At 41.8% G+C, this 60948-nt stretch overlaps 2 protein-coding genes and 2 long non-coding RNA genes across 5 annotated transcripts in view; 2 read left to right on the top strand and 2 right to left on the bottom strand.

The window, feature by feature from the left end:
• Window positions 1–490: 490 nt before the first annotated feature.
• On the top strand, window positions 491–36388 carry vwc2 (von Willebrand factor C domain containing 2). The gene is made up of 4 exons (XM_080288297.1): window positions 491–752; window positions 10554–11274; window positions 23411–23540; window positions 35541–36388. The coding sequence occupies exons 2-4, from the start codon at window positions 10633–10635 to the stop codon at window positions 35690–35692; spliced, it is 924 nt and encodes a 307-aa protein (XP_080144423.1). The 5' UTR covers window positions 491–752; window positions 10554–10632; the 3' UTR covers window positions 35693–36388.
• On the bottom strand, window positions 13160–21984 carry LOC145419790 (uncharacterized). The gene is made up of 3 exons (XR_013901132.1): window positions 21837–21984; window positions 14523–14610; window positions 13160–13940 (listed from the first exon to the last, which is right to left on the bottom strand). It is a non-coding gene; the product is annotated as an uncharacterized LOC145419790 (long non-coding RNA).
• A 12842-nt stretch (window positions 36389–49230) lies between the features above and the next one.
• Window positions 49231–52025, bottom strand: LOC113035090 (uncharacterized). The gene is made up of 4 exons (XR_003274280.2): window positions 51688–52025; window positions 50939–51024; window positions 50551–50664; window positions 49231–49847 (listed from the first exon to the last, which is right to left on the bottom strand). It is a non-coding gene; the product is annotated as an uncharacterized LOC113035090 (long non-coding RNA).
• Window positions 52026–52066: 41 nt separating this feature from the next.
• Window positions 52067–60948, top strand: part of spmip7 (sperm microtubule inner protein 7) — a 9541-nt gene continuing 659 nt past the window's right edge. Inside the window, exons 1-8 of one of the 2 annotated variants that reach the window (XM_080288161.1) lie at window positions 52067–53060; window positions 55854–55921; window positions 56334–56472; window positions 57453–57520; window positions 57618–57659; window positions 57947–58054; window positions 59236–59316; window positions 60923–60948. The exon at window positions 60923–60948 is cut by the window's right edge and continues 659 nt beyond it. In XM_080288161.1, coding sequence (XP_080144287.1) covers window positions 53019–53060; window positions 55854–55921; window positions 56334–56472; window positions 57453–57520; window positions 57618–57659; window positions 57947–58054; window positions 59236–59316; window positions 60923–60948 — 574 coding nt within the window. In that variant the 5' untranslated portion in view covers window positions 52067–53018. Of the gene's footprint in view, window positions 53061–55853; window positions 55922–56333; window positions 56473–57452; window positions 57521–57617; window positions 57660–57946; window positions 58055–58760; window positions 59023–59235; window positions 59317–60922 lie in introns of those variants that run through there. The other variant, XM_080288162.1, reaches the window with a different exon arrangement.

Raw genomic sequence — 60948 nt, 5'->3', positions numbered from 1 at the left:
ATCTCTATGGATTACATGACTATGTGACACTGATGAACAGCGGGCTGTTGAGGGGATGCAATTCACAGCTTCAGTTAAGATAAATCAGGTAAGAGGAGGAATCTTGGCCGCACACACACAGAAAACATCTTTATGCAACAATTAATCAGAATCTTACATCAGGTGCTTTAGTCTTTTTCTTTTCTGGCACCAAATTACCCCCAAAGACCAAAGTGCGCCATGGAAAACGACTCCCTAATTCCAGATAATTAGGTAAAGTCGTTAATCACAGCAGCGAGTGAACCTTCTGAACCGACCTGTGAAACATCCATCGGGCTCACTAATTGACTGCCTGTTGTCTTGGAGCCATATTTAACTGCTCCATCTAGCGGTCTCTCGGCTGAACGTGACGTCGGAGCGCTGCTGCCTCTCTTCTCTCCCCCATTTATTAAATTATTTAATTTTTTTTGTCACCGTGAGAAATAAAGTGCCAGTGTAGGGCAGCAACATCAGTAGCGCTTTGAAACCGTGGCTGTTCGCCGCAGACGGAGCGCTCTCACTCACTGCGCCGATGAAAGTTGAGCGCAGCACGCTGATGACCTGCGAGCTTCCTCCGGGGAAACTGTGCATTTGACTGGCTTAACGAGCGCCTGTTCCCATCTCTACACTACACATCATTTGTTGCTGTCTTGAGCTCCGCTGTCCAGCAGGCTGAAGGCTGTGTGTTTGAACCCAGCGCACTCACGGATACGGACTCACTCCGAGGATCACAGGTGAATAAGGATGCATCAGTGTTCCTGTGTGGAGGTTTTTTCTTCTTCTTCTCTTATTTGCTTGTCTTAAATTGCTTGAACGCTCGGGCTTCAGATCAACTTAGTTGACTGTGAATAAGCTAATTTATGTTTTCTGCTCTAATGTTCTTTTGCATTTCCTTGATGTTCCCACTCTCTGTGTCACAGTAAAGCCACCGTGCATGCATTTAATTGCACCTATCACCTAATCCCATGCAAATTAGCTTGATTGGAGAAAACTAACGCAGATTGTCGCAACCTACTGTTGCACCTGTGGCTGTTATTGTAAGTTCATTATGTGTTTTTTTAAATATGTAATATAGGACTGAGGATTTTCTAAGAGAGGTTTCAGACTCTGCTCACACACTTAGGGGTGCACCATCCAGTCAGCACAGCCTTTACCAGCAGAGCCGAGCCGAGCAGGCAGCCGAAACCCACAATCCAATGTATTCATTATTTAATATATTCATAGTATCCAGAAAAGTAGGGGGTAGGGTCTCAGGATTCTATATGTTTTGTGATACTGTAGGCTTGTTGTTGTTATTATTATTATTTGGTAAATTCTGTTCTGATTTGTTCATTTTTTTATTGAAATGCTAGTTCCGTTTTGGGTGTGTTCCAGCTGCATACCCATCACTGTCATCATCATCATCATCATCATCATCATCATCATCATCATCATCATCACTTCTCTTTGTTCTTATTGAGAAACACACAAAAAACAGCTTTTTAAATTCTCTTTTCCTTAATATAGTTCCAGCCTCAGACTTTCCCTAGTTGGCTTTGTTGCAAGAGCAAACCACTTACCTTCTTGCACTGCATATAACCTTAAAGCCTGTATGACAGTTTTGCAAGGGCTGTTGGTTTGCATGTTTAGGCAAACTTTCTTCTGATTTGGGTCACTAGTAAGATTTACAGTCAGAGGACAAAATTCAATTAGACAGCCCTGCAGCAATCTTTACTCACTGGCAGATGGCTTTATGCTCTTGGATCCTGCCTTAGTGTTCCTTATTGCTCTAATTGGATTTCATCATTTCACACTGTTTATCTGTATGAAAATGAATTTTAAAACCCAGCATCATTAATTCAATACTCTCTCAGCCCTGTCAGATCCAAGCCCACAAGTCACCACCGCCTAAGAATTTCACATCTCATCCCCTGCGATGGGCTTTGTCATAAATTGAAGCAGACCTCAGAGTAAATTGTTATGTTGATGGCATGTTGGGTTGTTGGAGGAGTCTAACTAGGAGAATCTGTAATCTGTGTGCAATAAATGAAGTGCATGCAGTGGCGAGGGCATATTTGTCTGTCTGAGTTTATTCTAGCCCTGAGGAGATGGTTTTCCTCTCAATGACATCCACTTTGATTTTACATAGGGACATTCACAGGAGTTGCATTCCCCAAGACAATGTGAATATGATGTTTGCTTATCTGGTAGTGCTGCTTGTCAGACATACGTTGTGTACTATACCAGCCTTACACAGAGAAGGAAACAAAAAAGGGTGCTGATACTGTAGTCTCGCCACTGCTGCATCCCTTTCCCATCGCTTTCTGTCACCGTGAAGCGTTTCACTGGGATCAGATTTGCAAATTGTCCTATTTATTCTTTTAAATACCACTCCTATTAATTAAGATTAAATGCTAATTAGAAACAAACAGCTTAGTTGGGGCGTAGAAAATTTCTGGAGATGAGCGAGCTGCCTCAGTACATTTGACCCTATTTATAGCATTATTGCGAGACTGAACAGCCATCAACCGCCCTAACTGAGTGACATCTAAGAAGAAAGTAATAGGGAGGTCAGCCTTTACACAACTCAAGCGCCACGGTTTGTGTTATTGAAACCTTGCCAGTTCAATTTATATGAATAATAGTATCGTATTTGTCAAGGTGGAGCTAAAAATTGCACTCAGATCTCAGGTTGTTGTGGCAGGACTTATCGTCCATATTCGCTCTGCTGTGTAATGAAAACGACAATAATTTATGAGTCATGAATCAATGCGATGGTGAGCTTCACTGAAGCGTGAAGCTGCAGCTAGGCTGAATCCCGTCTTGATTAATCATTGTTGCTGCACCTCAGTGGTCAAACCTACTATGTTCGGTTGCCTGAGATGTAAACAAAACTCTGGCCTTTGACAGAGGGGATTTATAACTTCAGCGACGATAATGACTGAACTGGTGCTGGTGCCAAACACCGAGGCTGGATGTTGAGTCCGTTCACTCCGGCGCAGGAAGCCACGGAAATATTTAAATGTCAGATGGAAGTGGAAGCATGGTCGGTCCTCAAAAGTAATAGCACGGGGACCGGCAGGAGTTAGATTTGCAATTTTAATGGTTGGAGCAGAATAACAAAATGCAATTGTATTATCAAGGGATAATTATAGTGCCATGCAGAAGGTTGGTCCACATTTCTGCAACAGTGAACAGTTAAGTGAGTAGAAAATGAAGTGAACTCCAAAAAGGGAAAAACTATTTCAACATTTGGAGATAGATTTGTCTGTCATTTCTATTGTGTAGAACTGCAGAGTGTGAAAACAGGAAAGGTGCGTGCCTCATTCACACAAGCACCTTTTCCCCCTATGCTGAAATGCTTTCTATCTAATATGTACACACATTGGCAATATAATGAATGCATTGGCAGCAACTAGGGGTTCAGTATCTTGCCCCCGAGTATACTTTGCCATGCAGACTTGAGGACCCAGGGCTTGAACCATCAACCTTTCAATTTAATAGTTCTGCCACATGAGCCACAGCTACTACCCCCAGTCTTTCCTAACCTTGGATTATCTTTTCCAAGGCTTTTTCACACTTGTCATAATGAAACACCATATTGGAAGTTTCAAAGTTTTATAAATACTCCGACTTCTTCTTCAGCTTGTGTCAAAAAATCCTGCACCCAAACAGCACTCTACCTACAAAGCAAGGGACTGCTATGAGGGGAAGACATTCAGGGAGCTCTTTGCTCAGTTCGTTAGGAAGATGAAAGCTAACGGGAGTGGTGGAGATCAAGTTGAGGTCTGGAAGACCAAGACAATGTTCAGAGACAGCCGCCACCTGGATTGCAAGAAAGGCAAAACACAGATGTGTTTGAGGTAGATTTCACAGAAAAAAAAAAGAAGAATTCATGAAAAGAAGACTTCTTTAACTTCACAGAGGTGTATAGGTCGTGCTTTGGGCTTTTGTTGCAGCCAGCGGAATAGGGAGCATTTCACCGGCAGAGGGAAGAATCGATTCAATTAAATACCTGCAAACTCTAGAAGCATCACAGTTTGAGTCTGTAAAAAAAGATGAGAAGATGAGACGAGGCTGGCTTCTACATCGGGGCAATGATCCTGAACACACCTTAAAATTCAGAGTCAAATACGAAAAGAAACTAAAGGCTGTTTGTTTTTTTTCCCATGGCTCTGATAGTCTGTCGGCCTAAATACCATGAAAAATCTGTGGCCAAACCTCAAAAGAACACAGAAGTTGAAGCTTTTGCAAGAATATTTAACAAATTCAGAGTAAATAAATAAATGACTCTTAACTTCTACAGCAAGTTGTGTTACTTGCCAAAAGATTAGCTATTAAGCACTGACCATGCCGGGTGCCCAGCAGGGTGCCCAGCTGTTTCCTCGTTTCTTGATTTTCTCACTCTAACTTTATTCCTAGTGGAAATTAGGACATCTTTTATTCATTTAACTGTACTAACAGAAATTTTCAAGAGGGCAAGCTTTTGCATGTCCCTGTAAAATTCCCTTCAGTTAGATAGACACAAATCCAAGGTTACATCCTCTGTGTATATGGTAATTGTTGCTAACTGCATGCAGAGAATTGAAGGATAGAGCTACATGAAGGCATATCAGCTGAAGTTTGGGGTGGACGAGGGGAAAACAATCTGTAACATACAGTAAGGCAATTCCCATTCTTTTAATATGGACATGCTGATATGCATCCATCTCTTACATCTTCTTATTACCCTGGAATTAAATTTTGGGCTAGCACTTAGTATCTATAAATTTGATCTAATTTATCCAGAGAAAATCACATTATTTAGTATTTTTCCCAGGAAAAATATAGGTGGAAAAAACAACAGGCTGCTTTCGAAGGCACAGTCGAAACAAATAGCGTAATAAATAATAAATTATAATAAAAACGCGCAATATTTAATGGCAAGTTTCATGTACTGTGATGTAGCTATGATCAGTGAAAGTGCATTACAACAGGAGAACACTGTCAGTGCTTTTCTTCTTGACCTATGTATTGCCTGGTTACAGAATATTAATAATTGCATATGTTCTCCCTTAAATATGTTATTTGACCTTATTAAAAACCAATTTGCAGGAAAGTATTAAGGCAGAGCCCTTCCTCTGCTCTAAGCTGGGTATAATGACGGTGACAAAACACAGGAATGTCCATAAAACAGTGTTGATATAGCAAGCAAGGAAATATTAAATAAGATATGAATATTTAATAGGTTACATCAGCCATGCAAACAGAAATAATTACATTTTATGTGCAGTGAAGTCATTTGCAGACAGTACATTAACCTACAAAGTGACATGAATAATGTTTGGGGATGGCTAAACCCATGAGACATCTAACTCCCTTAGACTTATATTAGCCAGTAAAACAAATCCAAAGACATTTATCTGGGATTTGGATGGTGTAGTGCAATATGAAATGTATTGACAAGACAGCCACATTTTTCTATAGTAGTGCATGATTTATAGCGCATGTGTTGCAGGAATTTAGAGACCCGAATCTGTTTTTATACTAATGAATGCGATGTTGTATTTCACGGGAAATCTGCTTCCTTTGCTGTCAGTTTCCAGCAGAGGTCTTCCTGCTGTTCAGCCTGTCAGGCCTGAGGTTTGAACCGACAACTTTCACATCGCTGTCTGAAAGCCGGCCGACCATAACCTGCTTTAAAGTCCCAGTCATTAAACTTTAATACAATATGACCACTCCAGAGACTTTTTAGTCTTATATTTGAGATATATATTGTATTCCCGGGGTGTGTGGTTTGTTCTCCTGGAGTCTGTTTGCATCATTATTTATTAATCAAAAATTGGACGACCGTCAGATCAAGTCTCAGCACAACAGCAAAGATAAGCTTCTGTTTTTTTATTGGCATTATTATGATGCATGTGTTAGTGTAACTGTTTTGGTCCAAGGCACTGTAATATAATACAAACTGCATGTCTGGGGATTTGAACTTTTCTCATACATATTTCTTGTTTAACTGACTTAAAAAAAAGTCTTTGCCTAGACCTTAATCTCATTTTAGCACCTTATGTCACTTAATAATTGCTTGCACCACTTCACTTGGCACAGTACAGAATCCTGCCACTTGCCAAAGCGATTTAAAAAAAAAAGGGGGGGAAATGCGCATCCACTAGACTCTGTGTGGTTCAAAAAGTGACTGCTCTCCCATAAAAACAAAAATATATACACATAAACACACCTAATTTTCCATCAAGTGTTTGTTTTCCAGCGATAAGTATTTGCTGTTAATTGGAGAGTTGCTTTTCCACTTACAAAGCTGAATTTCCTTCTTTATTTTGCTCAGAAGTGGGTGTTCTGAAGTGTCACACGTGTGAATGAACTCACTGATACCAGCTTATATAATCTCTGGTATGCTTTTGATTGATGGCTGCAGCCGGTAGTTAGCATAAATCTGAGATGTGCTTTGAGGTCACACCTGTGCAGGGTTTGTGACCGAGCGCAAGAGCGCTGTTGTTACCTCGGCAGGCAAAAACACAGACTTGCTACATCACAATTAGGTCCCTAAAGAGACTATGGTTGCAGCGTGAAAGACACTAGGTGATTAATGCAAATAATTTATGTAATATTCAATGCTGTATTCTGCAGCGACATGTAGACTGACACTGTATTGTATGTTCATGTCACTTCTTAGTTGTGTTTTTTCTCTTCCTGCCAGAACGTCTTAGCGAGCACTGAAGATAGAGCAGTGAAGCAAAAAACCCAGAATTCTTTGCAGAGCTGTAGGCCAAAGATAAATCCATGACCTTTCAGCAAATAGCTTATATGCAACATTATAAATATAAAAAACGCTTGCCATCACTTGAACCTGAGGAGTGGTAATGAAGAAGTATCCACAAAGGCATCTTGAACAGTGAAAATATTTTCAGTGTTTTCAATCCAGTGTGTAAATCTTCCTGACATTTGGCACACATTATGCTGTGTGCTGGAGAATTAATTAGATAGACATTTGGAAAAGATGTGATCTGTATGAAAATGGCAAGATGGCATAAGGATAAGGCTAATGGATGTAGGCAACAACTTGATTTGCCGATGCTGGGAATCTGCATAATTTTGTAAAGAGTTTGTTGTCAAGAGATAAAAAAGATGCTACTGTTTCCTTTTCTTACCTTTAACAAATCCAATAAGAAAAATAAATAAATAAATAAAACCAGAACCAAAACCTGTCTGCGGCTTTTAGTAGCTATCCCATTGATTCCTGAAGTAATGAAATGGGTCTTAGATGTAATAGTTTTTATTTTATTTTATCAGGAGTATGTGTTTTCATAAAAACAGCAGGGAACTGTGGCTTGAAGTAGAAGTTATACAAAAGCAAGTAAATGGTACATTTGTTTAGGACTATTTTCAGCCATGGGTACACATGTAGTTCTGTAGTGAGCACTCACGTCACCAGTGTATATCATCTCTGTAAGTGGATAGTTAGCAACCCTTTGACTGTGTTGTATGTTGGAGGAAGAATGGAAAAGAGACTTAAGTGTGTTCAGTGCTTATTATTGTCTGAATAGGAAGAGAATAAATGTACTGGTTATGGCACCACAGAGAAGCCAGTGAGGATGGATCTTAAAGCTGGTCTGAAAAGCTTGAAATTAATAAACACAAATTGTTTTTTAGTTTGTGAGGATTTTTCATCTATCAACCAAGAAATGTCTTAAACCTTCATTCTTTCTAATGGCCAGCAGGGGGCGACTCCTGTAGTTACATAGTGTTGTATATTAGTCTGTGGGGAAATGGCTCATCTATGATCTTCAAAACGTTTTTAAACGTGTTTATGGTCTAAATATCTAACTTGAAGTGTTACTGGATGGAAAAAGATCAAAATCGTGTTTATGCTGATTACATTCAGTGGCATGTGCCAATATTTTTGTGACTCGTAGTCATGCACCTCTTGATTTTTGTAATCTGGTGCATTAACCCTAAAATGCAGCAGTGTTGAATGCACAAATGTACCATTGTATTGGTTTTTATGGCTGTTTTTATGGCTGTTTTAATGGTATATCAGTACAGAATCTCAGAGATATATAGATATACTGAAGAAGATACTGTAACTTTGCAATGTCTTTGCTTCCAGTTTTGACTAATTTGCTTCCTATATCAGCGCTGATGTGGCGGCACTGTCTGAGTGGTGACCTCTATCGTACAGGAGAATAATGCACCTTAACAGCAAGCATAAATAGAAGTGACTGTGTGATGATGTTGCAGCAGCATGCAAAGCACAGTCGGCAGTCCAAAGATCTGCATGGGGTTAGGTTAATTGGTGATTCTAAATCGGTCATAGGTGTGAGCATGAACGATTGTCTCTCACTCTGTGTTGGCCCCGTGAGAGAGTAGCGACCTGCCCAGGCTGTGCCCGACCTTTTACCCTATGACAGCTGGGACAGGCTCCAGCCCCACTGTGATCCTAAACTGGCTAACCGGAAACGGATGGATGGGAAAGACATGATGTTTTTGTACATATTGGTCCCAATTAGAGTCATGTTGTGTCTGGTGTCAAAACACCAAGATGCTGACGGCTGAAAAGCACTCAGCTTGAGGCTTCACAGACGTCACAGTGGTTACGGTTGTCTTACATCTACAGCCTATTCACAGGACACAAACACAAACTGTTATTTCATGGCACTTAACCAAGTGCACCTTTTCGCATTGCGTGCCCGCTTAAAGGTTATAAAATGCACCGCATCTTCTTGTTACGCTGCACAGATGAAGTTTAGTAAGTCACAACGCTGACGTTTTCATTACAAATTTGCCACATTTGTGCGAAGTGACAGTGAGAGTTACACAAACTCGAGCAACTTTTACGTAATGAGAAAAGAGAGAACGCCCGCGAGACACGACACCCACATGACTCATTACCAGCTTGTTCACACACCGTACCGACCGCGTTACCTTTGGAATTAACTTGTTGCCGGTTATCCGTGGGAGCTGTTGACAGTGAAGGGCAAATATAGATCTATTGGCATCCTCGTGTCCTTTAACATGATGTTATGGATGAGGTTCTGCTCCCGAATGCCAGCAAAGCCTGAGGGCCACCCAGAGCTCAGTCTGGATGGAGAGCACAACAGCAAAAACCAGCAGCGGTGTTAATGTGACAGCCAGTAGCAGCTGTTAAGGTGGAGAGGTGAGACTGAAAAAAGCCAAATGAGGTCCTTTTTGCTAATGAGGCCTAGGCATTTCTCTCTCTCTCTCTCTCTCTTTCAGCTGCAACAGTGTTATCGGTATGCACCTCGTTCTGCTTCCTCTCAGTTCCACAGCAGCTCCAAGGATTCAGCCTCAAACATAGCAATTCAGCTAAAACACTACTCAAATACCACTGGTGTGCCAGCAGTCAATTCCAGCATTTTTTTTCCTTCAGAATGGAGCAGAATTAATGAATATCAAAATGCGTGGCTTAAAACATGCAGACTTTGTTTTCCTCGCAGTAGAATTAATGCGGCTGCTATCTCTGCTGTATGTGTTACCATTTCAGCTCTTCACCTGCTGTTTAGGGCTCCTAAACACTCTGTTGGAAATTAGTTGTGTTCATTGACGCTGACAAACCAATCAATATGGTGAACTATTTCTTAAACAAACGCGGACAGGTCTTAAGTTAATTGTCGAGTCAATCGATGAGGGGTAATCTCACCTTTTCTGTTTAACGAAATAGGCCGCGGATGTCAACTCTTAGACGAGCCCGTCAGACGGAGCTCGGCGTCGAGCTAAGCCGAGCATTTGGTGGGAGTAGGGAAATGAATGGAAGTAGGCCACTGAATGCAGCAAAGCATCGTAGCGGGCATTTGAATTTCAAGGCGGTGCGGTAAATCAAGTTAAGCAGGAGACAAAAACAAAAACATTGACTACAGCTTTTCAGAAATTTGCAGTGTGTGCAGCGTCAGCAGTTGATCCTGGGATTTTCCTTAACTTCAGCTGTTGTATATTGACTCCTGGCAGTGCTGAAAACTATAAGGAAAGAGATGTGCTTCTACTTCTGATTTAAAAACAAAAAACAGAGAGACAGAGCTTTAGAGGGAAACTTTTAATGCTCCTCTTTGCAAAAGCTGGCCACTGCAGTCAGCTCTAGCAAAGGAAATTTGTCTTTCCAGACTGATATTATGTTCTATTTTCAAATCAAATCTTCCCTTTGTACAGCTGACTGGGATTCATTTAAGAAAAAAAATCTAGACATTGATCCTGATTCTCCCTAAGAGCTTACGAGCTTACGAGATTCAAGTTGTTGGAGGTTTTTTTGACCATTTTTCTTTTACTTTATCACCGCTGAGCCCGATTGATGCAGGGAAGTGTTACAGTATGAAGCAGCATCGATTTCCTACAACGGCCCCATGAATGCTCCCTGTCCTGATGATCCAATTCACTGATCCTGCAGGCTTGCATCACACTCAGCGGGGTGTTCGACAGACATGATGAAGCAGTGCTCTGAAGTGAATTTCTTGCCCTGTTCTCGAGGCTAAATGAGACAAAAGCCACACCTTGGATAAAAAGTGACAAAATGCCGAGCACATAACCCCAGTTTAATTTTCTCTTTCCAGATGGACTGGCTCACACCTGAGATGTGAAGTGTGTTATGTGAGCCAAGGTGTTTTCCCACCTCGCTGGTGGTGGGGAGAGATGCTGCACTCCGTTGCCATGACAGCAGAAGTTCTCTTTGTTCTTGGGTTCCTGATGATGAGCGGCGCTCTGTGTAATCCTATCGCGACCTTACCGGTGAGCCAAGAGCGTCTGGAAAGGGTGTTGACCCAAGCTAGGGAGGACAAACATCAGGACAAGCAGACTGCAGAGGAGCCGCTGGGATACATGGCCCAGGAACAGCCGCAGGAAATCAATGCTGTAGGGCCCAACAGGACTGCCAGGTCAAACCTCAGCTCTCAGGCGCGAGGATCTAAAGGCGAGAATTCCCAGGAGCTGTGGAGCGAACAGGACAGCCTGAACCAAATAGACGAAGCTCCGACCAGTGACGTCACCCTCTCCCTGGACGCCATCGATGAGTACGCGTACCCAGACTACAGGGGGAAAGGCTGCATGGATGAGAGCGGCTTTGTTTTTGCCATCGGCGAGCAGTTCACCCCGGGCCCTTCAACGTGCCCTTGCCTCTGCACAGATGAAGGCCCTCTGTGCTCCAAGCCAGAATGTCCCAAGGTCCACCCTCGCTGCATCAAAGTGGACACTAGCCAGTGCTGCCCGCAGTGCAAGGAGAAAAAGAACTACTGTGAGTTTCGGGGCAAGATCTATGCTTCGCTAGAAGAGTTTAAGGTGAGCCCATTAACTGCATTCACTCATTTTTGACATGCTCCAACTTGAAAGAAGTGCTGACAGAACACTCCCTCGCCATGAGTGGAGTTTATCACAGGCACTACACAGGAGCTAGTTACCTCGCCTTGCAGCATGCAAGCAGGCAGGCAAATTTATAATGGCAAAGGTCAGCACTTGTCTTTTATTTCCCTTTTTTTCTCCTCTGCACAATGTTACTGGAGGCTGAATTTAGCAGTGCAGCTTCAGCAGAGTGTTTCCATATTTAGTTTGTTGATACACATGATAAAAGTTACAGTTATAGTAGTGTTACAACAGCACAGCGCAGCACACTGCTGCATGTGGGTGTTTGAGGAAGAAGAAATACACTGGTGAGATGGTTGTTTTATCTTCTGACACCACTTTGAAAGGTTCAGCTCAGGACTGCACCACAGTCTCAGCGTTAGGTCTCATTTATCAGCGCCTAATGCTCCTATTTATAATGGATAGTGTCTCACCAGGTGGTTGGGGCTAATATGGGATGTCTTCCTCTAACTCATGTTGTTGCCGACAGCTCTCTGCTGAGCCAAATCTACAGAAAGCCTCTACTGCCACTAGCCGCATACATCAGCCTTTCTGCTGTGTGAAGAGGGGGTGCTTTGAAACTAAGCAACAGGCAGGTTTTAATGCTTGATTGCTGCATTCTGGGGCATTGTGCTAAGTGCTACCTCACTCCATTTTCACAGTGGAGTGCCATGCGGAGGCGCAAGCCTCTGCAATCTACAGCAATGCTGGAATTAACCTTTGCTCTCTTGTTAAGACTACATGTATATGACTTTATACATGCAGCTGCTAAACTGAGCTTTGCATGGACACTGTAGGCTGCAGGCTAAATGTAATTCAAAGTGCGCTCTGCCTTTGTGCTACATTTGCTGTACTTTGAGATATACAGGAACGCTCGGATAACTCAGTAATTCCTGACTCTGATCACGCGGCGAGAAAATTGGAAGCATCTTCCTTCTTGTTTCCCATTCCTATTGATTTCTCCATATCCCCCTGATTCGATTGTGAAGTTCAATTCTCGACTCAGCCCTTTCTAAAATGAGGCATTCATTGGCAATGAAGTTGAGAAAGATGGGGCTTCCCTACACTGAAAAAAATATGTTGTTGGATTTACTTAATTCAATGGTGGACATTTGTTGCACACAGATGTTTTGCTTTGGCAGCAACTTAAACAATTGAGTTAAATTAACACAATTTATTCATGTTCAATAAACCTGTGCAATTTGTGTTGATAAAATGTGACTTAAACATGTTTTGATGAAGTAATTTGAGCTCTTGAAATATTTTAATCCTTCACAATTTTCTCACTTTATCCCAACACCATTCAATAACTTTTACCCAATACTACTTGGTCACTTAAATACTACATGTTATCTTCAAATTACATTTTGCTATTATATTCTAGTATCAAATACACAATTTTCAAATGGAGGCCTTATAACAGATTATATTGTTCTCTTCCAAGATGGTTGCTGGCATCCACCAGTAACCTTTCAAAACAAAATGTCTAATTTCACTGCATTGACAGTAGGTAAAGAATTAAACTGACATTACTCCACTACTGAATCTATATAAACCAACAGTTAAATAATGTCAGTTCTTCCGTGTTCTCTGGAATCAATCACAGCAAAGAAATTAGACTCTTTCTTTTGAAAAATGTTGGGAAAGAACAATACAAAACATTCTATTTAAGGCCTCTAACGTCAAGATTCAGTTAAACAACAATTATGACTAAACAATTTCAGGTAATGTTAGTTTCCATTAACATTAAATTAGGTTACTGAATTGGCAAACACCTTCCTATTAACATTACCCATTTTACCCCAATAACTAAAGAAATTAGCACTTGCAGGTCAAAACCTTTATTCAAGAGACGCAAAAATAACATTGATACAGTGACTGTCAAAAATTACAGCACTGATCATACTGTGACATCTTGGTTCAAAACAGCAAGCTTAGAAATATTCAACGTTCCTTACTTCAACTGAATGAAACTGAAAATACCATTTCACACGGCCCATATGGGATATTTAGACTGCATAACTGTTCATGCTACATCTCTTCACTAGTAAAAGAAAGAAAAAATACAAAGAGAAATTTAAAAATGCTGCCAAACAGACAGAGAACTTGTACAGAGCAAAAGGAAAAACAAACAACAACAACAACAAAAAAACAGCTTGTCCTCATGGCAGTTGCAGTGTATATAAAAATGAACCCTGCGATCTGTTCCTGGAATTGAGCTTCAAAAATGCAGCAGAACAAGTGTGAGATTTAAATGTCTTCTCACCTAGAGCTGGTCACCTCACATGCATAACAGTGAGCTTCGTTGCAGGAGCAGTTTTGTCTTAGTTGTGAGCTTTTCTTGAGAGCTGAGTTGCTTCCAACTCCATTACCACCCTTTGAATCACCTCAAAAGTGTAGCAGAGTTGTGATGGGTAACTCATATTGAAGGAATAAAAAAGGTCCAAACAGCATGGCTACTGCAAAGGTCACGTTATCCAGATCTTGAAGAACTACTATACCCTCGATGATGATGCCAACGTCAGAAAAGTCATTGCCTGGTGCATCCTCTGGAGACAGATGTTCATTGTGGTTTTCTCAATCTGTGCAGTGGCCTCAGTCAAGTCCTGGTTAAACACAAAACATTTCTTTAAGATTCCTTTTTAAACTCATCTCTTTTGAATCTACCAGTTCTAATGTTAGAGTAATTTAAACCAATGCAAGCAACATAGTAAATAGCTATAGCCAAAGAGTGGCCTGCCATGCTGCCATTCATGGTCTAACAGAGTTTCTAAGAGAGGGTGAAAAACATAATTTCAAATGCTTTACATTCGTTTTTCTTAGAAAGACACCGGCCCATCAGAAATCCAGGTTTTGTCACTCAGAAGATGTTAGAATTTAGACTTTCAGCCCCACAATTTGGTTAGCTGTTGGTCTTTGTTTTTTTTCAAACAAAAGCTAATGTAAATATTGGTGGGATTTTCCTTTGTTCACTAGAATGACAAATTTAAAGTTTTTTCACACTGATGTGACCCCTAATACAGGGGTGGGGCCTCAAGGGCCGGCGGCTGAGTTCACTACCAGGCCTCATGTGAACTTCAAATTATTAAAGAGGACTACTGGTCCTAACTGGTCCAATGAGGATCAAGTGGATAACTAAATGCATTTTTAAATGTTGCAAAGCCACAATCTACTCATAAAACACTCACCATGAACTCCTGCACCAAGATGTTGCAATTGTCTTTCACACAGATGCGGAGCACTTTGATGAGACTCCCTTTGAGCATTAATGTCATCCTAAAGTATTATAACAAAGAAAACAGAGATTTGTGAACTTTTCAGTAGCACAGAAGAAAATGATCCCAGACCAAACCTTAAACCAGTCAACATGCAACACCAGCATCTACTGATGAAGACCACGATGACAATATGTTACCTGTAAAAGCAGGTGAAGAGCGGAGTAAGGAAGACACGATGCGTCTCTGCTTTCCTCCAGAACGTGTCTGAGGAAGCAGCGGAAGGTGGGTTCCACTTACTGCACCCCCAAACCCCGGAGCAAGCACCAAAGTTCCGCCCTCACTGCTTTCTAACATAAAATGAATCCCTATTACATGGATTTTCTATCCTCTTAAAGAACTGAAAATAAATACATATAGCAATGAAAAATGTCCCGTTACATGAGTGTTTTACACAAAATAACATTAATGTGGTCATTCCCTCACAGGGGTGCCACACACTCCCCTACAACAAAAGTGGCTCCTGACACTTGAAACAAATTTACACTCCCAATCTCTGTATTCTCGTCAAATCTCGGACAGTGAATAATCAAACCCTTAAATTAAAACTTCAAGCACTTAGGAATGTTTGGTTCTCTAGGATTAAGCAACCACCATAGTTTAGGGCTTCTTCCTAATAACTACATATGGGGTAGAGAAGAGAGATATATGGGACCTGGACGACCGGTGGGCCTTGGAACGAAGATAGGCTTGGTTGTGGGGGCCACAGGGTGGCCGAAGGCACGAGGTAAGTATCTACCATGTTTACAGTGGGCCGTGACTGGTATGTTGGATGACCTAGAGATGAATAGGTGAGCATTTGGCCTGGACGCCTCTGTCGGGTGGATCGCCTCAGTGGGGCAGGTGAGCTAGACTGAGAGTCTCCTACCTGCTCATCACAGCACTCATGTCGAGGTAACTCAGGTTCCACTTCTGACTGAGGCAAGCTAAGGGCTGCCGAACTGTTACTCCCCTCGCGGTCACACTGGTGAGTCTCAACTTCATCTCCATTCTCAGGTGCCATGGGACCCCCTCTTCCTAATGGACCTCCTTCGTGGGCTCCAGCCACCTCTGACAGATTCTCAACAATGTCCTCGGCATCTATCACAGGTGTCCTTCGTCCTGGCTCTTCAAGATCTCTCGGGCTCAGAACAGATCCTCCTTCAAACTGAGCCTGCGTCTGCCTACCCGGTTCCAATCTGTCCTGGCTGACAGCCTGTTTCCCGGAAGGGACGGTTGTTCTGAACTCAGCCTGGATTGGTGGTACCCTCAGCCAGTAGCCACTACCCGGGTCATCATCTGAATCAGAGGTCTCAGCATTTTCTATCCGTCCTTCACTGTCTTTACCCCTCACTCGAGCATTGGTCTGTTTGTGAGTCGATCTTAAGGTTAGTTTAGTTGGTTGTGGTGGGAACTCTACTGGCAAATCATTGACCAAGAGGAGCAAGTTCCGGTGCAGGGTCCGAGTCCTTCCCTGGTCATTACCCTCTGGATGGACGACATACACTGGGTTATCCGAAGCCTGTTCCTTGACCACATATATCCTGTTCTCCCAGTAGGAGCGTAATTTGCCAGGTCCACCCCGCTCGCCTAAGTTCCTCACCAACACTCTGTCCCCTGGTTTCAGTACCACTCCCCTCACCTTCCGATCATAGTACGACTTCCCCTTAGCACTAGCCGAAAGGCTATTTTTGGTGGCAACCTGATAGGCCTCTGTCATTCTCTTACGCCACTTTTCAGCATACCCCCCGTGCGACACTGGTTCAGTTTCCTCAACCAGGCCGAACAGCAGATCGACCGGAAGGCGGGGGTGACAGCCAAAAAGCAAGAAATGTGGGGAATAACCAGTGGACTCATGACGAGTACAGTTATATGCGTGTACAACCTGTGGGAGATGATCTTTCCATGTTTCCTTTTCTTTGTCTGTCAGGGTACGCAACATCTGCAGCAAGGTGCGGTTGAATCGTTCTGCAGGATTACCCTGGGGGTGGTATGGGGATGTCCGAGAATGACCAACCCCTGAGAGCTGCCCAAGAGTTCGGAAGAGCTCATTTTCGAACTCTCGCCCCTGATCGTGATGGAGTTTGTTGGGGAACCCGAAGCGAGGTATAAAATCATTGTAGATCCGCTCGGCTGCAGTCCGCCCGGATTTGTTCTTGGTCGGGTAGGCCTGAGCGAACCGTGTAAAGTGGTCGACCACCACCAAAATGTATTCATACCCGCCTTTGCTTTTCTCAAGATGTAGGTAGTCTATACAGACAAGTTCAAGTGGTGAGTTGGACTTCAGGTTGCCCATGGGTGCACGCACATGAACTGTGGGTTTCTTTTGTTTAATGCAACAGCATTTCTTAGTGACGTAGTCCTCTATGCACCTCTTCATGTGAGGCCAATAGAACCTCTCTCGTGCGAGATGAAGGACCCTCTCAGTACCGACATGACCCATCTGGTCATGAAGATGTTTCAAGACCATAGGCTGGTACAGGAGAGGTAGGACTAGTTGTTTCCGTTCGGGTGTTCGTCTGTACAAGATTCCACTTTCGAGGTGTAATCGGTCCCACTCGCGGAGGAGTTTACAAGCAGATCCTTCTAACGACCTCCTGATACTCTCACTGAGTCTGACATTAGACTCTTTAAGTCTGATGACCTCCTTCATCGTGGGGTCATCCCTTTGTGCCTGCATCAGGTCATCAGGTTTGACTTCCTGGAGAGCCGCGCCTGGCTGCAGCATGGCATCCTGGGAGGAAGCTAAAAGGACAGCCGCCCACGCAACTTCTTTCTGCTGGGCTACTCTTGCTCCCTCCCAAGCCGCTCTCACCACCTCATGTGACAACTCTTCGGTGCACACTGACGCAAGGTTGTTCACATCCAGAGGAACGCGGGACAGCGTGTCGGCATCTATGTTTGTTTTTCCTGGCCTGTATTTGATGCTAAATCGGAAATCAGACAATTCCCCAACCCATCGATGACCAACTGCGTTCAGCTTAGCTGTGCTCATGATATACGTAAGCGGGTTATTGTCTGTGTAAATGGTGAAGTGTGGTGCATAGAACAGATAATCTCTGAACTTTTCACACACCGCCCATTTAAGAGCCAGGAACTCCAACTTGCCACTGTGCAGGTGGTAGTTCCGTTCAGCAGGTGACAGGGTTCGTGACCCATAGCCAATGGCGCGCAACTTCCCGCCCTGCTGTTGGTAGAGTACAGCGCCCAGTCCCTGCTCGGATGCATCAGTGTGCAAAACAAAGGGTTGGTCAAAGTCTGGATATGCTAGCACTGGAGGATGGACTAGCATGTCAACCAGTTGTTCCAGTACCCTCTGATGCTCAGGAGTCCAGTCTATGGGCGCCCTTGATGGCATTTGAGGCCCTTTGGTTTTACTCTGATGGCTACGAGTGGGCCGTTCTGAAGACTTGCTCTGGAGTAGCTCGTACAGTGGCTGAGCTATCCTCGAAAAGTTCTGTATGAAAGAGCGATAGTAGCTAAGGAAGCCCAGGACCCGCCTCAGATCACCCACCGTCTGCGGTGACTTGGTCTTCAGGGCCAAGACAGCCTCCAGATCCTTTGGGTCAATCCTGACGCCCTCAGCGCTAACTAAGCGCCCCACGTAACGAACTTCTGCTTTAAAAAGCTCACACTTCTCAGGCCGCAGCTTCACACCGTGGACCTGTAGGACCTGAAGAACTTTGCGGACCACCTCGACATGGGCTTCAAAAGACTGTGAGTAACAGAGGATGTCGTCAAGGTATGGTACGCAACAGTCATCCCTCAGCGAACCTAAGATCTCTTCCATACTTCTCTGGAAGGCGGCGGGTGCATTAGTGAGCCCAAACGGGATTCTCACCCATTCGTATAGGCCCCAGGGTGTGGTGAAGGCGGTGAGATGGCGGGAGCCTTCATCCACAAACCCCTGGTGGTAAGCCTTGCCTTGATCAAGGATGCTGAACCAGGAGTATCCCCCTAAGGTGTCAAGCAGGTCGCGTATCCGAGGTAGTGGGTGTCGGTCCGGAACAGTTTTCTGGTTCAATAGACGGTAGTCTATGCAAAGACGGAGTGAACCGTCTTTCTTCCGTACACACACGATGGGAGCAGCATAAGAGGACTTGGATCTTACTATCCATCCCTTCACCAGGAGGTCTTGCACGTACTCTTTAACCTCCTGTAGCAGCGGCTTAGGTATGGAAGTATATGCTCTCTGCACTGGTATGTCATCCTTTAGGTTTATCACCATTTTCAGATCAGGATTACAACCAATATCATTCCCATCCCTCGCAAAGGCCCTGCACTCGTCGAACAACATTCTCTCCACAATCTCTTTTTGTTCCTCCTCCAAATGTTCAAGGTTCACTGGCGGATGCCATGACGTTGGGAGAGGTTCAGCTGGCTCCACCGTTACCTCGCGAACTGTTACGGTAGGTTGGGACTCGTTTGGGGCCTCGGCCTCCACAATACGTTCAACCGGCTGTAGGGTGCCCAGGGCAGTCTTCCTCGTCAAGGTGATATCATGTTTGGTGTCGTTACTCAGGGCAATGGCGACGTACGGCTTAGCTGGATTCTGTATTTCAACTAACCCCGTCCAAACATCCAACTGCTCTAGGGCCTGATTACCCTCATCAGCCTCAAACAGCACCAAACAATCAGGTGGATTCATGAATGATGGAACCCGGCACTTTACCCAGGTGACCTGTCCAGCAGGGATAATCACATCCCTTTCACCTGTTCTCAAGCGCCCTTGCTTCATGTTTGGCTCTGCTGTCTGGATGAAGCTTACGACCACCTCAGCTTTCTCAGGGGGAAGACAGATGGCATTGCACAGCAAGGTAACAAGAGTAGGTATCAACCGCTCTGGTTGCCCCTCAATGATCTGTTCCAAGACATTGAAACCGATCAATGGTTTGTCCATTGGCAAAGTACTGACGAGGACCGGAGTACTGACGGAGAGGCTGGGGTCTTCACCCCCCGGTAAGTTGATCATGATGGGTACCCAGCCATCAAATGGTATGGTTTCCCCATTGACTGCGCACACTTTCAACTCATCAATTTCCTCGATGATCTCTGACAGAGGTCGCATGACTAAGTCAGGCAAGTATCTGTCTTTCCAATCTCGACTTATGATGCTAACTTGAGCACCTGTGTCAAGTAGTGCTTTCACTGCTAAGCCATTCAAATTACACTGTATGAGGGCTTTCTTACCGATTAGCTTAGCAACTGCCCCACGTTTAGTGTGGGGTGTCATAACACCAGACGTAGCGAGTGCCTCACCCTGCTGCCGGTTAACTCCTGATGTGACTGGTGAAGGGAGACTGGGTTTGCTACTGTTAAGGCTAGGTTGGGTCCTCACCTCCCTTAAGCGCTCACTGTGGGGCTCTCTTTTGGACTCGGTCACTGGGCGCCCCGCTGCAGAGACCGGTTCACGTTTCCCTGGTTCTTAGATTTTTTTAAGCAGCCAACCGCCCTGTGACCCTCTTCCCCACAGATGAAGCAATGGCAACAATCTGGACGGTTCTGTTCAACACAGTTTGGACACCCAAAGGTTTTGTCTTTTCTGTTTCTTGACCTGTTTTGTGAGTATGGGTTCGCTAGGTCTGAGGCTCGTGCTAGAGTCTGTTGTCTCATTGCCTCCACCAGCCCAGCGAGCTCATTAACTTTAGCTGTGAGTTCTTTAATCGGGTCAGTCTTAGTTATGTCAACTGGTCGGTCTTGCTTACTACATTCCTGGATGGTGTTGTAGCTAATGTCGGATGAATGGTCACCAACTTGACCCCCTTGTACTCTAAATTCTCTTCTCTGGAGATAAGAGAGGTCTCTCAGAGAGATCATCCCCTCACGAGTGGGCTGGGCCCGTGACTGCCCGGGTGGGTTGGGTTGAAATGGGTCGCTCTGTGTTAGGTTAGCTTGAACTAGCAAACCTGTAGGCTGTCGAGGTGACTGTTCAGTGGGGACCATTACACTTTGTCTCAGTTTTTTACCAAGCGCCTCATAGCTATTTAACATCTCCTGCAGCTCAGTGTTAGTGATATCAGAGATAGAGCTAGCTAGGCCAGTAAGACTAGTTGTACCTGCAACTGGCGGCCGGTTAACCATGTTAGCTATCGTGGTCACCGGAACAGGTTGCGTAGGACTATCACCCATGCCACTTGAGGGGTGAGCTGGTTGCAGAGTTTGTGTAAGTGTCTGTGTAACAGGTGAATCTGCGTACACACTATCATCACATACTTGTCGATTTTCAATCACATCATCAATGAAGTCCTTTAACATTAACAAGTCCACCATCCCACCATCTTCTGCCTCAAGCAGTGGCTTACTGTACATGAAAGAACTGATGTGGTCAAAGCAGCCCTCCTGGTCTGTTGCGTCGAGCTCTGGCTGACCCGGGTCCGCTGGACCCACCTTCTTAGCGATCTTGTAGAGTTCTCCCATTGACAGGGTGAGTAGGCTTCTCCTAATGTCCCACACTAGGCTCTTCCTCCCTCCCTCGGCCATGGCTGCAACTCCTTGCTGTCCCTCTCAATGGGCCACTCAGCACGACGATGGATCAGTCTCGGCTCCAACTCTCAGCTCGCTCAGCCAGCATCAGCTCGCGTCCTGGTCCCAGATGTCATTTATGGATCAGCCCCGACCACAAGGTGGCGCCGATCCCGGACGAGCCCCCAAGATTTGTTACGGGTCCCAAAGATGAAGACCACGATGACAATATGTTACCTGTAAAAGCAGGTGAAGAGCGGAGTAAGGAAGACACGATGCGTCTCTGCTTTCCTCCAGAACGTGTCTGAGGAAGCAGCGGAAGGTGGGTTCCACTTACTGCACCCCCAAACCCCGGAGCAAGCACCAAAGTTCCGCCCTCACTGCTTTCTAACATAAAATGAATCCCTATTACATGGATTTTCTATCCTCTTAAAGAACTGAAAATAAATACATATAGCAATGAAAAATGTCCCGTTACATGAGTGTTTTACACAAAATAACATTAATGTGGTCATTCCCTCACAGGGGTGCCACAAAAGCAATATCAAAAATTCCTGTTTGACATCAACTTTATGGATATATAGTTTCCAGAACATTTATTTTTTTAAAAAGATCAATTTTTCTCAGTGGGCCAGTAAATGCATGACGAAAATTATGGCATCCTTTCGGTGGAATCAGTACTCACAGGTAATAGTTGACTGTTTCAATGGATGCAGCATAAAAATCTTTTACTGACCTAATGCAATACATATACACTTTGTAGTTAAAGAATTTTAAAGTTCTTACTGTCATCATGGCAGCTACATCCTTTAGCTTTGTGCCCTGTTCCCCCGATCACTTTGCAAACACTTTCAGCAGACTGTCAGAGAGAAACTCAGCTCCGTCAGAAACCTGTAAAGGCATGGTTGGGATGCACTGGAATGCTGCATTTCATCTGAAATGACATAAAATTATTTTGAAATAACAGCAGGCACTGTGCTTGGTTAATAATCAGTAATGTTTTGTTGAATAAAAACTGTGTTTCCAGATCTTATGGGATTAAAAAAATCCAAAGATGTTTATTTCTGATTTGCAACCCAAGAACCCACAAGTTACAACCTCATTTTAGTTCAAGTGTGCATTAATGTGAGTCCAGTAATCACCTTTCTGACAATACATACAGGTATAAGTCAAACCTATGGCAGATTTTGGATTTCTCAGTTGTATTAATAGGGTGGTCTATTTGAGTATGCATGCACCTAATAATTATAAAAAACCTATTATAATTAAGTTACAGAAACCTTAAGCGAAAATAGAATATACTTTCTTACCATAACACCTTGAACCCACAATCCATCAGCTGACTCCTGGTGAAATGCAGAATAGATGTGGTCTCTCAATGTGCATCAACAAAAACAAAAACAAAAACAAAAGGACAGCAGGTGAGGGCAGGAGGGGTAGGGATGTAAGCTAGCATAATACCGCTGATGATATTAGCTAAAGCTGTTCAATGTCCAAAATCTCACTAACACCACGGTGCAGTAAATACACAATGTAACTGAAGAGTCAGTTGACAAATCTATTCACACAGAAAACCAAATTATGTTATGAGTGCCTCGTAATTAGGTTTAATGTGATATTACGGCTCTTGTGCCAAAGACAAATTCAAATGAAAAAGCGCCAATTCTTTGATAACAGATAAAACAGCAAATAAGCTAACGGCTCTTTTTTAGCATGTTACATGGCGGCACTTTAGACGTTTAACTACATTTGGCTGAAATATGGTAAATATTAATTCAAAAAATCAAGACATACCAAAAAACGTAGAGTTGGCTGCTCGACTTGACTGAGATGGATGCATTTTTTAAACCACGATCCAAAGCCCGCGAGATGAAATCACGCGTGGTTTCACGAGATTTAACGTTGCTATCTTATTGACTTACTTCACCTGAACATGATATAAACAATTTAATACACCCTTTCTGCATATCATGTAGTTTTTACACTATATAGTTACATTTATCTTTAAAACATGAGGCAATTGTGTTAAATACATGCAAGATGCTTACATAAATCCAAGAGATGGCCAGTCCCTTTTTTTCAGTGTATAGATGTGGCTTTGTGACACTGAGTGCACACAGTCTTTAAAGGAGGCAGACAGGCAGGCGTGTTTTGTGTGTGCAGGTTGTGTGTGTTTGAGAGACAGAGAGAGCTGCAGAAAGGCAGACAATTGGCTAAACAGACATGAAATAAATGAATCTTAGACAAAGATGGCAAGAAATCAATTAATATGGGAGGAGTTTATGTCACCTGTGTTTACTTGTGCATGTGATGAACTGTTTGTAAGAGCGTTAATTGATGTTTTTTTTCTCTGCTATCAGGTGTCTCCGTGTGAGAAGTGCAGGTGTGAGCCGAGCGGAGAGGTGCTGTGCTCTGTGGCAGCCTGCCCACAGACGGAGTGCGTGGACCCGGAGTACGAGCCGGATCAGTGCTGTCCCATCTGCAAGGGTGGTGAGTGGAGATGATGATTTCTTTCAACAAGCCAGTTCATTCCAGTGCAGTTGGTATCCCAGTGGCATTGGCATGAAAGCCCCACTAGTGCCAGTTTTTGCTCAAGGGCACCACAACAGGAGTAGCGAGGTAGCAAAGCATCATTTCGCTGACGCAAAGCAGGCAGCATGCTGCACTGCAGTGTGTGCAGTATCTTGCCACATCGGATCAAATCTGTTTAAATGAAGTCACGGCAAAAAAATATGGCTAATTAGCTCTGAGTCGTGGCCTGTTTTTGTGTAAATATTACTTTTTTCTCTGCGTCATTCTTAATGTCATTTCGAGAGTCGTTTGATTGATTCTGTAGCATATGTTCCAAATCCGTCTACTGTCTGGTACTGAGATTTGAGATACGCTTGCATTTTTTGCTGCTTCTGCTGCTGTTGGGGGGGGCGGGGGGTGGAGTTTATGATCCCGTTGGTTTGAGAGCTTCGGCCTGCCTGAGAAGAAGGAATTCTGCAGCTCAGAGTCGATTATATGAAGTTGTTTCCGATGATTCCAGACAGCATGTCCTAGATTATGCCCCCTTGTTTTCTTGGCGTGACTCTAATGCAACATGGCAATGTCAGCAACATTGCTTCCTTCAGCAAAAAGAATGATGACTTGCGATATGTATCTCTGACTTGGAATCTTAAAGCGGCGCAGGCTGTCTGCTATAAACAAGAGCAAACAATCTGCATGTGGAAAACAGGACCCGCTGCATGTGAAAGTGCTTCGTCTGTATGAACCGCTTACAAGGTGACAAGCGCTGCTGGTAGTGTCTCTTTTTTTTTCCGGGTAAAACTGCAAGTGAGATATTTTGATTTTCCGGGCGTCTGTTGGAACTTTTTACACATTAAATGCCAAATGGGAAAATTAGAAGTCGATTTGAAACAGATGATCAGATGATGATGAATGAATTTGGCTTAAATGAACAAAACACACACACGCACAAAAACACCTCTTCTTCAGCATATGTCTGCCATCGGTTCATTATCATTGCACCCAGAATATCACATTAGCATTAGTCATGTATCATTTTAAACTCTGGAAGTATTATAGACATTAGAATTTGCATGTAATGAATGTTCATGACTAGTCATCAATCAGAGATCGTCCCGCTCAAATGAGAAGCCTGTCTCACAACCTTCCAGTGGTAGCAAGTTGAAAAAGATTGGTAGTCATAGAGCGTCGCTCGCTTTATTAATATTTGGCTGCTGTAATCTTGGGGAGTACATGTTGGTCCTTTGTTCTTCCATATTTATTTATTTATTTATTTATTTTTGCTGTACACCCACATTTTTATATATATGCACATATTGATCATGCTGAGAGTGCTTTTTGGGCAGTTTTGGGCAGTGCTCCATAATTTCCCCCCTGTGAAATGCCCAGTGGATTAGCTGGGCCACATTTGTAGGCACGGCAGTCCAGGAGACGAATGTAGATCCCGTACAGTATGCACAGAGATGTGGCAGATTGAAGAGAGTGGGCATTTGTATTCTCAAGTATCCCCAAATCCACGTGCTCGTTCACCCGATAAGGATTTTCAGTTTTAGGTTGACGTCAGTCCCTATTACCATAAGATTACCACACATTACCTTTCAATGAATGCGGCTTGCTATGCAAGGGATGACACGTTATCTGGCCACAGCTAATACCGTCGCGAGGAATACTGTAGCCCATGGGGATTGTGTGGTTAAAAGTGTTAACTACTCAGCCTGCAAAAACAGTAGGGCACGTCTTCTGTGGCGTTGTTAGAGCTTCCTAAATTGATGACCCTAATAACATCATCAAGTTAATCTCAGCTTGAGCTGGGAGATTTTATATTTTAGCCAACTGACACCCTCTAGAGCTGAAAAATGAAGCCAGTGTAGAAGTTTCGCTCTTTGTCAGGGGCAAGGCTGATGCTGTTTCTTCAATGCAGCCATTGCCGGAAATTATAGAGGGTACAAGAAGGACTGGGAATCCTTTTTTATGGGGGAAAACAAACTTGTCCTGCTCAATACATCATTGTCAATATTGAATAACAAAATGCAATAAAAGTGCTAATAATAGAGGTGATATAACAGGTTTTTTTTAATGGCTGCCCATTGTTTCCTGATGTGAGATTATTTTTTCTTCTACCCAACAATGAAATAAAACATATTTATGATTGTAACCAGACTGCATTTGGTTTGCAGTTGTGCTCTTTTCTTATGGACAGCTGCATCTCCTCATGCATGTTTATGGAGGCAGGAGGTCTGCTCACAGTTATTTGCATATTGTGATTTATGTCTTGTTCGTAACCCCGTGACACACCATTTTAAAAAGTCCAGGAAACACCCATGCTCCTTAAAGTTAATGCTATCAGCTCAAATGTCTAACTTTGATAGTTATATATGTTTAAAGGCGTGACTGATTTGAGTGGCACGTGTGCGCGGACCCACGCACACGCAGTGTTGCTGCTAGACATCACCTCGGCTAATTGGAGGCACTCTACTGGACCTCTTGATCTGTAATTATCTGACAAATAATACGGCTTGTTGTGTGGTTAATTATACCAACAGACCGTCCAAGATGTCTGTGCTCCAGTTTTTTTGGTTTGTTTTTTTGACTGTGATTCTGTACTGATGTATTTCACATGTACAATTATGCATGCAGCTTGCAAACCAAGCTAAATGGTGTTAAAGAACACCTTTTTCACTTATAACTTCCAAAAGAAAGTGATATCTTTGAAACACTAGTCTAATCTGCAAACAGTGATTGATTGGCAGCTAAGTGCATCTTTTATGTGTAGTCTGTTGCCCTTTAACTTGGGGAAAATTTGTTTTTTTTTAACCATATTTAAGAGTTTTCCAGTGGGGGAGTACCTGCTGGTTCTGGAAGCATTATTTCTCCACTCTTAAAAACGTTAATGAAGCCCTCGGTGTGCTTCCACAGAGAAACACAGGAGCCTGCTGCTTGATTTAACATTACAATTATTTGTGTGCTCAGCTGGAAATCTGGTTACACTTGTGCACCATATATTCTGAATTACACCCAAATTGGCCAAAAGTTCAGAGCGATCTGTTTTTACCAAACACTGTTATGTTTAGCTCTGACGATGATGATGCTCAATTTTCAGCTTAGTGACTGGATGTTTCGTCTCGAAATGCGACCAGTGATTTCTCCCACCAGTCGTTTTACGATCAAAGGTCGTTGCTTTTGTACCGATGATTCAGTGATTCATTCATCATGAATGTCCAAACCATTTGTCGGCTGCGTAAAGCCACTCGTTATGTTGTTTAACTAGAAACTGAATTGAATCTGCGAAGAAACATGAGAACCCAAAATTGCTTCCTCCACTTTTGGGCGCAATGAGACTCTGCTCAGTTCCATTATGGAAATCTGGACTTTCCTGTCTGTGTTCCTTAATATAGTGAAGTGAAGGACTAAATGACCAGAGTGCTCTTTTAAACTTGTCTCAAATACTTGTTTCCATGCATATACCTTTATGACATTTAGCTAAAAGTAGAAGCCTCGTCATCGTCATGCAGCGTCTGTCAGCCTGCTCTCAAACTCCTTTAGGGAGCATAATCTACAGGAGCACAGTGATATTTATGAGAATACAGAAATAGGCTTTGGCAACATTTACGCCTCATTTGTGCAGCAGTCGGGCTGCTGTGCTTTTTTTGTTTTTAACTCTAGCAGGTACACTTTTTATGTATTTTTAGGATCGTGCCAATAATTTACACTTCCTTCCTCACTTTTGCTCTGCCTCCTGCTGGTGTTTTCGCATGTTCACGATTGCTGTGAACATTAGAGCCCAAAGTGTTAATTGACACAGAATCGAGAGTCTGGTATCAGTGTGTGTTTAACAACTTCTTATTGGACGGGGAATCATTTTTGGCTCGTGATTTTGCGACCACGGCTGACGGGGTTGCGGCTGTGCAAACAGGAGGCGTGAGCACTCGACAAACAAACACCAGATATCTTTTGTGAAAGTCTGACTCTGCGCGCTACGCCATCCGCTCCCAGAAAATTAAGATCTCTGTCAGGAACTAATACAAAAATACCCCCAAAAGATGCATCTCTTTGTGGACTTAATTGGACTTGACAACAAAGAACAATAAAAATGTGAAAAATTAACTGGGGGACATCTTATTAAATAATTGGAGGCTATACTAATTAGATGTAAACAGAAGTAAATGAGACATCACTCCAAATGACACCACTGATCTTCCCTTCAGCTCCTCTCAATATCAAAACGATTATCCATCGGATTTCACTTTGTCTTTTATTCATGATGCTTCTTAGCCAGGTATTGCAGGCGCCATCATTTAGATGACGAGGATCATCGATTGTCAGCTCCCATCTTGTCGCTGTTGATCATGCAGCACTCGATATGAGACAGCGCCGAAGAGGTGGCTCCGTGATAAAATACAGATGATGTAAAAAGGAAGAAAAAAAAAGAAGGGGGCGGCGGGGGGGGGGGGGATGGTAGAGGTCGTCGACGGAGAGTTCCTCCTCTGGTTCTGTTGTTTGTCTTGTCTACAGATGTTGTTTGAGTTGTGGGCAGATGTTAAGACCTCCCAGGTTCCGCGGTGCATCCGATGTGTCACATCAAAGCTCGGCTCATTAATGAGAAAGAATTAAACACTCACCCAGATGACACCAAACGGGGAAGGAGGCTGGTAGTGTGCACAGGAAAGTTTTTTTGTTTTTTTTAAAAAAAGCACCGAAGAGAAGTGAAAATGAAAGAAAGATTAAAATCTGTAGAGATAAAAACACCCTCAGATGTGGTTTCTCGTTCAACAAGTAATCCCTCCTGTCTTTTACCTTCATTCCCCAGCAAACAGCCACTTCGCCTCTTTACCATTTTCCTCACTATTGATAAAAATACAACGAGGTATTTCAATGTTTGATAAGTTCATCAATTATGCACAGGCATTATCTTGGCCTTTTCAGGCATGCAAAATCAATGCTTATGGCAGAGCACCCTGCCTCAGATGTGTTATTCACCCTGTATGCTAGGAGACACTCGGGGAAGAGCCAGGGGAGGAAGATGAAAGTAAGAGGTATCACTAACATCCACCCCAGACATTTGTTCATGAATATCAAAGAACAGCTGTGAATGGGGGCAGGTTCTCATCATTTTTCACTCATTATCTTAAAGCAGTGGAACATATTGCAATTAAATGGTCTCATAGCCCTCAAAAGTTTGTGACCATCATTCGCTCTATGCCATAAAGTTTAATTAAACAGCATCGATTCATGCAAAGAACATCTAGTCAATGCGAGCTGAAGGGGGAAAACATGTTTTCTATACTCTAAGCTGGAGTCTGTCTTTTTTCTCCCTTTTTTAGTTTTTTTCCTCCTGCCAATATGTTTTGACGTGTTGCTTTCCTTTTCTTGGACATATTGGTAAAGACGTGGCGCTTTCCGTTCTTGCAGATTCTGAGCCAAGTTTTCTCTCACTGCATCTGCTTTTGAAGAACGCTTAGAGGAAAAAAAAAATCAATGCAGGAGAAGTCGCTCTCATCTGCACCTCAGCCGTGGCTCCCCTCTCTCTTGTCCTTTGCTCTTGCAGGGTATTGCCTTGGCAACGCACGAGGAAACAAGTGGTGCTCTCCAAGACTCAGACATTAGGGTCAACACTAATCTGGAAGGGGGGGTGTGATAAACAGTATGAACCGGAGCCAAAATCACTTCAAATAGAGCAGCACGAGACACGGTAGCCTGGTTGCCAAGAGGGATACGGGCTCATTTAAACTAAGAAAGGCATGATTCATAGACGGGCCTTTTAAAAAAACAGACATCAAAAAACACATGAGTCAAAAGGGAAATTGTTTGTATGGATATAAAATGGTCTGGTTTGTCCATTTAAAGCATCCCCCATTTCACCCTGATGCCACAGATAGGGACCAGTGCAGCTGACAGAGCTAGTTTCAGTCAATGAATGCAAAAATAATGCTGCTTCATTACTGACTGTTTGCTAAGCCCCTTAGGCTAATGTTGGTACACTTATCAAACACTTCTCACACCATAATGTAGCTTACAGTAATAACTGTGACTAATTTATCATTGAAATTCCAGTAGCATTTCAGCATGTACAGCGATGGATTTCTCACGGAAGAAAGTAAAAGCAGGCTCTTGGAGAAAGCTACTGTAAGTGTATGAAATATGCACACACATCATATGAGGGTAAAAAAAAATAAGTGAGGCTGAAACTGTTCATCCAAGATTTTTTTTTTATTTTGAAAAAAGGGAAAAGTAAATTAAACCGTAATGAGAAACTTATCGGTCGATGTTTCCTTTTTTCTGTTACATGAGAAAGAATTTAAAAAATGGGGAATACCTGATGAGTTGGAGTATCTAACACCAATCTAGCTGCACTTGCTGGAGTGTGAACTTTCCCAAACCGAATGACGAGCATGAGAACATTATTCTAATTTCACACATTGGCTCCCACGCTGTGGCTGTTCCAGATAATTTTCTAACGTAACCTGTAACCTCACATGATAATAAAGCTAATGGCATACTCCTGACGTTTGGAAAGGACACAAGACTACTACCGATACCAGTCTAACATACACACCAACGCTTATGTTTTTAGTCTTGGCAAGGCTACTTGGAAGGTAGCAGTGACCTCTAAGTTTTACCCTACAGAGTGTGGCATTTATTAGAGCCTCGTATGTGCAGAGGAATCCAAAGCTTTCCTTATTACACGACAAACAAAATGACATCCAGCAACAGACTTTATGGGTAGTATTTGTTGTTATAAATAATGTCATGAGGAAATCAAGATTAATGCATGCACTGGTTTAATTTTTTAGGCAAACGTGGAATTACATGCAGGGCATTTTGCATCTGCTCTAATAAGCTAATCAATTCACAAAAGGTTTAGTTTTTTCTTTCCCCCCCTTTTTGTTTAATTTTTTTTGCTGGACCACAACATTTTTATTATTTAAAGGCCATTTTCTTTCCCATTACTGGACTTTGAGTTATTACAATAGCGAAAGGTCGCAATAATGACGATAATAGTTAGTCGCATTATAGTACTACTGGGTCACTGAATGCTTTTCAGCTTTGGTCTGCTTGTTAAGTGTTATTTTCTACATTTTCTCCTGAATAAAAGTCCATTTTAATGTGACTTGAAAATACATTCTCAGTACAGGAAAAAACCCCATAGAGGAACAAAACGATACAAAAACATGTTCTAGGCCTGATGCCAGACCTTTAAACACGCTGTTTTTTTTTTAAAGGATTATGTAAATGAAGGTCTTGCAGCAAAGACTGTCACCTGGACACTGCTGTGATGGCTCTCGAGGCTCCTTTCTTTAAAGGACATTGGTCACGACAGTCGAGCTGCTCGAGTGCAGCTGCATAGCTTGGCTGCAAAGATCATCTGTGCGCGTACGCGAACCTTCACGCAAGGTGCCACTCCCACAAAACCAAAGAGTCAGCGGCTCTCTAAGCGAGGCGGTTACTTAGAAAACCAGTCTCACCGAGCATCTCTGAAAGAAATTATTCATATTGTTGTGAAATCCCTGCAAAGTCCCCCCTCTTTCTGCCCTTACAAAGCAGCCTCGTTTTTATTCTGCATTTATAATGCAAATGTACCCAAGAAATGCATTAAGATGAGTGATTTTGGCTATTCTTCTCTTTCCATTACCTTATAATGCGGCTGTTTTTAACATGTCAGAATTAAGGGGTGCGATCATCAGGATGTGTCCTCGTTTCTCCATCCATTATCTGGCGCAGTTACAGAGCCAAAAGCCACAGGTGCTAATGGCTATCTCTTTCACATGCTTCCCATGCCAACTTCTAACACGCTGCACTGACAGTTTGGGTCCAACTGTTCATGCACATGCACAGTCCATTTGTCTCTGCCTCTTCGGGTGTTTTTCAAAAGCTCTTGTGAAGCCTGATGTGCCCATAAAACCCTTTTTTTTTGCCACAGTGAGTGACGGAGAGATGGGGATATATTATATTATATTAATGAAACAATGACAAAAAGGTGGTGTGATATGAATGGCAGAATAATAGGGTGAGAGGAATGAGTAAGCACAGCAGGGCTAAATCCATGCATTAATTAACACAAATGAGTGTCATGCAACTGTCAATGACGGGCTTTAATCCCGGCTCCACGAAGGAAGTGCTTTTGATTAATGCCGCGAAGTGGGAGATTATTTTTCGCATTTTCCCCCCTCTCTCCTAGTACACCCTTGACATATGCATCCCCTTACTGGAGACTCAGTGCTTTAAATGCTACTAATGATGATGAATCAGTAGCGACAGCAGCCCGGGCCACAGGATGAGTTGTTATTCAGATAGCGTGCGCGCACGCGCGTTCATGTACAGACTTATAAACGTGTTGGGGTTGACATTTTGACAGGCCTCGGCAAACTGTTCACATTGATTGATGCGCAGGCTCGCTCCTTCTGGGCGCTGCGTCCAATCAAACGCGGTGGCTGCAGCTGAAAGACTCCCCATTTATCAGCATCTTAATTATACAACAGAGTGGCTCAAGACCTTGTTAGTGTAAGGGAAATAGCCATTGTTATGCTACACCTGTTGTTGTGGAAGCAATTCCCGCAGTGTTTATATTTTGCCGTGCGGCTGGAGAGATAATGGATGATTTATGAGCACTTTTTCTGCAGCCACTAGTCGAGGACGCGGGCACATTCACTAGACAAAAACATTCCCATTACACTTTAGGACCAAAAGAAGGTAATTCTGTCCGATAGGAGGAGGACACTTGTGTTTTTGTATTGTAAGCATGGCAAGTAGATTTCTTTGTACACTCCAGTGTTGCCAGATGGGAAGAAGCACCAAAATGAGTTGGACTACAGCTTTTATTTCCTCTGTCGACTCTCTCGGCTAGTTGTTCAGGTCTTAACAACCACTACCTAACATCAAAATTTCCATTAGCGAGAGCCAATTTCCTGCAAAATAGTTAAAAAAAAGAAGAAAAAAAAGATGCAGTCCCTTGGGGTGCACTTCAAAAACCATATTAAACCACTGTGTAACAGTGCTTAATTTGTTTTTATGCACAATTCACAGTCCAGCCTTGAAGTTGCAGAGGAGAGCAGCTGCCTTCAGCCAGACATATGCTTTACAGTGCTTGTGGTTTAGCCAATCTAAGGAGCGTGGAAAGAAATGTAATTGAATACCTCTCATGTGCAAACCATACAAAAATAAAAGACAGGATTCAGTTGAATGCCTTAATTTCAGAATATGACAGTGGATGAGATAATCGTTTGATTCAGGTTGTTGAGAATTCAGTGTAATCTTTATCCTGATGGGAGCTGGGTCTGAATCAAAGGGCTGTTCTGCTTAAACCATAAGTGGTCAATCAGTAGTCTGAAGAACATTGTAATGATTTCCCAGGAATGTGTATTTTAAGTGGATTCAAAGCCGGTTGATGATAGATGGCAGAGTGGAAGCTGCATAAATTCCACCTTTAAGAGAAGCGCAAGCCTGAGATCATAAAGGTAAATGTGAAAAGCCTTTCATTTCCTTGCCATCAGAAACGACTCTAGAAAGGGTGTTAGCAAATTCTTGATGCTTCTGTAGCCATTATTTTTTTCCGGGCCTCTTATATTCCCATAACAGAACACTATTTTGGGAAACAGTCAATGAAAAGCCCAGACGAGAGAGCCCATTTTCCACTGAGAGAAATGAACTGACGAGCAGCAAATTCATTCTTTTCTTTGACTGACTGCTTTCAGCTTCTCCTGGATGTCACAAAACTGTCTTAAAGCAAAATAAAAAAACAAAAACAAAAAAAAAAAACAACCCAAAAAACCAAAAGACAACCAACTGCACTGAACTCCATCTGGTCAATGCAACAGATATAACATCTAAAATTAGCAGTTTAACAATAACTGAAGTCCTGCCCCACTTTCAAACTGGCATGTGTCCCACTGGCCTTCATTGCACAATGTACTTTTGCACAAAAGGTTTTCTGTCACCAGCCTTTGTGAAAAGCTGAATTATATGGCCAAACAATTCTGCCAGTCCTCCTTTATGACTAATTTATATTTATTCCCATCCAAATAATTATTTGTACATGATACTGAAACTTTGCCCTCCATAATAGCAACCTACTTCAGCTTGAATTGCACACTGCATTAGAAACATTAGAAAACAATTAAAAAATATGAATGTTAAATGTATAAAATGCATTCAGATTGCATCAGCAAGAGTGACAGTATATCTGATGTATTGTAGAATAGCACCAGCTAAACCACAGTGGAAATAGAGCTGTTGCTCTGTCCTGAGTGGAACTCTGTGTTCTGTGTACTGGAAATAGCCGGGGTTAAATCAGTGCAATTGTTAAGCATGCACATTTGGCAGCGTCAGAATGCAGAGAACAAACTCCGGTGCTGTTGGTGGTTGATGCAGTCAGTGTATGGGATAATTGGTTGGTTGTAGCTGACTAGCTAACTGATGCATAGGTCTGGACTGCATCAGAGCACTGACTGTCTGGCATTAGGCTGTGTCCTCTCTAGTCTTTAGCCATTAACATTATGTTTTCATAATCCCCCTTACCAAAAACACTCAATGCTGGCATTAGCAAAAATATACTCTAAAACATACTCTCCTTTCAGTTCTTCAATGCAAATAATTCATCCACCAATGAACAACTCAATGCATTAAGGCATATAGACATGGTCAAGACATCCTGCTGAGTGGCAAAGTCATGGTTGTTGGTGCCAGGTGGCCTGATGTAAGTATTTCACAAAGTGCTGATCTGCTGGGATTTTCCCATCTCAGCCATCTCTATGGTTTTCAGAGAATGCCCAGAGAAGAGACAATACACAGCGAGCTGCAGTTCTCTGGTTGAAATCGACTTTTTGGTGCCAGAGGACAATGGTCAGATGCTTCGAGCTGATAGGAAGACAACAGTGAGTCAAACAACCGCTTGTTACAACTGTAGTATGCAGAAGAACATCTCTGAACAGACAGCACATCAAAGTTTGTGGCTGATGGGCTACAGCAGCAAAGGTCCAGCCTGGTGGTGATGGTGGTGGTAATGGTGTCAGGGATATTTTCTTGGCTCACTTTGAGCATCATTTTAAGACACCGTCCTTCCTGAGTATTGTTGCTGACCCTATCCATCTCTTTACTTCACCACTGTCCATCTTCCGATAGCTCCTTCTGGCAGGACAAAGCTCAAATAATCTCAAACTGGTTTGTTTAACATCACAAATGAGTTCACTGTACTCAAATGGCCTCCACGGGCAGAGCACCTTGGGGATGTGGTAGAAAACGAGGTTCACGTTATGGATCTACAGCAACCGTGTGATGCTGTCATGTCAGCACTGAGCAAAATATCGGGGAAATTTTTGAATGTAGGGTTTTACATAAAGTAAATGTTCCCAGACGTGAGTGAAAACAATGAAAGTATCTTCATGTTGATGCTTAATGTCACTCACCAGATTCAGGAATTGAAATGAACTGGAGGTCAAGCACCAGTTTACCATCCTATTTCATAAATAGGCCGGCTGACACAGGTGTCTGCGAATTTGAGGAATTTATAACTGATTGAGATCCACTGAGAAGCACAAAAGAACATGGCTTTCAGTCGTGTTCGGTCTTTGAACTGCGTGTTCCCCTCACACCGAGCAGAGCCCTTGGCCGCTCAAAAGGCAAAAAAGAACCGACAAGTGCAACCTTAAAATGACTTCTGCACGTACATGAAAGGAATTTTCAGAATTTTAACAATAAATCAATCCCCTTGACTATCATCAAGTTTGTATTCGTTTAATCTGACCACAGCACAGGTCCCACAGCATTGTAAATCAAAGGAACAAAGCAAATCACGCATTTTTCAGGGCTCTCAGTGTGAGTCTGACCTCGATAATGTGACACTGTGCCAACAACACAAAAAGAAACATATTAAAAATGGATGAGCTAAATTTGAAATTCCACTGTGAAAGATTTGAAAAAGCCCTGTTGTCTGTCGTGCCCTGTTTTCCTCTTTATTTATTTCTTTTATGTCTGTACCACCTACAGGGCCAAACTGCTACGCGGACACGGCGGTGATACCGGCTGGCCGAGAGGTGAAGATCGATGAGTGCACAATCTGCTACTGCACATACGAGGAAGGCACGTGGCAGATTGAGCGTCAAGCCACCTGCAGTAAGAACGAGTGCCAGCGGAGCTAGAGACTGGCACGGCGACGAGAGAGGGACATTGGCACGCAACACCAGTGCCGAGCCTCATGCACACTCTCAGCCTTTCACCCAGTCTACCGGGCATCAGGGTCGGACAGCACCCCTCAAGCATTTCAGCATTAATACTGTAGTCATTACTGAAACGATGCTTTTATGAAAGTTTATAATCCACACACAGAATATCTATTTATCTATGTATTAAATTATTTATGAATATATATATGAAATATAGGAGTCATTAATGCTGAAACAGTGGAAGACTATTTTTTATAGTATCTGTATTTTATTAAGCAATGTATTGGACCAGAGGTCAATAAAACAACAGAATGTATAGAACACACACAGCTGTCTTTGGAGGTGCAAGCCTCAACGTCTCTTAACCCGCGGTGTCATCCGACAAATCTCGACACCCGTCCCTCTACCACCAAAGTGCAGACTAGACTGTGCGCGATTCATTTTGCAGTGCTAGGGTGCAGACTTGCTGTGCAGGACAGCGCAGTGCAGAGTTACAGGCGAACAACAACGAAGAAAGACGAGTAAATTCACGAGGACTCGACTGTTTCCTGATTTCTTTTATCCTTTTTTTCTGGATGTTCAAATGTGCTTTGATTTGAAAGTGCTTTTTTTGTATTTCTCTCGGTACAGTGTGTTCATGTTTCAAATAAATGCCATTCTGTGCTCTGTAAATGCTCCGACGATACCTGTTTTTTTATAGCTGTGAGTTTTTATGTTGATGGTGATTTGCATTTACAGACTTGCTACCTGGAAAAAACAAAAAGCTCGCAGTTTCACTTGAATCAGCAAATGATTGTCGATGGTTTGTTGTTTGGAATAAATGATCAGAGTATCAGAGGAGCCTTTGAAAGTGACAAATCTTACCTTTTTAGATGGGAACGTTTTTCGGTTTTGAAGTTCCTGGATGATATCTCTGTGAAAGCTACAAGTAAATATTTAATAAGTTGTCAAAGAGGATATTAAGTTCCTCAGTAATGCAGGGCTTTCATTTCCGGTAGTTATAAGCATCCCAATATAAACATGAGCCCTTGGAAGTGCAGACGCTCCGGAGTTGCCCCTGGATTTCCAACTCCATTAATAAAGCCCAGACTGGACAATTCGATCTCATTGATTCCAATTTGCTTCCAAAATTTGGAAACCGAAAGGTCATCCGACTTGCTGCATATATGCTTTTTTGTTTTTGCCTTCGTTATTTTAGTTTGAAGATTAATCAAACGAATGCAGAGGCGTAAGGGCCAATCAAGCAGCAGATCAAAATGAAGATGAATAATTTAGGTCCAGGTTATGAACACTGAAAGGCAGGCTGGCGTAAACGCGTGCATATGTTGTGTTCACGCTTTCGCCTGTCATCTTTTGCATTAGCAGCAAAGCTGTGTCACCCTCTGTGCAGCGTGCTGGCCCCGCTGCAAAACTTTGATCAAGAGGTTGCCAGACAACGATGTTGCATCTCCAGCGGTGAGACGTGCCTGTCAGACAGCCGAAGGGATCGAGGTAAATAAGCCTAAATGCATGTACATGCTACGTGAGAGGCTTCTCTCAGAGCAGCGGGGGAGCAGTGGCACAGATCTATTAAGGTTTTCTGGGTGTCCTTAACTCTGCTATTCCTATGACTGTAAGTGTCCTCTCAAATCAGGCTCATTCATTCAAGGAAAGCTGGACTTGCTCTTGTGCATACAAGTGGTAAATGATTGTGGGATTTTTCTTTCCTATACACGAATCCCCCCCACAACACACACACACTCTCTCTTTTCTTCCATTTAGAGGGATTGCTGCCATTTTTATCTGTATAGTCTTTCATTTTACAAGATAATACTCCCTTATGTGTAATTTCCCAAGCAGCTTACCTGCTGTGACTCAGCCTGTAAAGTAATGGCTCCATCACAGGGCCTCTATCAGTTCCCTTGAGCGTCTCTGTCCAGGTCATTAACATTCAAGATTCTCTTTAAATCACTTCATATTTCAGCAGTTACTTAAGATCAGATCTGTGTATTGGACAAAAGAATTAGGACTGGGCATAAAGTCTGCTCATCAGAAACGAGGCTGGGTGTTTTACTTTGAAATAAAATTCCCAGAGAAGTAGCCATCTACATTTCTTCAAAGACAGGCCATTAATTGGATACATCTGTTAGAGAAACCCATAAGAGATTAAGCCCGGTCTTCCCAATGCTGTAGCTATGTAATTAGGCTTCTCCCCTGTTCTGGACAATGCACGCTGCAGCGCTGAGATGAAATGTGTTCATATTACAGTAGGTGATGAAATTCATTATTCATTTATAGCATTCATTTGAAATGAAAGCATCGCGTATTTTGAGAAACCAACCAAAACTCTCGGTCAGCGAAAGAAAGTTGAAATCTTCATCGGTGTGAAGACGTGACTTTGAGTGCAGCAATGTGGCATAAAATCAAATGTCTTCCGGAGTTATTGGCTCTTCACAAGAGATTATGAAATATGTTGTAAACTTAATGGCAAATGACACAATCGCTGAGCTGCAGTGTCGGCTAATGAGTAAAATTCTGCAGCATAACACACACCTCTAATTCCTTTAGTCTATTTTATCAGTTAAGCCATCTCTGTAAATTTTTTTCCATGTTAGCTGTCTGTCCTGGTGGCCAGGAGGAATGCCCTCACTGAAATATGTCCCATTGGTGGCTACCAGCGGCTCATTTTTTTCACTTATATTATTTTATTATTTATCTGATAGACTTTTGTCCATTTGTTTTTCCAAATCTCATCAGCCTCTGTTGTGCAGTTTTAGCACACCTGATATGCTAATACGTTAAAGACTACAACTGGTAAACGTCAGCATGCTCGTACTATGGTTGGTGAGCGTCAGCAGTTAGCCCCCCAGAGCTCTACCATGGCCATACAATAACACACTTTAATGCTTTGAAGATGGCAGATCTGCAGTAAACACACACTCTAGATCAAACCAAAGCCAGGGCTGGTCCTACCTGCACAGTACCTTACATCAGTGGCTCAGTCGCACTAGATTAAAAATAGCACTGCTTGCTATTGATCATTGCCAGGTGACTGCACTGATTTCTTTTTTTCTGAGAGAGACCAACTCCAAGTAGTCGCAGTGACCAACTGATTGCCCAGAGGTTGAATGTGCAAAACACTTTATATCTGGGCCACCATGTTTGGTTGCAAGGTGACTGCACAGGTTGCGTGGTGGGAGGCAACCTGTTTCCAAACAATCTGGTCTGATTGAGACTGACTGCAGTCACACACTCAGACAAACTGCCGTCTAATTTATAAATGCAGACAGATCGCCATCAGGTTGGCTGGATGGGTATAATGGTAAATGGACTGGTTCTTATGTAGCGCTTTTCTACTCAACCTGAGTACTCAAAGCGCTTTATACAACTCGCCTCATTCATCACACATTCACACATATTCACACAAGTACTTTTTTCTGTGCCTAAGTGCTTTCTCACTGTGCATTGGAGAACAACTGGCGGTTCAGCATCTTGCCCAAGGACTCTTTGACATGCAGACTGAAGCAGCCAGGGATTCAACCTTTCGATTAGTAGATGACCTGCTCTATATGCTAAACTACAGCCAGTGGTCAAGCAGTTGTGTTTTAGTTATATTCCTATGTAAAAGGAAAGCTGCGGAGCATCTAAGCAATTTTGACTTAAATCACTTTCCCACAGCAACTGTGTTGCTATTTGTGGACGAATTTCTGAAATTCAAACCTGTTTTTTGGCTGGACTCTGAAACTAAGCACTCAACGTGAATTTCTGTGCATGCACTTAGCAACAGATTTGCAACAAACAGCAACAGATTTGCAATTTTTTGCCAGTTTGTCACAGTTAATCACCATATCATCACAAACAGATTATATGTAATTGCCGATTTGACCCCATTCCATTGCATACTGAAAGACTTACTCTGTCTTATTGCCATTTTATCGCTGTCTTAGCACGACAAAGTCACTTTGAAGATGGCAACTGGCTGTGACTGATCCCAGATGCAGTAGAAAACACATATTCTACTTCCTGTGATGCAAAAAAAAAAAAAAAAAAACTCTTTAAATCTTTAAGAGAGCTTTAAAAAACCAAAACCAAAAAACCCCTAAAATATCATCATGGATGAGAAACAAAAAACAGGAGGAGCTGCAAGTTCTCCCAGAATAGGGTTATCATCACTGTAGTTATTACAGTGTTTAAAAATGATCAGCATATGTATTCAAATGGGATCCAATCCAGTCATTAGTAAGTATGGGGTATTAGTCTTGTTTAACTTGTCTCTGCTGTCAAACTGTCTTATGTATTTTTCTGCCTCAGAATCATTTTAAAAGATTTATTTTGCATATAGAGAGTCAGTGTAGTCCTAACATTAACCTTATGGTTCAGAATAGGGGCAAGCTGATTAATATGAGGTGATACGTTGATATTCACAAGTCACTAACACTCAGGAAGATTATATAGATTTTAAAAAGGTGTAATAAGATATGTGACATGTGTATGGCTGCATCACATCAAACTTGCAGAAAGACATTAAAAGACTATTTTTAGACCTGAGTCCAGTGTAACAGTGCACTCAACTTCAAAGAACTTTAGAAGACACACAAGGTGCCCGCCTGGGCTCAGAGAAAGTAAAAATGAAAAAGGATGTTGCTACTCTCTGAAAAAAATATTTCATTGTATTTATTAAAGAGTCCTTTAGGACAACATTTTTATTTTATTGTACTGTTTTTTAAACATTTGCTAGGACTGATTATGAGTGTGTAATTTGTCTTTAAATGTCATCATATTAAGAACATTATTTATTTATCTTATACAAAACCAATCCCTGGTACATAAGAGGCAAAGCACTAAAACGTGGCCATTAAGTGGCATTGGATTGTTTATTGTTTATTATGCTATGTTTTTAAAGGTCATGAGCAAATAATGTTATTAATTTCAGCTTTTGAAGTAGATCTACATTCGTCAAACACTTGTGCATTTAAGGGTTTATGACACTCGCTATACAGCAGGAGTCTCAAACTCCAGTCATCGAGGGCCAGTGTCCTGCAACTTTTCCATGTTACAACACACCTGAATAAAAATTTGTGTGTCATTAGCAAGAGTATAGAACTTGACTGCATGCTGAAGTGGTGACTCCTAACCCCACTCAAGTAAATTTAAGTAAATGTAAGTGTTTGGAAAATGATCTACTAAATGTACACTTTTTGCACCATGTTCATTCACTCATGAGCTGCTGTAACAGGAATCAAATGGCTGAATTGCCGCCACCTCAGCATGCAGTCAAGTTCTGGAGTCTTGCTAATGACCTACTAATTGTATTCAGGTGTGTTGCAGAAGGGACACATGGAGAAGTTACAGGACACTGGCCCTCAAGGACTGGAGTTTGAGACCCCTGCTATACAATATGTTGAGCCATTAAAAATTTTTTTTAACAGGGGCAACACATGTTACCGAACATCAGTATACCAAACATATGAAGTGTAAACATGGCAAAACTGCCAATTTACATTTACATTGCCAAGGTGGGTTATGTAAAAACATAAATGACATATTAGACAAGAAGGAGTTAAAGATGGTCACAGACCCGGTTTGCTGTTTAAGATATGCATCAAATGCCTTTAATAATGAAGATTACAGCTGTCCATTTTTTTGCCCACGACTAATGTGTATCCTCTATAGGTACTATTCTTAATTTAAAAACTGACAATAAGGCTCCTCCTGTTGCTTTGTGTAGAATCATTACGTCACATAGCAGAGCAAAACACGACATAAACACAGGTAGTTTCATTAATATGTCAAAACAATATGAATTTTTTTTCACAGGCTGGCGCTTCTTCAAAGCTCAGTATAAAAGTGCAGTTTGATTGAAGCTTTAGATAAAACCTTTTCAGCGCCATATTCCATCTAAAGTTTTAAAAGCACCGGTTTACTGTCATGATTTCTCTTAGACGCACATAAGCCTAAGTCAATGGGCCTATCTGTCTGCAATCTTATCAAAGGCATTAAAAGCTTTGGGAGACAACGATTAGACAGATGTGAAAATGTTCCGTGAGAAAGAGGGGGAAGAAAAAAAGGAAAGAAAAAGGAAGTTACCTGCCTGCATTCATGAAACTCAAGTGTTGGGAACTTTGATATAAGTGAGAAAAGCAGCTCATGATATCTCAGTTGGCTTTGCTTTCCCTTAACGCCCCACTCATCTACTTTCACACTTATTAGAAGTGCGTAATTACGCTGGATCATGTTTTTTGTTGCACGTTTGTCTTGAAACGGGGAAAAGCTAGATGACAGCTGAAGGTTATGAATATTTAATATCACATTTGCGGCATTTATTTCAATTTCAGAGGGAGCAGCGAGCTTTTAACTGGAATCGCTTTAAATAAAAGAAAGCTTGTTATCTGTAAGTGCATTTAGGCTTTCTGCTTAATGCGGGACTGTTATCAACAGTGCGGTTCATTAGCAGATTTCTAAATCTTCTTTCAGAGGGCCACGGCCCTTTGATTTTCTGCTGTGAGAATACTGAGTAAATTCCAGCCTTCTGTGTCTCTGACGGTGAATTTATTCCTCTGTTCTGCACATTAATTTCACCGGACAGCTGCTAAATGCCAGTAAAATGCTCTGAGGATTCTATTTGCACCTTCTGAAAGGATTTCTAAGCACATCACCTCAGATCCATTAAATCCAGTTTTGAATCTCTTGACACTTATGCGAGCCGTCTTTGGAGCCAAATGTAACATTCCCATGTGATTACAACGCTCCTTGATCAATCTGAGTGAATCACTTCATGATTGAGCGCCCGAGTCTCAAGAGTGGAGGGCCTCAAATTGTCCTTTATAGATCTGGTATTATATCTCCAGCTCCCTTCTGCCATTAGCTGGATATTCACATTTTCAATTTCAACTCACTGCCTTGTCTTGCCTCCAAATGAGGTCACCGTTGCAGCGTTGACTCGATTCCCATCCATACCCCTGTGCCACACAACTCAGCCGCTGACAAACACAGCACTTAAACGCTTTTTAAGAGCTGTTTTCTTTTTTTCTTGTGTGATTTTTCTAAGTCGCGTAGTGTATGGGAAGCAACCCATAGCTCGGTTTTGTTTAAGAGTCAAGAAGTAATCTAAGCCTAGGAGCAAGCAAATCTATTTTCTCTAAATGACATGGGTTGGACAGGAGACTGCAGGTTCAGTCTGGGCCTATCCATCACAGACTGTTATAGGCCAGGTAGGTGAGTGATAAGGCTTTAGAGTGTCTCGGAGCACAGTGTTTCAGCATTTTATCCACAACAGGCAGCCCACGCCAATGTGACCTGCTTGCTGAACAATTTCAAGGGGGTGGTGTGTGTGAGTGCGTGGGGGGGGTGATCCTCAGTACAGCAGAGCACTCCTGAGCCGTGCACATCTGCATAAGCTGCTGTTAGACTGGAGATGGCACAGTGAATTGTTAGGTTATCATAAAAGAAGCCACTTTTGTCTCAGCCCTGCGGAATACTAAGTGTTTGTATTTGCAACACAACATTCATCCTGGGGTGTTCTCATTTTTTTTCTCAGGCCCTGCTATGGTAATTCATCATCCAGGTCTTGATACATACTGGGAGAGTGGCCGGTGAAAGTATTTGCCACCAGCTCACATGCTGCTTTTCACTCCCTTGGGATATTTTGATTATGAAAACTATAGGGATGTCAGACATCAACAATGCATATTTTGTTTGCTGCCGCCCTAAAGAACACAAAAAGTCCTGCCGGGCAGTGAAGGCTGAGACTGTGGGTGACAACTCTGCGGCTCTTTTTCTTTCTTTTTATAATGCTTAAGGTTCAAAAGCAGGTAATTTCACCTTGGTCAGAAGGGATGGAAACTGTAGAGGTGGGCACTGTGCAGGTGGTTTAATAATGGAAACAGAGGTCTTGAGGGACAAGTCCATCTTACCGAGCAACAGAGGAAGTCCATTACCTTCCGTGTATCTTTGCCTAATGCAGTGTCTTATTTGTAATTGAAAATCACATGTGTTATTACGCAGAGATCAAAAGCAGAGATTCGGAGTGGTGTCTTCAGACACCTCGAGGCTGAGAAAAAAAATATCTCTAAAAGCAGAAATGATACGAAACAGCCCAGCATCCTTAACAGATGAGCTAAAGTACCTTTTCCTCAGTGTAACCTGTTATCTGTTCATTTCATTCTGAAGTCGATGTTAAGTAAAAGTGCATAAAGTGGATATTGTTACAATACCTTTACCATACGGTTCCTGTTTTTGTTTGGGAAGCTTTTAGCTAGTCATTTCACGTCTTTATTTTTCCTTTTTAACTATATTTTGATTTTAGTCTTAGCAATTGTGTCTTAAGTTGTTAACCTTCTGTATCTGGTAGGTCTGGAGACCTACAGTACGGTGCAAGTCTTGGGGAAATTTTATTTGTTTGTTTGTTAAGCCACTTAACCCTGACCTACGAATCCTTCAAGCATAAAAGGCAACTCGCTTAAGTGATGAACCAGTGTCTACACATAATAAACAAAGTAAGGAACTGGTTATAAATTATATTATTACAGCAAACCATAGTCTTAATTTTTCAGAATGACAATGATCCCAAACACCAGACATTCATTCCCAGTGTTAAAGTAATGCATTACTGTAATAACACAGTGATGTAATATGTTACTGTACTAAATTCAGTAATTACATTACAGTTACAAATATGTTGTTATTCCTGTTAGCATTTCCAACAATCAGCTGATTTCAATTCATGCTCGGGAGGAGAAAAATGGTGGCTCATGCAGCCATTTAAGGAGTGAAGATATAGACATCAATTTATTTTTATTTCACAAAAGGACAGTATGGTAAAGCACAAACAGCATCCAGGACAGGGACAACCGCATTATACTGCTAACACAACACCAGCTCTTTGCAAGCTCTCACATCTGCATAGACAGTTTGCTAACACGAAACTAGCCAACAGCCCAAAGGGATTTTAAAGCTGAGTGCACGCTGACCCCCCAGCCCAAGAGCCAGACCCTGCTCATCAACAAGTAACAAAGCAGTGATGAGCACTCAGACTTGCAGTCTCCATTAGAAGGACTGTGGCGATTGCTTTAAAGTGTCTTTGGACTGGTTTTTATCTTTGCTTTGTCCCCATACCTAAAAACTAAAAGAATTACCATGTGTATAGAGATGTGTGTTAGTGTGCACTGTAGCCTCAGATTTATATTGTTAACTATTTGTGACAGTACCTTTTAAGTAATTTCATAGAGTAACAAGAAAAGAATGTAACGCGTTGTGTAACTAATTACGTAATTAAGTAACATGCTGTGCTGATTTTTTTTAAAAGGTAAGGCAAGGAGCTTGGATAGCTACTCCTTAAGATTATTTAAAGACATGACAAGAAAGCTTGCCTAAGAGAGTTCAGGCTGCATTGAGGAATAAAGGTGGTCATCCTCGATATTGACTTTCAAGCTAATTAAATTAAAACTATGTGTTTGCCTTCTATACTCAATTTCTATGTCTGTTTTCACGTTTCCCATTTTCCTAACAAAATATAAAGAAATGAGGGGTGGCTCAAGACTTTTGCACAATACTGTATAAATGTACTGAAACATTCCACCAATTTGTATGTTTATTCCTAAACACAAATATGTGAATATGCAGTTTAAAAACAATTTCAATTGATTAAAATCTGTCACAGATTTGCATGATTTACACGATTCATTATAATCCTTATTTATTGCAAAGTGGGCCTTTGTGCAGCTCCCAAGTCCATCCACTGTCTGAAAGATGCCATTTTAACTCCTCCCCCTCCGTGTAAGCCATTTGATTCGTTGCCCCTCAAAAAGGCAGGTGGGTGAAGCATCACTCAGAAACAAACTATCTGAACCCTGAGCTTTTTGAAGCCACTGTTTGAAGCCACATTGTAATCTAAACATCCACATTGTAACAGTAGCACATGCCCTGTTTGTCCCTCAGTCAGCCCTCAGCATATATACAGCGCTGCCTTTCCTTTGTCCTTTGCCAAGACATCAGTTGTCCTTCCCTGTTTGCTCTTGTGTTTTCCCCGTGTGGCTCTCTGCTCCCCTTGTGTATTTTGGATCTCAGCTTTTGTTCCCTTTTTCATTTGCTATTTGGACTTTGTTCATTTGGACTTCATGTATCAGCCAAATTAAAGGTTTGACTTTGTTATTTCTGTCTGCTTTGGTGTCAGCATTTGCATCCTCGTGTCTAACGCCTCTCCAGACAGAAATATGAAAAAAGGAAAGATCTGTAGTCCTAATATAATTTATTTAGTTTGTATCAGGAGCAGTGATGTATCAGTACCGCCATCTTTGTTAGCATAATGTTTGACTATTTAGATCTACTGCGTGGGTATTTGTTTTCTTGTACGTTAAATAATTTTAAATAGTTTAAAATAATTGCAAACATGCCAAGCCGGAATCATTTGCCTAATTATTTACTTGTTGATTATTCCTTGTGTTTGTTTGCGTTTATCTTTGAATACTTAATAGCCCTCCATTTTTGGAAGCTTATGGTTGCGCTTCCTGATAAACTAATTCATTACTGTAATGATGTGCCTGAGTCACCCATTCAAGTGACAGAATTGGCCACCAGTTTTTTCCCCCCATGCAGCTAAAGCCTTCTCTCAAAGGAGGGCAGACGCCACCGTTATCCCAACTTAGTCATAATATACAGCTGCTTGTATGTCTGCTGCAGTCACCATATTCATCACTGAAAGTGACATTGCGTTATGCTGACTCTCCCCTGGGGAATGTTAACATTAAACCATCATGCTCATGCGTCTCCATGATAGCTCGGAGAGGGCTTTGCGGGGGGAAGAGGGTGTGTGAAAACTTCCATATTAAAAGCATTATAAGGAGCAGATTTTTCACTCCCACCTCCCTCATGAAAAATGTACAGCGGCATATTCATTACTTCATTGAGCTAACTGAGTGTGACAAGCGGAGAGCTGCAGCAACCGAGGGCCGGGAAGCAGCGCTACAATAAAGCCTTCGGCCACTCTCTGAGGACATGGCTACCCCTGCTGCTCGTGGGAGCTACATCTATGCACTCTGTTTGGATTTTTCCAAATGGTTGAGGGTGCCACACACAGCATGACACAGACTACACTGCAGCCAATTTGCCCTCTAATCTAATGCATTCATGGTCAACGGGCAGTAATCAATTCAGTGCCTTTACAGTGTGATGAATTTGACCTACGAGTTATGACTTAGGGCCCTTGTGCTATAAATATGGTCATGCATTTTCAGCAGTTTACAAGACATACGGACGAAATCCCAGCCGCGGATGCTTTATGCAACAAACGTCGATGGGGCTCTGTTGTATGAACTCTATTGCATATCATGCATACAGAGATGGCTGGATAGAGGAATTGCTTTTATGAGCTGTGGCCCCAAAGGTATTGCTGCCTAATATATCAAACCTTTATGCGGGACTGATACGAACACATGCAGACATTAATATCTGTCTTTCATCTCTTTGCGTTTATCTGTTTAATTTTCTTGCAGCTCCTTCTTCCAGTGATAAACGATGCTGTCTATCCCCATTCTAAAGCATCCTCTCCGCCCCGTGATGATACGCTCCCCACGTGCCAGGTGGCCGCCTCACCTCCTAGCCCTGCCTGTACGATTCTGAGGTGTCATACCGACTCACCCTCAACCCTCTAATTAACAAAAATACTGGCTCTGCTGCCCCGGAGCAGCATCGGCCTATATTGTCTTCAGAAAGCCGGCGCTACATTTGGGAGTTTGCTTTGATGACCCTCTGCAGCGACAGCATCATCGGAAACAACAGCGGCTCTTAATCCCGAGCAACAGTTATTTCTCAGATGAATGCAGACCGTGCAAATTAGTGGCTGCCGCACTATAGCATTGGACCTGGCACCACAGGCGAGATGTGAGATTTAAATTATTTCTGAGACTGTGGAGGAGTCTAGAGAATAGCAGACAAGCTGACTAATAACACAGGATTCAGTAACAAGGGCTGCTCCAATGGTAATGACTGCTTGCTCCAGAAATATCTGATTCCCTGCAAAAAAGGAAAAAAAATAATACAGTCATCTCAAGCCTAGTCTGGTATTTAAAATCCTGCAGCAACAAAAAAAAAACCCCTCTGAAATAATTGGTAGACAAAAGCATTGGAAGGAATACAGTGTGATGCAGTTATAACCTCTCATAAGGGAAGGATTAATGGAATCCAACTCCAGTAAGTCATGTGGACCTCTAGACCCACATATAACCGAATTCCTACAAAATACTTGAAAATCTGCACACTTCAAGCCACAAGACTGTTGTGACAATGGTGTGATATACCAGAAAAAAAGTAATTTCCAAAAAAAAAAAAAAAGCCATAGAAGATTTCACAAGTGTCATTCCTGCTCTCCTTTTGTGGAGGAGCACTGTGTGGGAGTTGGGCATATTCACCAGTCGGTTATCAGAATAACTCTAATTAGGCTATTTTTAACACATCCTTTTCAACAGCTCTTGGGTGTTTACATTTCCTAATGACAGCCCGAGTAAAAATCATCTATCAGCAAGCATCACCATCATCACCACCACTGACACATTAGCATCAGTTCTTTCCCAAGAAAAAAAATGCCACTTAGCCAGGGTGCCTTCAGTATTCATTATAAAGCACGCACGCCCCATCGTGCCTGTAAATTTGTGGGGCATTTATTTACATTTGTACGTTAAATTTCAGACAACTCGAGGAGGCTAATTAATAGGCAGCGAGGCACATAGTATTCCTGTGCTTTTTGGCTTCAGTGAATATGAGACAGCTCTTTCAAAGCCTGCACATTCACCAGATTACAGCCTTTGTAAAAAACACTTTTTGCTTTGGCTGTGTGATTTACATAATTTTCATTTAGTTTACTGCCGGCTTTAAAAAAATCTTTAAAATAAAAACAAAACAGAGCCTACATTTGAAGTCTCTCTGTGCTAAAAGCACTTCAGGCTTGGAAAACAACTTATTTAGCCTTCATGAGCAAAAATAAATAAATAAATAATTTAATTTAATAATATGTCTTCAGGGACTTCGGTCAAAGTCGGTGTTGGACTTGTGGTCACCTTGGTAGTTCTGAATTCATAGTGCATCATCATGACAGTACAGCTGAGACTTTTATTTTTTGCTGTGATATTTGTAGACTGTCATTGAATTCAAAAGGGACTGGGTTGCTCTGCTTCATCTTACGTCTAGGCTCTACTGCTCCATCTTGTGGTTTCTTGAGGGAAAAGCGGGCAACTTTTCAAAAGGAGGGGGTTTAAACGGCTCCTTACCAATCACGGGAAGTAATGTGGCGTTCTCCGAGGAGGAGACACAGTTCACTAACCCTGATGCTGGGCCAAGTCTTCCCTTTATCATTTGCCACTAAAACAACATTTGTGTAGAGTATTTTTCCAGGGCATGGCTGACTAAATGTTTTTATGTGGTCAGAGTGATAAATTAGTAGGTGTAGCTTGCCAAAATATAGAAGCTCAGAGGGAGCATTATTAGTTATGAAAGCTCCCCTGAAGTGAATCGGCGTGGTGTGGCATCCAGAATGGATACGATGGGATGTTTTTAGACCTTTGCTTTATTATATTATTACAAATACAGAATAATGTGCTCAGGTATGTGGAGCTGCACCTCCACGCTCAGCACACAGGTCTACATGTCAGTAATTTGATCCGAGCAGGAAACTAACCCAGTCTCTGGGCAACGAGCGCTCACTGCACAAACTCACAGGAGCCTTCGAGGAATTTCCTCCCAGGCAGTAATGACTGCAGTTTTGGATCCCTTCGAGCCTTTTTCCTCAGAGCTTCACGTCATCAGGCGGCTGAACTCCAGTTTGCACCGAGATGGTAGGAGAGATAGACCGAAAACTGGACACGTAGGCTCCCTTAGACTTCAGCCCCCCGCTGAGCGTGTCACCCTGGCTCCTTTGCGAGATGATGTCCCCCTGTTGGACCCCTGCTGTGGTCAGCTGAGTGCTGGAGCTGAGGTAGTCCTGGGCCTCAAAGGTCGAAAGAAATTCATAGATTTTGATCATGTCCCCTCTGCTCTGTGGGTCCCTCCCGGTTTCAGAGAGAGGCCTCAAACAACCCCAAATTTCTCAGTGGTATGTGTAGACCTGAGCGAGGACGAGGCCTGGAACTACAGGAGGATCCCCCATGCGGCTCTGAGAGCAAGACTGAGTGGTAAAAAACAAACAAACAGAAGCATATTTTAAATACTGTGCAAGTCAGAGCCTTGAAATTGGATAGTTAATCTATTGTTGAGTGATAAAGGCTTGATTGCTAACAGGGCAACTACCCCTAGAGGGAAAAAAACAAGCTGAAATTTTGTCAAATATGAAGACCTTTTGCTTTTCTTTATCTCATATGGGAGTAAATGCTCCTTTAAATTTGTGCTTCGATGTTTGGAATTACATAACGTTTGACTATATTATATATAGATATTATCTCAGTTGTTTTTTCACGATGCACCAAATGAATAACCAACAATTGAAAAAATTAAGTGTCAGTTTAATATATCGCTTGCCCCCCCCAAAGGAAAATCTGCTGAGCTGTTGCATTGTGAATACAAATTAAAAAACTGTTTAAAGAGTAAATTATCCCTTGGCTGAAAAGCTGCAGTATCACCACGCTCTCTGGTCGAGTTTCAAGGTTGTTTCATCAATCTTCTTGTTTTCGTTGTAATGATTATGGATGATGGCTGCGGCAGGGTGACAGATCGAAACACTAGATATTTTATTCTCATAAAAACAATTCTAAAAATAAGTTAAATAATGAATAAATGTATAAAATCTTAATATATTAGGCTCTACAGAAACAGTAAGCAAACAAACAAAACATAAAGCACCCACAATGATTCAAATTATTCGCTGTAGCTACCTGCTGTTGGGTGCTGCAGTGCCCCCTTCTGGTCACTTCATATTAGTGGTCTTCATGCAGGTACAGCGTGAAGTTCAGCGTGGAAACCAATTTTACTCGAAAAATGTTAGACACCTGTTCAACGGCTCATTAATGTAAGTCTCTAATCAGCCAGTCAACACATTGATTATTGTGTAATTACATCTAAAAAACATAGAAGCGCATTTGTGTAGCTTTAAATTGAAACTGAGCATAGGAGAGAAAGGTGATTTATTGGTTGCGACAGGCTGGTATGAGTATTTCAGAAAAAAATTTGAAAGTTTTACAGCAAAACTGAAAAAAAATATATATATATTGGAGTATTCTTAACAGAAATTTGTTGTTTAAGTTACAGTGTGTAAAATCTTACCACTAGATGGCAGTAGATTGCAGTCAACGGAATTTTGTTTTCTTTCTCCTCCCAATTCAAGCGCATAATCCAAACTATGGTGGCCACTGCAGAACAAATATGTTTTATTTCTTTAAACTATGTCTTTTTTAAATTATACCTTTCACAGTTTGGTCAGCCAAGAGTAATCAACAACATTATACTGCATCCTGTTACAACCATAGCCAGCTGGTGTGCATGACTGTTTGTGTAAAAGATATTTTTGGACACACTATATTATGGCACATTAAAACAATATAAACACTTAGCAATAAATTACTCATATAAAAAAGAAAGGGCTATGCATGAATATAATATTCAGTTTTACGTTTTTACCCCTGAGTTAACTACTGTTCATTTGTTGTGAGTGTTTGCTGTTAGTCCACTGTTTTCCTCAGCTGTCAGAGAAGTGTCTAATTTTATTTACTCTGGAGGAGGCTTTAACACTCTCTGAATGGGTCCAATGCCAACTGATGAGTGAGTGAAGCTTCTGTACAGTGATAGTGATACTGAGGTGAATTGTTGAGGATATCTTGACCTTTTCTATCGATAAGAGCTGCTGTGTTTGCTGCCTTTGGTGAAATTTAACGTCAAAGTTGATCTAACTGTTGTCAGACTTGGACACTTAGTGAATAAGAACTCGGGGTAAATGCCATGAAAGCATGGATCCCTACATTTTGTATCAACAGCTCAGGCTGCTGGTGTTTCTTGGCAGACTTAGTGCCCCTTACCTGAGGATTGTTGCTGATCATGCTCATCTCTTTACAACTAATACGGACTCATCTTATGATGGCTGCTCTAGCAGGATAATGTGCCTTGTCCCACAGCTCAGATAATCTTGAACTGGTTCTTTGAACATGACATTGAGTTTCCAGGGGTGCCCAATCCCGGTCCTCGAGAGCTACCGTCCTGCAGCTTTTAGATGCATCCTTGTTCCCACACACCTGAATCAAATGAATGGCTTGTTATCAGGCCTTTGCCAAACATGATGGCATGCTGAAGAGGTAATCAAACCATTTGATTCAGCTGTGTTGGAGTAGGGATGCATCTAAAAGCTGCAGGATAGTAGCTCTCGAGGACCGGGATTGGGCAGCCCTGCTGTAGACAAATGGTCTCAATAGTCACCAGATCTCAGGCGAATAGAGCACTTTTGGAGAGATTCACATCAGTGATGTGCAGCTAACAAATCTGCAGCAACTGTCAACATGGCCATCAATAATGTTCCCAGCACCTTGCTCAATCTGTGCCGGAACAATTTAGGCAGCTCTAAAGGCAGAAGTATCTATTGTTACCCTAAAAATTATTAGCTAGTAAGCTTTTTGTTTTATAAAATATTAAATATTACATTACTTTAAGCTAAATATTGCTGCTTTTTTTTTTTTTTAGCTAGCATTGGCTAGCTCTAAACAAATATTGCTTGGCTCATCATTTTCTTAGCGCAGTACTTTCCACTGTAAGTTAAATTTGTTTTATTCACTCTCTCTCTCTTTGACATTTAAGCTCCCATTACATTTTTTACAGTAAATATGCAAATATTAATGAAAGCCTTTTGTTTACTAACGGACTTAAAACTGCTAGCAGTGCTAACTGCCAGAGCTAGCTTTTGAAACAACAGCTCAGCTCATTTCATGTCATAATATGGTTTTATAACATATATAAAAGTTATTCTGCAATTAAATTATTACAACAACCCAAAGCATAAAATACCTGGAGCAGCTACTAAAGAGCATTGGTAATAGCTAGTTGGTATGTACATCTCCAGGCTAAATACTGTATAATTAAGCTTAAGCTGGCATTTGTAGTCTGTTGTGTGCTCTGTGCCTGATGGGTAATTAGAGGCACAACATCCATACACATCCAGACTGGGAGCTGGTCAGCAGGGACCATGGCTGTTTGTTGCTCCGGGGCCTTCTTGCAGGGTAATTTGACCTTGAGGGCAGATACTGCTGTGCATAGTTATAGTTCACAATTTGTCAGAGAATGTATTGTTGTTGTGTCATCCTAAGGTTCAAGTGATCTTGTTAAAATTCAACCTCAGTCACTGAGGACACCAGCAACAGTGATGATCAGTAACAATCTGCCTGATACACATCCTGGAAATCAGGTGAGTGATGACTGACTGAACTGGTTTCTGTACTGAAGTGCGACTGTGTGACATCTTCAATTTGCCTGTTTTTGCCCAAATGAGAAATGAAAGACTTCACACATTAACAATTCATCAGTTTTCCCTCTTCAGTTTTTCCTCTGAGCACATTAAAGTTTTGTTGATTTATATACTAAATCTTACTACAGTGCAGACGCTGGAAACATTTTGGTTGAACTAATGCTGTTGGCTTGCTTACTATCATTACACTTCATCACAACTGCTGTATTAATCACTTTCCTATCATAACACAAGCACATATTAAGTATTAAATCAGAAATGCGTACCTCACTTACAGTCTCATCACACCTCACATAATACTGCTTATTATGTGGGCAGGTTTTCACTTTGAGGACATAACCTTGCTTTATTATTTTGTTTCTGAAACTGCTAATTGAAACGTCCATAATTACCTTGACACACATTATTGTTGTTTAAGAGAGGTCTCGCAGTGCTCAGTTATTGCAGATAGGTATTTTGTTCAGTGAATAGAGACTTGATTAAAGCCTGTATTTAAGTAGTGTGAAGTTCAGGATTACAGTGGTGATAATACATTTTTAGTATGGAAGTTAACACATGCGCAGTGAAATCAATGGACCTTCTCAACTCTTTTCTGGCAGTGCAGTGATTGATGGCCAGAATATAAAAAGCTCCAGGGTGACAGATTCATGATGATAGTGTTTTATCAATGTTTTATTAAGTCATCTTCTTTTTTATGTATCTGCTAGCAGCAACGCTCAAGGTCACACATATTCACATATTAGTTTTCAATACGATCCCTGATATCTACAACAAAATAATTGGAACAGCGCAGAAAATACTGCAGGATGAGTAAAAAAATAATTATATCAGACAGCAGATTCCATACAGCTGATGTTATCTGCTTAGATCGGCAAACAACTGATATTGGCTTATTAGTTATTTGGTGATCTAAGTCAGTTTACAGCAGACGATGATAGAAACACCCTGATGTCCACAAGAGGGCACGCTGCAACTTCTCTATTGGGAACACAGGCTTTTGCAACACTGCAGACATCCCAACCAGCTGATCAGCAGTCAGCCAGAGCTGAATCCACCACGATAAGCCTTTTAGTCTTCTTTCCTCTCCTGTACTGCATTGTGCTAGTTTTTTTCCTTTTGCAAATATAGTAATGTAACATCCTCCACATACTTCTACTAGCTAAAATGATATATATATATGCTATAATTAGTTCAAACAGTCCTTTATACTGGAAGCTGGGACTCACGAGAAAGTTCAAGATACAATATTATCAAAAGACTTCCCTCATTATACGATGTTATTGCATTTTTATTTATTTTTTACATTGTGTGATATGCTGAGTAGTACAACAGGTGTTGCAAGTTAGGTCCTCAGAGTTAAACTTTGTCAGTATCTGTTTTATCCAATAAGATAAACTTATCTCACTTCTGCCATATCACACTTTCCATAAATGTTGACATAAGATGAGCCAGTCCGTTATCAGTCTGTGATAGAGTGGGGTGACGTTGGCAGTTACATGCAGTCTGTTTCTGATAACACAGAAATTAAGTGTAATAAACTTTTGACATAACATAGCTTATAGTGTCTGCATAGAAATAAATACACAATGAACAGGAATTTATATTTAACTGTTATATTTGCAACCTTCCTGTTCAAGAGGAAGATAACCAGAATACAACCAGCCGGCAGCCAGTTGAGTCGAGTCCCCTGGAGTTGTGCTCGTGCAGACTGATAACAGAGGTTGCCTTCTGTCTGGTGATCTTCGCAATCGCCTTGCAATCAAAAGTTGTCATGAGTGTGCAACGGCCTCAAGCTCTGAGCAATCATTTGATCACCGCAAGTTGCATGTAAAACAATTTAATGTGGTCACCAGGCAGCCACCATTCTTTGTAGAAAGAAGGATGTTGTCCTATTTCTACACATGTGACTGAAATTAGTTGGCTCTGAATTAGGTGGTAGCTAGAATGTTTTTTTGGTGGAGTCTACGTTATACTCTTATTTCATCTCCCTCTTTAACTAAAGGAGGAAAAGCCAGTTTACTTTTGCTTTGCATTTGCTATTCCTCTGGTTTTGCTGTGTTTTCAGCATTGTGTCAACACGCCTTGTTCTTTTATGCACAAAGCTGCAAAACCAATAGAATCTGAATGCTGCCCGCTGATGTGTAAAAACGTCAAATACTGCGATTGACTCGCTCGGATGCACTTTGGAGTGAATATAGGAATTTGTGTGTCTTTGTTTTGCATTAGTCATTAAGAGAACATCCTGATATTTTGTGCTTTTAGGCACACTCAGCTTTAGGGGTGGTAATTACAGCCTGTTTGTTGGTCACGACTGAAAGATCTCGAGCACTACTGGATGGATTTCCATAAATTTTGATTCAGACGTCATTGACCCCCGTAGGATGAGCCTCATTATCCATTTATGTTTACTTGATGAATCTGAGCTCAGATGAATTTTCACAGATTGTATCAGATTTTCTGCATTTATCAGAGGTAATTTGAAAGATCATTTGGCTGGTGCCATCGCTAATTAATGGTCTAATGCCAGGTGAGAATTTAAGTGAGAAATTATGGTTTTTAATAGCGTTTTTTAAAATAATGGTTTTCAATACTGTTGAGTATAATTATATTAATAATAACAGGTAAAAAAATAAAACCTACACTCATCATTAGATGTGTTAAAAATACATACGTGAGCCTCATGATTTCCAGTTGAACACGACACTGATAAATCTTCTGATATTGCTTTTTAAGGATCCAGGAGTCGGGCCAGATATCTCACCGGCAGTTCGACACTTCAGATACACTTCTGCAACACAGAGGTCAGAACACAGGCACCTTTAATTGGCTCCTTTCAATAACAATAACATTGAACAAAGCTTACCTCCTGATTACTGATATGCGAAGTCCACACACGATGTGGTTGCTTTGAGGGTTATCGGGAGGGAATAGGTTTGATTTTGTGCTCCGTTGATGTCATCAGGGAACAATGCGTCCTCTTGTTGTGTTAATTACTCTTTAATGAAATCATGCAGATGAACTGTAGCCTTGCTTAAAGCCTCGGGGAAGAATCGGCTCCCCAGTTAATAAGCTGTCTAATATATTATCTGCAACGAAGGAGGCTGGTTAAGAATTCAAATGGAAGCAAATAACTTTCGGGAATCAAGTTAATCAATTGCACTCAAGGCACTCGGTCCACGTGTCTAATGGGCAGAAGTCCTAATTTCTCTGCAGGAGTTATGAGGACGCTGGATGGATTGCAAAGGTACCGCGGCACTTGAAGGCACCAGAAGCAACCCTGGAGAAACTGGCAGACCCAGTGAGTGAGCGTGCCTCACTGAGGCGCTACAACAGCCGACCTCAGCTGTGGCAGGTGAGCCATGGAGAGTGTTTGCATGTTGGCAAACACTGCCGAGGCATGAGCTCTGTTTTCTTGGCCCCAGCAGAGGGCTTCTGGGGGTTTAGATCATTCACACAACTGAGGGAAATTGGATTTTTGGATGGTTATTGTTTCTCAAAGGCAATTTTCATAATAACCCATGCATAGGTGTGCTAATATTTTGTATTTGGTTTTAATAAAAGTGATAAATGTGATTGCAGTTCGTTACCTGTCAGTCTTGACCTTTTGGCATACAGTGTGTGCAGCAGGGAGACTGAAAGAAGCAGATATGCAGCTTAATATTTCTTTATTTCTGTAGTTCTCTCCTTTATGTGAAAAGGCCAAAATAAATCTGGTTCTCCTGTCTGGCATTGATGCCGTGGATGCTGCTACATCCAGGAGCTACTTGAACTAACAAATTAATTTTATAGCATGCCCCAAATTTCTGACATTTCAGTTTTTTTTACATCCTATTAAACATGACATCCAAAGGAACAGAAAAACTCCCTCGCTGTGTCTCACTTTCTCTGCAGTGTTCTGACTGTGTATATATATGTGTGTGTGTGCATTTTTCCCACCGCATTGATCCAGTTTGTGTAGCACCCCGCCAGCAAACATGACTGAACACACCCTGGTGAGCCACACTGTAGCACTGGGGTAACATGTTCCTTCATTACAGTGAACACATGCACTCCAGTTTATTTTTGAGCCAGTCTCACATTGGACTGCTGTTTCACAGTAGCTGAAAACCCCATCGTTAGTCTTTTTGTGGGATCAGTTAGAATAAGAAAAATACTCACAGGCCTATCCTTGCTTCACATGAGTGCGGTAAAGATTTTAGTGTTTGATGCTTTAGTTTAGGGGTTAAAACATAAACACTGCTGCACATGTGTTGTACCTATAGTGTTAAAATAAAGGTGATCTGTAGATCGGTAAATTGTGATGAAGCGGTGATTGTTTCCGTTCTTTCTAAGTCTGTAGGAGCTGAGTGGAACAGGCGACAGCTTCGACTGAGGAATGATGCCAAAAAACCAATATCTTTGTAAGATTTCGTTCATCAGTGGGAGCTCATTTTCTCTTTTAGTCCCTTTTATGATGCAAATTTGTCACACACCTTCCTGTTTTTTTGGTTTGTTCAGCTGCAGTACATATCCAAGATCAGGTCAGATCCCTCTGTACACGTGAGTATTTTATGTTTGAGCTGCCACCACACAGAGTACTGTACAAAATCTTGGGGTCCTTTAGCTCTTTAATACCTGCCACATTTATTCTGCTGCATGATGTCTTTAACCTGCTGCTACCATGAAACACTGAGCAACTTTAAACAGAAAATGTTTTAGGTGATCATGTTTTGATTCTGCTATTTTCTTAGCGGCGCAGTATTTTGTTTGAATCCAGCTACTCTGCATATTTTCTCTGAGCATTGACCTTCGCGTTCATTACTGAGTGGGCTCTCGTGTATGTGCAGTGGCACCGTCGGCTCTGAGAACATGGACAACATTGACAACATAGATGAAGACTTCCAGCCACTGACAGTAAAGAGGAGCGTCGTTCCTCCATGCATGCCGACAGCACGGTGAGACTCACTGTCATTGTATACATAAAAAGCAGAGGGTTTTTTTAATGGTAATTATTCTTAAAACAAAGTGGACTTAGACTGTGAAGCCTGTTAGTGTGTTTCTTATTTATTGATGGACCGGTATGACACTTTTAGAATAATTATGAACTTCATCTAAACAAGTCTGAAGCTTCAACAAATAACCACTAGAGCATTTTAATTGGTTTATTTCAAACATAGTTAGTCAATTTGCACAAGTGTATTCCTATTGGCCAGGCTGAAAAAAATGTCCACCTTGTTGACAGGTGTTTGCTTTGTTCTCTGCTTTCCTGTGAGCGAGTCATCTGCAGCACTCTGCCCGTCTTTAGCCATCATCTGTTAAAATGTCCGCACAGACAGGGAGGAGAGCAAGTCCTAACTTGTTATTCATGCTGTGCATGTCAAGTTAGGATTGATTTTTTTTTCCAAGTCTAAGTGTGGCTCCTCTGTGGAATCGTTGCTGCACCATCAGTTGGAAAGCCAACAAGCAGGGAGCGTCACATTTTTTGCAGGCTGCAGTTCAACAAGTGGAAATAAGACATTCCAGATCTCACCAGATTTCACCTTGTAGGGAATTCTAATCTAAATGATCAGTCATGTCCATGGTGCTGACATTTAGAAGTGTCTACGGTTTTATTTTTTTTTATCTGCTGCTCTGAATGCTTTTATTTTGCTCTTTTTTTAGCTTCCTGTATTGTTTCCAGGCTGAAAAAGCCTGTTGGGGCTTTGTACAGTGCTGAAAAGTGATGCAAGGATCAAGGTAGCTTGGAAACAGGACCGAGATACTGTCATGCTGTCAGTCTGTTTTCTGATTTTGTTGTTGAAATCTCAACTTTAAGCACTAAAGATCAGTATGGCGAGGTGGCAGGTGGTGGTCGTCCTCATTCAGGATAAAACAAAAATAAACCAGAAGCAAAAATATGCAGACCTGATGGGTTGAATGCCTTCTATCCCTCTCAGAAAACTGCACCCAGTACACACACACACACACACACACACACACACTTACATTCATTGTGGTTTTTCTAGAACTGTTTGTTAAGCACAAAGTATTTTTCACAATTTTTTTACATGTCAGGTGTAAAAAATTGTGTGTTTTTTTGTCTCACTGTGTCTCATTTACAAGTTACAGTGTCTGTAACATCTTTTCCTTGTGCCAGCCGAACCACCATCCCTGGCTACACAGGCATGGCTGCCTATGCTGACTCTGCTGCTCCTGCAACTTCTGCAAGCTCATCTGGGTGAGTCTGAATGAAACTCTGATAACAGACTTCCGTTGTTATTGCTAACTGATTATGTCCTATAAAATATGACATTTAAAAAGTATATAATATATCGTCTGTATTGTTTATCTTGTCATCTTGTGAAATAAGTAAGTCATAAATTTGTGGGTTGATTGAGTTTATCATTTTACTATTTTGCACACCTTGATATTTCTTTCTCCCAGCATTTTATCCAGTTAGACAAAAAAAGCAAACATCACAATTCTCCACTAGAGGGCGGTCTAATGCAATCCATAGACATGAGGTTGCACTCTTAACTTCACCATACAGGTGCCCATTATTTACTGGTGTCTATGAAAATGTGACTACAACTCGCCACAGTGGCAGAAATACACACAAATGACAATACTTTCAGCTTACCTTATATATCAAAGTGTAGCCAGAGACTGGCACTGGGCGCACACTAACTCCTGAGGTTAAGTTTGTATCACCCCTAAGAGTCAAACTGGGGACCTTTTAGATGTGGGGTGCACGTGTTAACCACTACACCACAGAGCCAAGAAAAATGCAAAAAATATGCATAAACATGCGTGCAGTCTGGAGAAAAATAAACCAAAGAGCATGAAATTAGTAAAACTAAAAGAGCGGACACTGTTTTAGGGAAATGGGCAGACAAGATAAAAACAGTGTCAACAAAACAGCTAAGAGAAATAATATAAATCCTGAATAATCACTGTTTTCTCATGCTCCTACTTTTTAATTTGATTTGTTGTTGAACTTTATCTTTTTTTGGGTGCTGTACATATTTGAGTGGCATTGCTTAAAAGCTTAGTATACCTTATTTTTTGCATGAGTGGGCAGGTGAGGTGCAGGTTAATGGTCAGCTGGAAAAGGCTTCAGTAATTGGAAATGTTAAAAAACAGATTAAAAACAACGGCCGTCATTCCTAAAGACAGACAGGTAGGAATTTGAGAGATGTTATATGTGTTGTAGGGGAGGATTTCACCGATGATTTTCTAAAATTGAGCAAATTTCATCAAAAGAACCTGAAAAGGTTTATTTAAAAAGGAAATCTTAAGGTGTTTAATTCCCAGTGCAACACTGAAAATATGTGCGTTGACACAAGTGAGCCCCTTAACTGTGCAGAGCAAACATGGCTCCACTCTGGGAGTGTTGGCTGTCTGTTAAGGATGTGCAAACCTGTTTCCTAGTTGGGCCCCAGTTTAGCGAACTTTACCGGCTTTTGGAGCAGGCATCTCCAGATGGCTGAATCCAGAGCAGCTCGTGGTAATGGTGGTTTTTCACAACCCAGATCCATTTTCCTGGTGCCTGACACCCCCCTGCGATCTGTTTCCTCTGCTGATTAGGCTTGGCCTCCCATTTTTTTTCCCCAAAACAGAAAAAAAAGACAAGCTTGGATTGATTAACTGTCTGCTACAACGGTCAGACATCCCCGGGATTTTTGCTTACTAACGCTCACTCATAACAGAAGTGCCTGAGGGGTTTTTTTTTTCTGTCAGTCTGTGTTTCACTACAAAGATTAGCTTTAGGTTCTTAGATTTTTGCGTCATCTAAAACAACGTGTAATTCAGTGACTCACAGATATCATTACATCTTTTCACAGAGCATTCGAAGAATTTGGAACTTCTG

The sequence above is a fragment of the Astatotilapia calliptera genome, chromosome 13 (assembly GCF_964374335.1).
Source record: "Astatotilapia calliptera chromosome 13, fAstCal68.1, whole genome shotgun sequence".
In the NCBI taxonomy this organism is placed as follows: Eukaryota; Metazoa; Chordata; class Actinopteri; order Cichliformes; family Cichlidae; genus Astatotilapia; species Astatotilapia calliptera.
Note: the sequence above shows the minus strand (reverse complement) of the source record. Positions and strands in the feature narration are given on the sequence as shown.

What these genes read in the sequence shown, in the direction of transcription:
- vwc2 (XM_080288297.1), top strand. Translation starts at nt 10,633, where the DNA reads ATGCTGCACTCCGTTGCCATGACAGCAGAAGTTCTCTTTGTTCTTGGG. An exon ending in CTTCGCTAGAAGAGTTTAAG is followed by an intron (nt 11,275 to 23,410) that starts GTGAGCCCATTA and finishes CTCTGCTATCAG; the next exon opens with GTGTCTCCGTGTGAGAAGTG. An exon ending in CTGTCCCATCTGCAAGGGTG is followed by an intron (nt 23,541 to 35,540) that starts GTGAGTGGAGAT and finishes TACCACCTACAG; the next exon opens with GGCCAAACTGCTACGCGGAC.